The sequence below is a fragment of the Watersipora subatra genome, chromosome 2, assembly GCF_963576615.1.
Source record: "Watersipora subatra chromosome 2, tzWatSuba1.1, whole genome shotgun sequence".
Classification (NCBI taxonomy): Eukaryota; Metazoa; Bryozoa; class Gymnolaemata; order Cheilostomatida; family Watersiporidae; genus Watersipora; species Watersipora subatra.
Window position 1 is genome coordinate 54,964,749 of NC_088709.1, and position 72,089 is coordinate 55,036,837.

The 72,089-nt window shown below is 33.0% G+C and overlaps 2 protein-coding genes and 1 long non-coding RNA gene across 3 annotated transcripts in view; 1 reads left to right on the forward strand and 2 right to left on the reverse strand.

Moving 5' to 3' along the window:
- The first annotated feature begins 12,751 nt into the window (after positions 1–12,751).
- On the forward strand, positions 12,752–58,851 carry LOC137388344 (deleted in malignant brain tumors 1 protein-like). The gene is made up of 6 exons (XM_068074830.1): positions 12,752–13,034; positions 46,616–46,797; positions 49,046–49,181; positions 56,186–56,367; positions 57,112–57,247; positions 58,715–58,851. Exons 1-6 carry the CDS (start codon positions 12,752–12,754, stop codon positions 58,849–58,851), a joined length of 1,056 nt encoding a protein of 351 aa, XP_067930931.1.
- Positions 58,852–61,496: 2,645 nt separating this feature from the next.
- On the reverse strand, positions 61,497–63,710 carry LOC137388345 (craniofacial development protein 2-like). The gene is made up of 2 exons (XM_068074831.1): positions 63,692–63,710; positions 61,497–62,545 (listed from the first exon to the last, which is right to left on the reverse strand). Exons 1-2 carry the CDS (start codon positions 63,708–63,710, stop codon positions 61,497–61,499), a joined length of 1,068 nt encoding a protein of 355 aa, XP_067930932.1.
- Positions 63,711–71,087: 7,377 nt separating this feature from the next.
- The window catches only part of LOC137387237 (uncharacterized), a 3,643-nt gene continuing 2,641 nt past the window's right edge, over positions 71,088–72,089 (reverse strand). The window contains exon 4 of the long non-coding RNA XR_010977887.1: positions 71,088–71,438. This is a non-coding gene — a long non-coding RNA (uncharacterized lncRNA). The remainder of the gene's footprint in view (positions 71,439–72,089) is intronic.

The following is a 72,089-nucleotide window of genomic DNA, read 5'->3' on the forward strand; positions in this document are numbered from 1 at the left end:
AAGCTGTTCATCAACATTCCATCTAAAGTGTATTCCCAGTTCAAAGGTGAACTGCGGAAGCCAATGTCAGATTTTCTCCGATCCAGCACACCAATGTTCTGGAAGGAAGTCTGGGAAAAAGAGAGTACTCAAAACCCCACTGCAAATTGGCTGAAAAGTCTTAAAGAGAGCCACCAACACACTGTGGATCAGCATAGACTTCCCCTCAGCAAAGTGGACATCAAGTGCAAAGTGCAGCGTATGGAGAACTGGACAGCACCTGGCCATGACATGATTCAAGTCCTTTGGTTGAAGAAATTGACATCACTTCATACTAGAATGGCTAAACGGTTGGAATGGCTAATAGAAGATGGTGACCATCCGGAATGGCTGACCAAAGGACGAACTGTACTTCTGATAAAATATCCAAAGCAGGGGTCCATTCCCAAAAACTATCGAGCAATAACATGCTTGCCCACCACCTGAAAACTGCTCTCAGGAATATTTGCAGACAATTTGGAGGAGCACATGAGTCACTATGTGATCAGTGCTCAGAAAGGATTTAGGCACAACAACAGAGGAATCAAACATCAATTACTGGTGGATCGGACGGTCTGTCAAGACAGCAGAAGGCAAACCAATGTTGCCATTGCTTGGAATGACTACAAACAGGCCTATGACCAAATTCCCCTTAGTTGGATACTTGAGTGCCTCAGTACGAACAATGCTCATCCTGCTTTTGTGGCATTCATCAAAATCTCAATGACAAAATGGAAGATGGAGCTGGAGGCTAATGGCAAAAAGCTGGCAAGTGTAAAAATTAGGCGAGCATCTATCAAGGTGACTCCTTATCACCACTGCGTTTTTACATATGCCTAAACCCTCTAAGCAATATGCTGGAAAAGACTCAATATGGGTACCAGTTTAAGAGTGGCACCAAGATAAACCACCTCTTCTACATGGATGACATCAATCTGTACGCTAACAAAGAAAGGAACATGATTTGCTAATACACCTCTCTCAGGTATACAGCAACGAAATCGAAATGACCTTCGGTATTGAGAAATGTGGAAGGCTAATTTTTAAGAAAGGCCATTCTATGCTCACAGATAGTCTAAGAATGCCAAATGGTACCATCAAATATATAGGAAAAGGGTACAAGTACTTTGGGATTATGAAAAGCAACATAAACGAAGCCGAGGTATGTCACAAAGCCATTACCGAATACAAGAAACAACTGCGGCAGGTCCTAGGGAGCCAGCTCAATGTCAGGAATCAAGTCAAGGCAATAAATACCTACGCACTGCTAGTAATAAGATATCTAGCAGGCACAATAAAGTGAACTGAGGAAACCATCAAGGAAACATGCATAGCAATGCGTAAACTGCTGAGCATGCATGGAGCTCTCCACCAAAAATCTGATACTACTAGATTGTATCTCTATAGAAAACATGGCGGTAGGAGACTCAAAAGTGTACAGCAGACAGTGAAAGAGGGAGAACAAAGCATCAAAGCCTATGCAGCATCCATCGCCACTTCAGATAAGTTGCTAGCCGCAGTTCAATCGGCTGCTTTGACATTAGAGCTTTGCCCTGATGATGAAGAAAATGACTGGCACATGAAACCTCTTCATGATGCCTACCACCGACAAATATCGAAGTTTGGCAATATTCACCAGACATATATGTAGCTGAACAAAGGAAACCTAACAACCAATACGGGGATACTACTCATGGCAGACCAAGAGCAAGTGCTCCCAACAGGGCAACTCCAAATAAAAATGTATCACACTGGAGGCGATCATAGATGCAGACTGTGCAAATATGGACATGGAACCATCCAACACATCATTAGTGGATGCAAGCAGCTAAAAGGAAACGCATACACTGAGCAGCATAGTCATGTCGCAGCTTTTGTGTATAGAAGTCTATGTGATGAATATGGCCTCAATAAGTCACAACACTGGTGAGAAGCTCTTTGTAAGGTCAATGAAAATGACCGCGCTAAGATCCTCTGGGACTTCCCTATCCGGACTGACAAGCATGTCCTAGCAAACCAACCAAACATTGTGGTGGTTGACACGGAAAACTAAAGACTACTATAACAGACATAGCAGTACCCAATGACCACAGTATAGCCAGCAAAGAAAAAGAAAAGGTGGAGAAATATCCTCCTCTTGGAGAAGAGATTGAAAAATGCTGGGATGTAAGAACAACTGTAATTCTAGTAGTCATCAGGGCACTGGACGCAATAACATTGGCGCATAAAATGTAGCTTGCCCAGATACCGACAGCAATCAACTCAGGTGAGTTGCAAAAAAGTGTGCTATTGGGTACAGCTAAAATCTTGAGGCGAGTGCAGCTCAAACTCCCAGGTTTAAGGAGACCCGAGTTGGAGCAGAAATTACCACTCGTATGAGTTAATGGGGAGTGGAAACAATTTATATTCATAAAAATATTGTATATCTATATATACATATAAACAAGTACATGTATATATATATATATATATATATATATATATATTTGTACATGTATGTATATGTATATAGAGTTTACTGAGGGTTGTTTCTTTATTATTTTTTACAAAACTAGCATTTCTATCTATAATACCAGCATATATATAAATATATATATATATATATATTTTATATATTTATATATATATATCATTATTTACTTCATGTGTGTGCATTCACTAAATAAAGGTGTCATGTTTTAGTGAACGCACACTCTGTATGATTGTAGTGATAATCTAAATTTTAACCACGCTTTCATTCATACAACAAGAAACAATTTGTAAAAATTGCTTTTAGTTGTCATATTTATCACCTATTATTTACCTATTATTAAACACTACAGCTTTGCTTTTTTATTGGTAACATATATATAATACTATAAAATATATAACAAGATATATATTTTATAATTTCATAAGTTATTTGTCGTATCAAGTATATTATAATTGTAATCAATAAGTTTATGTCATTGCCCTATATAACATACCATGATTTATATAATATATATATATATTATATATATACATGTATATATGTATATATATATATATATATTTATATAATTTATATACATTATCTATGTTGGTACCTATACAATATGTGTAGCTTCATTAAAGTTTATGAAAAAACTTAGCTGGCTAAATGTGTCTTCCAAAATGCTGTTTAACTGTTTGGGCCTATTCCCGTACAGTACACTAAAAACATATAAAACATTTGTCAACCCAGTAACAGTGTTTTTTCAAGTGGCACTGTTTAAAGTCTTATCAAACTAAGCAATTGCATTGAGAAAAAAATACTTCCTTACTGCCAATTCATAAAAAAGGCTTACATTCCCGTAGCTGGCTGTCACTTATTTTGTCTGCTTGATTATGTTTAGCCCTCTGGTAAAACCCTGCTATACACCTCGTGGTTGTGTGACCAGTGCAGACCACTTTGGTTACATTTGTGTTAAAGTTACTATTTGTGCAGAAAATAAACATGGTAGTGTTAGTAAAAAAATATGTAATCTATATTTTGGCTGGAAGATAAGGGAACAAAACAGGAACTAAGCTTTTTACATATTTTGTAGTACATGGGCTGCTAATTGTTGTCAGTGGCGGTGTAGGAAGTTTTCAACAGTGGAACTTCTTTGAGCAAATGAATGAAGTTCTAGCTTTTACTTTATTTCTAACAAGATAGGCCACCTAGTATTTTGCTTTGATATAGATGAATTGAAGGAAACCTATAAACGTTGACAATGCCTATAATTATGAAAGGTGGTGTCTTTCAATTGACTCAAGAAAGCCAAATTTAAAACCAGGTTTTCTCCACATATGCAATATTTTACCTTCTGGTCATTTTAGCCATTTTATATGTCTACCCTGTCTATCTTTGTTTTGTTTTTTTGTGGTTTATTCAATTATACCTTCCTTCTGGGTATCCGAAAAAGTATTTAAAAAATTATCAAGAGCAGTATGAATGAAAATTATATAGACAACTCAAAATTGGTTTTTCATTTTAGTGTACAGCATTACACCTGAAAATCTTTGCGGAATATTTACAATTATTTTGACCAGTTCCAAAGTGGATTATTATATATAATGTAAGTATTTAGCAAAATTATATTATATGATTATATTCTATGATCCCATGACCAAACGAGCGGGAGCGCAGTTTGAGAGTTTTTATGACTAATGCATGTGCACACAACTTACGAAAAACATTCATCAACAACGTCCCAAACCCTCGTCTCAAAATCTCATCAACAAATTTAACCATCGTAGAGTCATGAAAGTATAATAACGATACAAAAATCATTTAAGCTTATTTAAATATGGTACCAAGTCTTTGTAAACCGTCGGCATTATCTTAAAACTTACCCATCTGATCGGATTATACACAATTGGACAGATTTATTTGGACAAAAATCGTTATTAAAACTAGCTATGCTTTACTTTTATTAAGATTAAGATCAGAAATTGAAACGCCGAGCAACAGAGAATAGAACAATTAGGTCATGCGCATTTCACGAAAAACTAATGTTCACATTTCACCAGTCTATAGCATTTTCGAATTGCTGACGGTTTCTGTAATTAACGTAGGAGTACAGAAATCGTTTCATTTTTGCCGATTTCAAAGTCAAAGACATTTTGGAAACTTTTGAGTACTTTGGTATTCTAACTGTGTCCAAAGCAATGATAGTAAAGGAAATGACGATGATTTTTTTTAATGATTCCTATAAGATTATTAAAATAGTGTATTATAAGTTTGGATATTCTTCTTGATACTTCTTGATTTTGTCAGCTATGACTTTTTGAGATGTAAACAAAATTGTGCATTGGTTTTATATTATTACTGTATTACTATATTAATAACATTGGTTATTCTAATAATATTAGGGCAGTTTACTTCTAATATTGCATTTCTCTAATTGCAGGGGGAGAGATTTAAACATATAATCTTGTCCTTTCATTATTGCTGTTTGTCATGACCAAACACTTTTTTAAATATATTTTCTAAAAATCTATATAAATATCACAACTTTGTGATATTGTTAGCTATGACGTTTTGAAATGTAAAAAAAATTGTGCATTGGTTTATATTATTGCAATATTAATAATATTGGTTATTCTAATAATATCAGTGCATTCTACTTCAAAAATTGGCCAATTTTGCATTTCTCCTATTGCAGGGGAAGGATATAAACATATAATATTTTCCTTTCATTGCTGTTTGTTGTATATAATAACACCCACACCCAGTAAGTTACAGCTACCATTGCAGTTATCCTATTGCACTGCAGTGCCATTTGACAGCTAATATTGCATTTCTCAACCATCAGTACCCTTTCTTTTGTCCAATATCACTTTGGTCATGGGCTGCATGACAGTGGAATTTCTAGTTATATTATGTGATAAAATGATATAATTTATATTTTTACAACATGACAATCACTTGAACCAGTTTTATATTAGATTATGATTGTTGGTCAGTTATGGTAATAATACACTGAGTATTATTAAAAGTTGTTTTCATGTTTGCTGCCAATAGTTAAATGTTTGGTTCTAGAAAGTGAAATGGTGTTATAAACAATACACATTCCAATTAATATCAATTAGCTAGAATTGTATATGATAGCATAGGATGCTGATGCACTAGGCAAGATGTTGGTACACAATTTTATAGGATTTGCTAGGTAATATCTACCATTTTCCGACCGCTAATAACACAGATAATGATTGTGAAGCAAATACCTGGTTCGCACCAAATTCTAAATAAATTGCAATGTCACCTTATTGCATCAGAAAGTTATTTTGATTATATACAAAATGCCGATTTGATTTTAGTAGTCTTTGGGTACTAAAGAAAAATATAAAGAAAATTTAATTTTAAAATATTATACATAGCCAGAACAGCTAAATGGCAGTATCAAACATTAACCGAACCTTCAGACTGTCTCCAAATAGGTTATGCTACCGACATTTTCAAGCTGTCTAGTAAGAATTTGCATTACGGTAAAATGGAATTCTGAACATCTTTAGCAAAGAAAATGCTTTCTTTAATGATGATGTCACATATATACATGGCATACATAGTTTTGTTGCATGGCTTTAATGACATACTAAAAAAATTTATAACCTCGTAAAAAGAAAACGACTGCTAAAAACCTATTTATCATAAAACATGTATTAAAAAACAGACTAGGTTTGATATCGCCTAAACAATACACTACTCTAAGGCTGTAAAGAGGTGTAGGTCATTTATTTATACAAAAACTTGCAGCTTTGATTTGCCACTCTTGGTAATGATGAAGTATAACAGATTACTCAGGAACAAGGATTCATTACTAGTGAAGCTGGAGTTTCTACTAGAGCTACAATTGAAGATTGGAGTTATAAGTTATCCTATACAAAATAGATAGTTTGATTATAAACTGACACTGAGCTGCGGTTACTTTTACTTGCTGATTTTTATTGCAATAAAAATAAAGAAAAATGGCCAGATGACAGTGCGCTGTTTACCAAAATGTTTTAGTGAACTTTGGTTATATTGGTGAGGCAATAATTTAATCATTAACAATCAAATTTTGTAAGAATTACAATGCTGATACTAATTGAAGCAATAAAAACCCCTAAAATAATTTTAACTGCAACGGTTTTTGCATAGGTTTCCTTATCTGTTGTCATTAAGACTCTTTGTTTCTTTCGGTACAATACATAGCTGATTTTCACTCAGCTCTTCCGCAAGCGCTCGTCTGCTACAAGTTTGGATTGAGCTGACTCCATTGTAACTTCCTCTCATGTACATTTTTACAGTGTAGTATGGGTTTTCGTGATTTTTTGTGTCTTTGAATAGTTGCGAGTATTTGTAAGCTAAAGAAAGCTACTTCTTCCTCAACCTTTTCTATTGATTATCGAGAAGTTTTTCTTTTCCTCTTTTAGTCATCATTTCTCATCATTATCTGATATCTAGCCTGTTTTTGTATTGGGTTCTGTCCTCTTTTTTCTCCAAATATTTCTACACCTTGTATATCTAAACACCCAATCCCTCTTTTTTTATCTTTTTTGTTCAACTCTGTCTATATTACTTAACCATTTCAGACTGCTTTTAATGACTGATGACAGCTGCGGATGGTCTTTCTGCCTGTTTAAAGACTTTTACAGTACATTTTTTATCTCGTCCAGTCACTTAATGTTCATTACGTCTCTTAGGTGTCCCATTTTTACAGTATGTAACTTTTTACTTGAGTTTGATATACTGTTGGGGTCTCTACCCTTCATAAGAGTGTTGGCAGAACCACTGCTTGTTTCACTTTACAATGCACTCCAATAGATACAATAATTTTTTACAGTCTCTGTTAAAGCTTGCCAAAGGTAATGCTGAATTTGCCAATCTTAGTCTAACTGTTAGTTACAGCGTTTTTTAGGTAACTAAACTGTATGGCTTTAATCAGTAATTTTGGATTGGTAAAGAAGGATACAAGAAAGCTAGTGTGTGTATATTTGATTGGTGCATTCACTTTAACTTTTTGATATTATTATTTAAGCTAAACATATATTCAGCCATGTCAAAGTGGTACAGTAGTTACTGTATAACAGAATCAGCATGACCAATGCACTGAAATCAGCAAAAATCATCTCTTGAACCAGATATTTGGTGGTATGGGAGCTGGCTCTAAAATGGGACAAGTTGAAGAGATCAGCACTATGTTTTGTCTGTGTGTACACACTCTGAGGTACATCTCTGAAAGTTGCATAAAATATAGCAGCAAGGTAGGCGTAAAACAATGCAGAAGTTAGGACACAACCCGGCTAGACACCAGTCATTACCACAAACTCAGTTAATGCTGTAAAGAATCCGCTGCAACCCATTACTGCTTCACAATAAGCCAGACCCTTAAAGATAAAAAGAAATATAAATATGTTTGTATAGATATAATGAAATACAGTAAGTTTGTGTTCAACAATAACTGCATATAACAAGCCTTTTTTGTGCTCTGTCATCCTCTGCTTGACGAGCTCCAGAAAAAATTTGCATTGAAAGGCTTTGTTTCTTTTTTAGGAAGACTGACTAGGTGGCAGGCCAGTATTTTTTCTGTTGGATCAATAGAAGGTCAATATTTGATCTGCCAGCTTCAGGTTGGTATAGTAACCTCAGCCAGTTGTGAAATGCTTTTATGGCATGTGTCTACGACTTATTAAAGTTTGTTCAATTTTTCTCCCACCATTTAAAGTATATTTTTAGGGGTATGTTGCATGCAATTTTACCTTTTACTAGAAGAGTGTGAAAGTGAATCTTGCATAGTAGTCTACTGGCTTTATTCTTGTATCCTTCGTCAGTGAGGGATTTGTACTAGTGTTATTCTGTGCTATGAACACTATAGACTGAATGTTCATATGTGTGGGCATAGTGGGGGTCTCATAACCTCGAATGCCGGTGTAGAATTGTTTTAATAAAGGGGTCTGCTTGGATATACAAAATGTACATCCACTTAGTCTTTATGGCTGCACAACACTTCTGTCTATCATTACTTATATGTGTCTCGAGTACTGAGAGCTTAGCTCTAAGCTTGTACGATGTACTGAGAATGGTCAGTCCAGCCAATGATCATGGTCAGCCTTGCCATTTTGTCACAGTAAGACCTGTGTGTATGTTTTTGTTTATAAGAATTTTATTACTTAGATATGCAGTTATTAGGTTAAATTAATCTAGCATGCACTGTAATTGATATATTGATAGCACCTAGGTAACAATTCACGTAGTGGTTGAAGTAGGTAGGCAATGTTTTGGTTTGATACAAATTGATGCGTTGCTGATTGTTAACTAGAAAAACAGTTAAACCAATAAATCTAGTAATTAGCAAGTATAAACTTTAATCATTTTGTTGAATAGAAGAAAATGAATACAATCATTATTCATTTATATTAAGCTGTAGACTGTGGAAAGCCAGCAGAAGAAAGAAATGAACAGCCAATTAATCTTCATGGCAACATAACATATCTATCCAATATTACTTATATATGCACCGATCTCGAGTACCGAAAGCTTGGCTCTGAGCTTACACAATGTACTGAGAATAGATCATGGTCAGCTCCGCCAGTTTGTCACAGTAAGACATGCCTCTATGTTTTTGTTTATAATAACTCCATTACTTAGATATGTAGTTCTTAGGTTATATTAATCTATCACACACTGTAATTGATATATTAATAACAACTAAGTAACAATTCATGTAGTAGCTGAAGTGGGCAGGCAAAGTTGTGGTTTGATACAATCTGATGCTTTGCTGATTGTTAACCAAAACAAAATATTAAATCAATAATTCTAGTAATTAACAAGTACAAACTTTAATCATTCGGTTGAATAGAAGAAACTTAATAGGCCCTGCTACCATTACTCATTTCAGTGTGGTACACTTGATTCATCACTTTTAAGTTTTCTAAACTTTTAGCCAAATCTTGTTAAATACAAGATGTGAAAAAAATTTACATTGACAATTGAGTAAAGTCCTTATAAATTTTTGTTCTACAAGCGACATTGAAAGGTCAACATGAATTCAAAATCTAGCTTCTTGTCTGTCCAACAAATTTTTCAAACTGACAATAAAAAATCCTTACATAATAGTGTTAAAAATTAATATAAATGCTACTACGACAATCTTATTCTGGAAGTTAATAAACTACACTCAGGAATATTTTTTACACAATCATCTCTGCGTGGTGATTGTTAAATCTACTTACTGATTGAAATTAAACAGTTTTATTTTACTATAGTGTAATAGCCCAACACTGCTGAAATAGAGCAATGCTTATTTAAATACTGAGTAGGTAATATATACTATAATTAAACTGACTCTTCTGTCTAGCTTTAAATTTTTTAACTCAATTTTCAAAAATAACTTATGCAATATTTTATTATGCTATTTACTCCTCAATATAGTTTTTTATGTACTTTTTATGGAAAGGATAGGCCCTATTCATAATAATATTTACTTGGATCAAAATTAAATTGGAGTTTTTATTGGCAGTGTTTAAATTACGAGCTTTTGTTCGGTATTTGAGAATTTTGAATTCAAGGTTTTTAGCAGTTCACTTACAAGCTTGATTCAAATTACAAGACAGACTATAGTAGAGCAGGAACATGAACTTATCTTTCAGCCTTTTCCTTTGGAGGGTGGGCTACTCAAACTAAGATGTTTTATAGTCAGAAATTTATGCTGAATTCAATTATAATGTTTCTACACCTATGTGTTTGCACATTTCTGAGCTAGAGAGCATTTTCGAAATGGGAGGGGGCAACTCCAAGTTTGCTTGGAAAACCTTACATATCAGACAAAGAAAACTATTTTATAATCTCAAAAATTAATAAATGCTTTTATTTGAGATTAAGTGAGTCAATTCTCAGCATTCCTTAACCCATGCCAAGGATGCAGCAAGACCGCTTGTTTCACTGTCTTGATTAGTCTGTGAATGAAACCCTAGTCAGAGTGACTAAACTTCAATATGAGACAGCCAAACAGTGTTCAAACAGATGGTTGATATTGGAAGAAGAGAGCATTCAATGTGAAATTACTCAAAAAGTGCTAATCATTGAGAACTTCGATGAGAGTTCAGACTTTTTGTCATTATGCCTGTTATAAAAAGTATTGTAACAAACTCGTTATGGAAAAAGCTGAGAAAAGACATGAGAAGAGACAGAAAGAATGTAATACAACAGAAGAGGTGAGATCAGATATTTATAGCTTTACAAATTCATGATGATTACTCCATGATGATGGTACTTTGGTGGGAGAAAAAGAAAACATTTTCATTTTTGTCTGCACATTTTGTGAGCAGCAAAATTAACTCTTTGCAGTTTACATGACTTGTTATAGCCTACAATTTGGACATAAATTTATAGATAAATTACTTGTATGATCCTTCCTTGGTTTTTTGCATATGACCACACAAACTACACTAAATATGGCATGCTGTACTATGCAGAGATGACTAATCTGAAAGTATGGCGTAGCAAGGTGTATGAGGCTCTTGTGAAGAAGAGGTATTTTACTTATTTACTTACTTATACCATTCAGCTCTATCGCTTGTGATCAATCTATTGAGCAAGCAGTTAAAAGAGACTCAAAGTCTCACCATAGAATCATAGGGTTTAACAGGAATCATCGGCCTCTCAATGCTGGACTCTATCTCACCCAGAACGAACAGCTGTGCATACAGACATGAAGAAGATGCTAGTGCCTGGCGATTCGGATGCAGCAAGTTATGAGATGCGTGAAAAGGCATGGAAGGCTGATGAGGAAATGAGGAAAGTCATGAAAGACTCATAACAGCAAGAATAAATCCGTTTGCGTTTCAAACCACCAAGCTAGTACATATTACCAGTGGTGCAAAAGCCTCCATTGAAGTGAAGCAGGATCTTGAAATGGCAAATGTGATAGGAGAGAAACAGCTTTCAGAATTTGTCCAGAGGAGGTTAAGCACCCAAGAGATTGATTTCAATGCATCCATCAAGTCAAACAAGCTCAAAACCTTCCCCACATTACCATCAGCTAAAAAAAATCAAAATAAAAAGTCCTAGCGTGTTCGCACAGACTGTTTGAGAATTTGTTAGTGATCAGCCAACAGCGTAACTTGGATTTAAGAAAGGTGTTATCATTCTCTCTTGGCAACATCAGCTGGTCCCTGGCTAACTCTGATGGCTCTATATTGAAGACTGCTAAGTTGGCTCTAATGGCTGCTGTTGAGGAAGATGCTGATGATCAACCATCAATCTATGTTAACCAGGATCAGCTACCAGTCGTTGACGCTGTTGTGGTTGATGCCATGGCCGAAATTCAGACCCTGAAAGCTCCTCCAACTTTTGGCATGGTTGCAAGTCAGCTTTTGCAATGGATAGTTAGTATTGCAAATGTATATCACACATGTCGTGTGGATGTTGTTTGTGACACATACCCTGATATCAGCATTAAAGGAGGTGAGAGAAGTCATAGAAGTGTGGAAGGAAGGCAGAAGGTTGCTGTGTTTAGTCTGAACTTCTGAATTTTCAGCAGATGGCTCAAACAAGCCTGCTTTAGTGAAATTTTTAAAGGATACATGGAGGAAGTCAACTGTGAAGCAGAAACTAGATCTTGTAACAGCTTTTTCTCAAGAATGCCACATGATTAGCTATGACCTTGATGGATCAATCGCTGTATACCAAATAGATAGTTTGACACCAGACCACGAGGAAGCAGATACGCACATGTTATCACATATCGCAAAGATATTGGAAGACAAACCCAGCTCAAAAGTTCTAGTCAAGTGCCAGGACACAGGTTTTTTCCTAAGCTGTCTATCTCTAGTAAATGAGCTGCCATCACAAAAACTCATTTACTGCTGTGGTAAGAAGCAGTTGAGATATGTAAACAGGCTGTCTGTCTACTGTCCTCACATCCGAACGATGCAAAGCACTGCTTGGGCTCCATGCTCTAAGTGGATATGACAGTGTAAGCGCATTCTATTCCAACGGGAAGATAACTTTCTTCAAGCTGCTAAAGAACAATCTTGAATTCTGTAACACACTGAAATCATCGGGAACAGATTTTGAAGTTGATGGTGCAATAAGATAATCTATTGAGACATTCATATGCAGGTTATATAGTGAAGAGACAAATTCCATCAATGAAGCAAGGCATAAGATCTTCTGCTCACCGTCTCGCACATCACAACCAAACCTACCACCCACACTAGATGAGTTAAATCTCCATATATCTAAGGCTGCCTATCAGGCCGCGATATGGAGAAGAGCCAAGAAAATCATCATCGATGTCCCATCCCCCAGCAACATGGTTGGTTTATGGAAGATGGAGAGCTTAAAGCTAGATGGATAACACAACAACCAGCACTTCTTGATGTGCTCGTGGACATGTTTTGTCAATGCAAAACTGGGTGCCAGTCTCGTTGCTGTCAGTGCAACAATACAGATCTTAAGTGCACGGACATGTGCAGAAGCAGCTGCTGTAGCAATGAAAATAAAGAGGATGGAGATGAAAGTAGTGATGCAGAAGACTCAAATGACTGTGAATTAGAAGGTTAGTATTTGAGTGGTATTGTAACCAAAGGTGCACTTCATGTTTGATTAGAATACATACATGTATGTGTCACACCGTATAAAAGACTGACTAATTGCGATTTCACTTGCATAATAAAGTAAACGGTTCAACATAATAAGCATTAATGACAAATATATGTACACTAAAATGTTATATATACATGGTCTGAGTCTTTAAAAATACTTTTCATGTTGTTTTGCAGATCTGTAATGATATATGAGTTGCGGAATAACAAGGACAAACTGTAAAGCTGCCACAATATCAACCAAACTGAGAACACATAATATTATATAATACAATTCTAATATTATAATATTTGAAGAATAAATATTTTAATGCTATCAGAATTGATTCTAACTTAGGTTATTGCTAATTATTTAGCATTTACATGCCATTTTCATTATTACAATGTTGGTAGAAGCACATGAAACATTACAGATATTTATTTAATTAAAATAATATATTAATTAAATTGCTCAAAAATGAGCAATCTGAGAGGTGTAGAAACCAGATATTTGAAATCAGCTCAAAATTCTGATCTAGATGCCACTCTTATCACATAGCCCACCTCCAAAAGGAATAAATCACTTTTTTTGATAGCTTTTTGATGCCCTCCTGCTCTACTACTAAATATGTTTTCATGTAAAGGTTTGAGGCATATTTTTCCTTTAGTTTTGTTTCAGTTGTTGTTACCAGAGTAGCAAAAGTGAATTTTATTGCCTATATTTAGTCATATATTTGTATCATTACAAAACAAATTTAAAACTTTAAAAATTTACATCTTTAATAAGTTTTTGAGTAAATTTTAAGATTTTATTGCCGTCCTTAATAACAAAAGTAAATTGTGGATCTCTACCAATGGTGCTAAACTCAGCGAGACATGTATCAAGACACAAAGACAATGATACAGTTGATTATGTTTGCCATGATGGATATAAGGTGGAAGGTAAAAACCTTATAAGATGCCAAAACAATGGTAAAAGTCTAAACAAATAAAATTCATGCCATTATCTTCTTATGGAACTAATTATAAGTTTGCGATTTTACTTGTTATGTAACTTTTACATGGTCTATTTGGTATCATTGTTCATAAACAATTTTTTAAACAATTCTAAAAAACTGTTGAAGATATTTATTTTTAATTTTTTGTGTTTTAGGAAAAGTTAATAATAGCAAATTTGATTATTTTACATCTTTTTAAATTTTCAGCATACAAAGGAGTTTTTATTTTTCCAACATCTACACCAAACAAAAATATATCATCTTATGATATTTTGGGCCAATTGAGAACTCAGTTTTATTTGAAACTTCAGTAAATGCTTGTTTGCTCTGAGAATGAATTTTATTGGTTTGTGTGCATGTTTCAGTGTTTATGGAGATATGATTTGTATATTTTGCTTGTTGTATTATTTCCATGTACAAGTTTCTATTTGCAAGATTTACATTGCCTTGTTTTTAACAGGCTTTTTATCTTACAATTAAAAGTTTCAGTAAATTTGTGAAACCATCTGTAAACCATTGGTCAAAGTAAGAGTGATTTCTCTACTTATGAAGCAACAATCAATAATTTAAAGCTATCTTCTAGGTATTATTATGACAGAGGCACAAATTAAAAAAAAATTGTAGACTTCACTGATGCTGTATGTTTCATTGTTGCAGCAATATCTTGTAATAGACCTAAAATCCCAAAAAAACTGAATTAGATTTCATTGTTGGGACAAAGTTTGCTCAAACAGCTGTTTATGAATGTCTACCTGGTTACACCACTGACAATCCTAAATACATAACATGTCAGTTGAATGGAGAATGGAGTTCTGCTCCCAACTTCACATCAGACCAAATACCGGAAAGTAGGTAATATGTTGAGCTATGTGGCTCACAAGATAACTTGTGGTAGCACAGAATTCTTTCAAATGTAAGGAATTTTTGAGCAGCATTAACAAAATTCTGTTGCCGATGTAGATAATGGTTGTTTAACACCAATCCACTTCGACTTACTGGATAATTAGCAGATGGTAAAGGCTGATGACAGTGGTAACATTTTAGCAGCAACCTTTTGTCAGCCTCTTTCAACAACATTCAATAGTAAACTGATTTCAATCACTGGAACAATACATGTAGTTGGGCAAACAGCTTTTGATAAAGTTCTACCTGATTACACCACAGGCAATCCTATATACATAACACTTCAGCTGAAGGAAGAATTGAGTCCTTCCACCAACTGCATATTATATCTAATAGTAGAAAGTAGGTGATGCGGCAGCTGCTCCAATAAGTTATACCACTTGCAACATATAATCCAAGAACCTACAAAATGTTTTGTAAAATTGTTGATTTGTACTACTTAACAAAAAACAAGTAAAGTAAAATGTCAATTCAGAGCAGATTCTCAAATTTAATTTGAATAACAATACTTTCATAGTTAGCCTTAAAAAATTTCTTTATTTTTCTTGCAACACTCGTGAGATAAAATAATTTCATATAGTGTAATTTCTATTATGTATACACTTGTATACATGTTCCATGGCACTTTATCTTGCTGTGATAGATTGTCAAATGTGTCAAAAAACAGAGAAATAGGTAGCTGCACAGTTGCTCAGAAATACTTAGAAGTGATCAATATGTACTGCACAGGCGTTATAGCATCGGTCTACTAATTGGAATGTAATAATTCGGAGTTTCGATGCATGATATGTTTTATCCTAACCTGGAAACTTTTGAGACAAACCGATGTCGGACAGGTACACATAATTCTTATTGTTGTGAAAGCAAATTTTAGCTTTACTTCATTGTAAACACAGAAAATATTAGATAATAGTTTTTATGCAGATTAGATTTTGCTATCAAAAAAATAAACAAACCACAGTGGATGACCAATGAAGATGTTCTTAAATTATTGTAAAGCCGGTGCAACCGTGAACCATATAGGGAATAAAAACAATAAAAAAGAGCAAGCATGTCAATACACAGTGATAACACTGCAGATGCAGTACGGACAACCAATTAAAAAGCTAAGTATAGTTTGTCTTTCATGTATGGCCAAAGGGTGGAGTTTAGAAAGAGCTTGAAACAAATTACGCATTTTAAAGGTTTTTTAATGTTCATGTAACATTAAATCCATATAAAGTAAAACTTCCTGGAATAAGTTATTTGCGGTGTACATGTAGTAGCGTCTACTGTATTCTGGTAAAAGTGACTAACATAATTAAATATATAAAATGATTACATGTTCCGAGGCACCTGCACAATCTTGCAGCAAATCGCAAAATATCATGGCCAAAGTTAAAATGGAGGGTCAAATTTAATTCACTCTAACAGACATGATAAATAGTAGATACTGAAAAGAATTATAGTATTTCCACAGTTGCGGCAATTTTACTTAAAGATCCATAAATACTAAAATACTACATTGTGATCAATCAATGGTTCCATTTTCAGTCAAAGAATCTTTTTAAATGCCTAGTTGGTTCTACTACCAGTGTTCCTAAATACTTAACATGCCTGCTAAATAGAGAGTAAAATTATGTTCTTAACTGTACGTTAAATCCACTAGTTGAGAATAAGTACTATGCTGATATCTTCACCTAGCATGATAAATTGTGTTAAAGAAACCTTCGTTCAAGTTTATTTAATTACAGTGATAAAAATGGGGCCGTGGTTCACATTGAACTCTTTTTAACAAATTTGTTAGATAACAGACATCAAAAAGTAATATTAATTAATGCTACAATTTTAGCAGCAACTTCTTGTCAGCCTCTTTCAACACCAGAACATGCTACACTGCTTTTAATCACTGAAACCAAAGTTGTTCAGACAGTTATTTATGAATGTCTGCCAAGTCACACGACTGATGGTCCTATATACATAACATGTCAACTAAATGGGGAATGGAGTTCTGCCCCCAACTCTACTCTGGATAAAGAAGTCAACGGTACTGAAACTTTTTAGTGCATTGATTTTCTTAGTCTACATTGAAAGAGAGCCAAGCATCTTATACATGTGTTCTATTGTAAACTGTTTGGGACTTTCTCATGTTGTAGGTCAGATTTCTTTGGAAGCTAAACATCGCCTAATATTTTTTGTGTAGTGGGCTAAATTTTTAAAAGAATTGTTAACCAATAAACTTGATTCTATTAATACATGCCATTCAACTCGATTGAGTTTTAAAAGATTAAACATGAAATTTTAAGCTGTGTTATTTATCTGCACAACTTAGTTTTTGTTTTTAATATACTTTATCTCTCAAATAACAATTGTCATCTCGTCCTCTTCTTATAGTCTATATTGTTTGGATATCCATTGTTGCTCACATTTATGGCTCTTACTCAGCTGTGACATAGAGCTATAAACTAATTTTTAGTACTCCGACTCATAAGTGTTCATTGATTTATTTGACCAAGAAACTGTTGAGTGAATGTAGTTACGACCTCTTGTTTGCTCCTATTTAGTTTTTAATTTTTACTTGTGCTTGCATTTAAAGTGCTATATTTAGATAATGCCACCTTTTGCTGAACTTTTTTTTATTTTTTTAAGTAGCTGTATTTACTATGTTCGTAACAAACTTTAATCACTTTATGATTTTTTGTAATTTAACCAAAGTGTATTCTACGCCAGAAGTTTGCGAGCCAACATATAAACATATTTACGTAGGGTAGTAAATTGGACTGATGAATTTTCATAAAAGCATTTAAATCTTTTGTCAGAGATGATAAGATCTAGTAGTGCTCAAGCTGCATTCCTAACACACAAGGGTTGTTTTATCTAGTTTTATCTACAGTCATACTTCAACTTACGGGTGCCCCAACATACGAGAAACTGGACATCTGAGCTAGATTTAAGCAAGTTTTAGGACTAACATACAAGCCGAGTTTGAGATACGAACACTCAGGTCAATGGAAAAGTATATCTAGAGTGTTTTATGAGAACAGAACCACTCTGTATTTTTCATCTGCTCAGGTTGTACTTTGGCATCATGTTTTTGTGTGCGTTTTGCAGTGTAGAATTAGCTGAATTAAAAGTACTGTTCATAGATCGAAAGTTAACCGGCACAGCAATAGACAATGCAAAAAAGAAGCAAATAAGAAGAATTGATATCAAACATAAAATTATTTAAAAATGTGAGAAAAGTGTAGGAGTGATTGAGCCCACTTGCTAATATGATGAAAATACATCCGCAATATGTACAATTATCAAAGATAAGGATAATATTAATGTGCATTAAGCTTTCAAAAGGCCTAGCTATAGTTTCCAAATTTTTCCAACAGCATAGCAATCTTTATAATGAGATGGAGAAACTGCTCATGCTTTGAATGAACAACAAACAATTAGCCGGCGACAACGCTACTGAAGAAATAGTGAAATTTAAAACTATGAACGCCAATTTTTTAAAAATTATATCAAGTTTAAATTAAAAGTTTGCTTTCAAGTCTGTGCATCAGAGTCTAAACTTATCAAAGTCAAATGTTGTAATAAGGATAAATTTTCTGTCCATCTTTGGCAAATGCTACAGTTACCTGCTATTGTATGTATTTAATTTTAAATTTTAATTAATCACATTTTCTTGCTATATCTTTATTTATTGCTTTTTGAAAGCATTTAGAAAGTTAAAACAATCACCAAAATGATTTTTTTTGTTAGAATATCTTGCTTTGAGTGTTTTGTGTGTGTTTTGCAGATTTTGGAAACCAATCAATATGTATTTATTTGTCCTATGTATAACTAAATAGCACCAAAATACAAGTAAATTAACATACGAGCTCAGCCCCAGAAGCTCGTAAGTTGGAGTATAACTGCATATGGAATAGACAGCTTTCAGGAATTTTGCTAATACCTTTGAAACCTCATTAAATGACAGCTGTTTGTTCTGCTTGTTTTAATGTGCTACAGTTTACAGAATGTCACAATTGGTGAATTTTTTTGAGTTTTTTTACCTAAATGCACTTACTATATCTATATCGAACATCATCCAATTGCAGTTTTTTAAATGTAATCAACATTTATTACATCCTATACAGCTAGCGACCAAACTTATCTATTGTAGTAAGTCTGTAATCCAGATTTATATTTTATTACTCAGTTATCAACACTTAGCCTAATCGTTTCAAGCAAAATGTGTGTCTGCAGCCATTTATAGAAAAACAATTTCAAACATTTGTTATCAGAAATTATAGGCACTAATGATTGCTCAGTATTTGTTGTTGTATGCCGAACTGCATTAATCCTAGCAAAAACAACTACATGTAAATCAATAAGTTAAAGTTACTCAGTTTGCTCGTAGTTATGCACCACCTGAGCGTGCCAACATCAGCAACCTATGTTTTAAAGAAGTTAATGAAAAGGTCAATCAAATCAGGTCAAAAACTTTGCTGTTCTAATCTTTTGCATATCTGCAGCCCTGTTGGCTTGCATCATCATCATTCTGATCTTACAGTACTCAATGTTTAAAAATATGAAAATGCTTTCTATAGTAGATAAAGTTTCATTGGAAAAGCAGTATATTTTTAAGAAACTATAGATCTTTGTTACTGCAAATTATGCCAGCCCCAATTTAAAAATACAAACACAAGTTGGATGTAATCTAATACAAGTAGGCAACAGAGTAGTTGTTGCTTATATTTACTCACTTTATTTTAACTATAAAATCTCTAATTTACTTTTTGTTTAATCTGTTTAGAATTATAAATAATTATTCTTTAACATTACCATTTAGTATAATGGTTTCTAAAAAAGAAATGCTTTATTAATGTTATAGGAAGAGAATGGATCACAACATAACTACAATACACAATGCCCTCTATGATCCGGTTGTACATAAAGATTCTACACCTTTTCTCCAAAACACATTTAAATAGTTCATGTTGTTTAAACAAGTAGCATAGAGAAAACATAGAAAGACAATATGAACAGTTTATATAATCTTATTTTTATCAGAAATTACTTCAAGTTATTCTCCTCTTCTAAGTGTTGCACAAATAAACAAAAATAACTAAATAGACAAAATATCAATGCAAATTTTAAAAGTTTATAACAATTTTAAGGGAAATGAAGAAATTATTTCAAGGCAGTGAGTAATAAATCACACTTTTATTTCAGCAGGAAGGCCTTGTATATACATCATAATAAGATTGTTCTTCATTTTTTATCTTCTTACTCTGACAATGACCACATACTGTTGGTTCTTAGCTATGGTTACCTAACAGAGCAGAGGTAATTGTGTGTAGTATTATACAATGACAAAATATTCCAACTTTGTATTAGTGGGCAGATCTGGGCAAACTTGTCTTTATTGGTAAGTGCATTTCGATGATTCAATGGCATCTTTCTTAGTCTTGGTAAAATATATAGAACTCTAAACCAACAAATTTTCAAATATTGAAATTCTGTTTGTTCAAAGATAATTGATGAGTACAGCTCAACAACTATTATTGTGTTTATGCAGCTGTTACAGGAATAATATTGCTGCCAGACAATCATTTGTTGGTTTAGATTGCAGAAAAGAGTTTTTGCGTTAATTATATTAGTTCATTCTCAACATGTAATTTTTGTAATTAGTTTTCTCCAAAACTTCTTTTAGTTTTTGAGTAAGAGAGAATTTGGTATGACTCACTACAAAATAGGAAATATCAGTTTTGTTTTTAGTTCTGCCTTTAAATCTCTGAACTCACACACCAGATAAATTATTCATTTCATAGATGCGTGCTTTTAATTGCTGCACTCAGACAACAGATAAATTGTTCATTTCATAGATGCATGCTTTTAATCTTTGCACTCACACAACAGGTAATTTATTCATTTAATAGGTGCATTCTTTGAATCTCTGCACTCACACAACAGATAAATTATTCATTTCATGGATGCATGCTTTCAATCTCTGCGCTCACACAACCGATAAATTATTCATTTCATAGATGTGTGCTTTAAAGGTCTGCTTACGCGTAGTTCTGTTTTGATTGACTAATTATTTGTAATGGTCATTTTCGTGTAAATCATACTTAATTCTTTTTAGCATTTCACAAACCTTCTGCATATCAATAGTTGAGGTAACATCTAATAACAAAATATTTCAATTTTGTTCAGTTTGTCAACCAAATCAATTTTCCTTAAGCTTTTCTTACTTTCTATACTCAATTTCAATAAACTCTAAAATAATTTTATTTAAATTAAAACAAGGCTTACTTTTACCCCACTTACAAGAATGCATTTTATCTAGTAATTTTCATATTTAGAATTTATTTCGGTTAATGAAAAAGTTTATGTTATTTAAAACCATCTAGAATGTGTTTAATTATTAGAAACCAAGGGTCTAGACACATTTCCACTACTAAAAATACAGTACTAACTTTTTTTCACCCACCTCTTTGTTCAAAAGTCAGAGTTGTTTTCTATTGTCACACAAGAAATAATTATAAGAGATCTGTCCATTTCAACTATTTTATAAACAAAAAATTGAGTTTGTAATCTATAAATCCAAAATGTTACTTGTGTTGTAGACTTGTAAGGATTTTCATTTAAATCTATATTAAAGACTATCACATTACAAACTTAATGTGATGATACTATTTCTAAAACAAACAAATAAATTTATCATATGACTGTCATAAAGTTTGTGAAGTCAAACTCTAGTCTAGACTTTTGCTTAACAAACTGTCGATGAGTGCTTCCAAGTTGCATATTATGAGCTTTAGACATTAAATTAAAACTTCAACCACATTAGTACTATTGAATAAACTTTTATATATATCTAGATATATTATTTTATAGACAATAATTTCACATCAAATAGAAATTTTTTGGTTAATTATGCCATACAACAGAAATAAAACATTGAAGCAAAAAATAAATTCATTAATTTTTTATAACATATTAGTAATATAATATTAATACCAGTAATTTATTACTTCATAACTAAACAAATGATCTGCTAAATTTGGGTGAGCGCTACTGCAGGTCTAACGCCGGATTACATTAAAATTTCTTAGAAAAGCTCAAAAAATTGATTGCTGACTTTTGAATTTAGAATAATTAAAAAGCCAGCCACCTTACTACTAATAAAAATTTATGACAATACTAGTGAACTATAACAAAATATTTGTATTTGTTTCTATTGTGGCAATTTTTACCACCAGAAGGCTAACGTGTTATAAAATGATCAACAATATATATGTTTTAAGTTTTTTAGCATCCCATCAAAAGCCAATGATATAAAAATATGTCAAGAATCACCACCTCAAACCCATCATCATTCATTCTGTTAGACTATTTTAGAATCATCTGATTGTTTCACCACTATATCTAAATGTTCAACGGAAAAAAACATGCGGAGCATCGTTCTAGATTCACAGACCCACAACATATAACTATCTACTAATACTAGATGAAGTTGAACAATCTGGAAAAAGCAAGAACTGTTTTATCCTAATGCTTTGATAGAAATATCTGAAGTTCTACAAAAAAGACAAGGATAGTATTAGAAAAAGTTGATAGAAAAAATAAAAGTGAAATAGTGGCTGTTAGCTTGACTATTATTGCAAATAAAAATTACAAGCATAGAAAGTGCGATATTATTACAATTTCTAGGCTAGGCATGTAGTACAGTGATCAGCTGTGTGATAAGTGCATTCTAACATATCAGTCTAATATTTATTGGAAAATTCATAACCAGACTTAATTCACTCATCTACATATCAATATGCTACCAGTTTACCTCATAGGTTGTTTCTGGAAGCTCATCAACGTCTTAGATGAACAGTGTTGAACCATCATTAACTGTAAATGTAGCATTGATGATTTATTTCTACACTTTTTTTACAGTTTCTTATCAATTTCATTTGGTTTGTGGTTTAAGCAAAACCTTTCACAAATTATTCACACTTTAAAGAATTTACAGTATGGGAGATATAATAGAGTATATAATAGGTATAATAGATATAATAGTATAATAGAGTACTGCCGTACCACTTTACTGTACAGTGAGGCGTGTTATGGCATACTACAACAGGTCTTTCGGTTGTTTACCAAATACGCCCCAAGGAACAAGCAATCGGATGTAGTCGATCAAAAAATAATGTTTATTTCAGTCTGCCTAGACAACTATTATAACTTGCCAAACACCAATATCTTAGGTTAAAAATTGTGATCCATAGAAAGAGTCAAATCATTGCAAAACGTTTGAAATCCAATGCTCCCAAAACTATAAAATATAATTCAAGCAGTAAAGAAATAAGACCAGCTCACTTTCCAGTTTGCAGAGGTTGCCATTGACTTAACTAATAGATCAACCATAAGGTCCAAAAAATTGGTTATTTTAATGTAACTGGAACCAATATGTTTCAGCAACAATGATATCAAATCCAGGCTTTTTTTTTTCTATTTATGGAGAATTCTTTGGTGCTGTAAGAGAATCCGAGCTCTAACTAGCCAAGTTTTTAACGTTAGCATATATATTCAAAGACTGACCTCTTAAATCATTTATTTAAAAAAAGAGTATGTCAAAAGGCTGGAAACCAAACAATGTAGAAACTAAAGCGACAAACTCTCTAATTAAAATAATGATGAAGAGATTGAAGTGCTCCATCAAAAGTTTCACCACTGTTCTACTGGAAACACTTTGAAGAATAAACTTCAAATTAGTTTAATTTCATTGAGGGTCTTCAAGAAAAAAAGGCCGGCCTGCAACGGTTCACTATGTTTGCGCGCAGCGTTTTATTGTGCATATTTTATAGGTGGAGCGTAGAAAATAAAAAATACATACACGAAACAAAAGTGGTTGTCCACTAGTATATAAACTTTATTATATTTATCAGTGAAAAGTTGTTGTTGAGTCATGAATGTTAAAGAAAACCTGCACCCAAAAAAACCAAAAAGGGTAGACAACAGTTTGTACTGATAGTGTGGCTCAGAATTGAACAAATGTCTTTTTTGGCAAAAGTAGTGAAATAGGTGATAAGATATAGTTCTTGTGAAGGTATTACTAAACCTTCATAATTTAAGCGTAAAAACAAACAGAGAACACTAATAGAATGACAGAATCTAATACGTAGCACTTCCTGAGGGGGTAACAATCATCAAACAGAAAGTAGTAGATAAAATACGTGTAGTTATAAATCTGTACTTTGTATCTGAAGTAAATTGAAACAAGGAAACAAGGCAACAATAAATTTACAGCATAATTACAACAATTCCATAAAAGTAACATGAATAAGAAAACTAGTACATTAACCAGCTGATATTCAAGACTAGTGTTGAGAGTTTGACGTAATAACTTAAAGCTGAACACAATCTGTTCAACTGCTTGAAATTCATGGACTACATTCTTTTCCTTGGTGGGATTAAAGTTATCCTCTTTGTTCTTTGGTTGTTGACATTCTGAGCATCTGATTTGGTGAAAGTAAAAACAGCTAGAATGATGATGCATGTCTCCATCATTGCAGAATAAAAATATATAAAGAAAGGATAATCAAAATGAAAATTGGTATGAGAATTTCATAAAGCATTCTTGTAATTCCAGATGATTATTTCTTGTACTCTAACTTTTGCTTACTTTATCAGTTGCTTTTACTGATTTCTGTCTTATTTGGTTTAGCGGAAACATGTTAGGACTTAATCACAGCAAAGGCAAAACTAAAAATTTGCTTCTCTTGATTAGCATGCAATTTCTCGATGCATTAATCAATAAAGGAAACAAAAGGTGACCTGCCTTTACAGACCACACCAGCATGCATAATAAGAGTCTACCTTCAGGTGATTAACTGTCATATTACATCTATTCCTATCATTCCTTTTAAGCAGACCACTGAGCAACAAAACCTTTATGATATTCTTTAGTTTTACAAAAACCAAGTTACATTTGTGCAAGTAGTATCCCATTCCCAAATGGGAGTTGTCATTCTTCTTACTAAAACAAAAGTAACACAATGCTTAAAAAACATTTGCTATGAATTTTCCCATTTGGTTAGACACCTACAGGCCTTAGGAGCACACAGCCAAAACTTTAGGTATTTGATCTTAGTGCAAAACTGCTGGTGTAGCATAGGTTGTTATAAAATGGAAAAAGTGTATTTGGTTCCTTTTGAGGCTGAATGCCTGTGAGGAAGTCATGTCGCATGACTAATGCAAATTGTTAGTACTTGATTGGCCATGCATACAGTTGTCAAAAACTTGATTTGCGTTTGAAGTAGGAAGTATTTTACTAAACAGCTATAGTTGTCATCACAATTAGTTCTGCCTTTATTAACTACTGTCACGTATCAACTGTTTCATCTTAGAAGAGGGAGCTCTCAGAAAGGTAAGCATTGTAATTTCATCAGCATTATAACACCAATTTGGGTTTTTTACCATAGCTCATAGTTTACATAAACTATCAGTGTATCTATTACTTAATTTGTTCAAACATTCATTTATCAGATTTTTATTCACTACGAGTTCACCTATCCTTGACACTCTGCTTAGAAACTGCAACATATTAAAGACTATTCTGTATTCTAACTTCATATCATTAGCTCTATGATTCAGTTCACCCATTTGCAATGCGCAAGTTAATTAGGTAAACTCATATGCAAAGATAAAAAGCAAATTGTTTGCTTCAATAAAAATATAATGTTCTTAACACAGATTACATAGGAACTCAGTAGTTCTTTTATTGTACATGTACTATTATAATTAGGAACAATGACGTACAGTAAAAGAGACGATAACTCTTCATTTTTGAGGTTGTGGTAAAATCTCAAGCACAAACTTTGGACGTTTTAGCTTGTAGAATAAAATTAAACATTTGTCCTATATGCATTGCTAGAACTCTATCCTAATACTTACAGCATATATTTAATTTAGGTGATTGGTGTAGTGATACAGACACCAGCTTTGAGATATTATTAAAAGGGTGTAAACCTTTGTATGAAAAAAAAATATAAACCAAAAAATATAAAATATACATCTTTTATATATTTTATAACCATAAAATATATAAATGATATAAACCTTAGGATAATCATGATAATTAATGTTTTTTTCTGCTACTTCACTGTATTCCATCACATAATGAACAAATGATATTGATATCACTTTGGTCTATATATGTGTATTCATTTTGTGTTTCTCAGTGAATGTTTGACTGCTGCATGTCTGTCATTCGTCTGTCTAATTATAACGCTAAAATTGTGGCAATTAACAATAACAATTAATGTCATGCTGAATTTTAACTTGTAATTTTCAAACCGCAAGTCTACTAATTAGCTAGCATAACAACTAGGCTGAGCCATTTTTAATATTTCAAATTCTTTATCTGTCCTTAACGCAATTGCACACACTAAACATGCACGTTTTATTATTAAACTATAACATTTCTGTTAGTTTTTTATAAGCTTGTTTTAGAGCTTTTTTTCATTACTTATTACCTATTTTAAATTTGTAATTTAATTTTCAAATGTTCTGCTACACTCTTACTTCTGGTTTTTCTTGAGTTTTGATTGCTAAATCTGTTGAAGCTAAACACTTTTCACATAGATAATTGTGTTATCTCAAGTAAAAATTGCCTCTAAATTCTCCCTCCTTTCATCAGACACAGTATCAGACAACGACGGTCCGACATCTCATTATTAAGTTTGTACCATTATCGAAAGGGATGAGCATCAACATATTCAAAGTTTTATGGGTAGCTTTTGCCATAACAGGAACCTTTTTACACACGCTTTTCTATGCACTCATGGGTGTTAGCAATTCAATATATTCAATGTTTTTGTTTTCTCAGTTTGATCTAATTTTATCATTACCATATCATTTGTCAATGTATTCGTAGCAAAACAGACTTTATGTAGCCATTACTAAATAATTATCCACATTAAATGTTAACTAACATCACACTGAAGGTGTTTAAATCTTAAACACTTTCAGAATTGTTTTATTTTCTCTCTGAACTTGTTTGACTGGCACAAAGCACATTTTTCTTCACATGAACATTGAATGCCAGAATAGTAGCTTTTGTTACATGTATATGTTAAATAAAAATAAACTTCTGCACCCAATTGTTTTATTACCCAATCAGTTCTGGACATTTGGTAGTGTTCAATTTTTTTAATAACTTGCTAGCAAGGCTGGTCTAGTATGTTAAGAATCATTTCTACATATGACTGTTTGCAATAAGAAACTCAACGGTATCGTTGGGAAGACATTGTTTAAACTCCAAAACTGCTAATTTTTTTTTTTATAAATTTTTTTGCTCAAAAATAAACTTCCGCATACAATTGTTTTATTATCCAATCAGCTCTGGGAATTTGGTAGTGTTCAATGTTTTTAATAAATTACTAACAACGCCGATCTAGTATGTTAAGAATCACTCCTATATCTGACTGTTCGTAATAAGAAACTCAACGGTATCGTTGTACAGACATTGTTTAAACTCAAACTGCAAATTTTTGTTTTATATATCAGCTGCAAAACCTCTCACTCTCGAAAAAGTTATATTATATTAGAATTTAAACTAAGAGTAACACAAACCAGTGAATAAGATGTGCATTAAAAACTTGTTTGATCCGACATTTCTTTTGAGAAAAATGCTCGAGGATATTATATTATTTTTCCAAAAGGTTCCTGTAGTTGTAATCAGTTGAATCATTAGGAGTGAGAGACTTACTCTGAATAAAACAAATTTGTTTGCCAAAGAAAGTGTACATTACGTAATAAGTTTTATATTGAAAAGGTATTTCAAGTGAATTTTATTGTTTTAATTTTATCTACACATATCGCTTGAATATTTCCAGCAGTTACATACATTGTAAAATAAAATTTATAATTAGTAAAGGTTTGATAAATTTTTGAACCATAACTATTTTGAAAAGATCTGAGCAACATCATGTTGAGTGCCTATTTTAGCAGAGCTAATTCTGATGCAGTCTGACCATGATGGGTTCATATAGGCCTATTTATTTTTTTAATTTGCTATACTTTAAAATTCTGGTATTGAATACTTGGAACTTTTGCAGAGTAAAACAATGATGTTGGATATTAGATAAGTATTTTAATCATTAGCTTGCGTGGCATAAAGATGTTCTATTTTTAGTTCATATGTTGTTATATACTCTTTAACATTTGATCGATAATTATGAATTATCTTATAAACAAGCCGTTATGTAGCGTACTCTTCGCTAACATCAAAGCGGTTAAATAACTTTTACTGACAATAAATAGAGGCTCATAAGTAAGATTTCATTGCACATGTGAATTTAATTTTAACTGCACACTGTAAACAATTAAATAAAGCATTAGTTTGAGTTTCATAAAATAAAGTATTAAATGTATTGATAAATTCAAAACCTTCTGAAAAGAGATTTATAACAACAACCAAATTTAACAGAATTTAAGATCTTTTTTATGATAACAGCAAGCTAAAATAGCAGACTAAAGAAATTTCACAACTTCTCAATGCTTATCCGTATAGAGCTCTACAAAATTTTGAAGCGAGCTATAGTAGTTTTACAACAGCTAGATCTTAAATATCGATTTTGCTATAAGGTAGCTCAATTTTTCTGACAGTTCGAAATTTTGTGCACTCAGTTGTAAAAGGGTCAGCTGATATCCAGAGATAAGCAAGTTAAAGTTAGTTGAAAAAGAAGTCTTTCATGCAAAACTCATTTGACTGACATTTTTTAATTTACAAATAAACATGTACTGGTTTTAGGAATCTAGATAGGCCGATGATTTAGTATTTTTAGCATTGACAAACTGCGTAGTCATTGTCAGGTTTGACTAGACTTTTAACTAGCTCTATTGCATATTGAATAGACATCTGAATATTGAATAAACTTCTATTGAATTTTACTGACCCACTTTCCTATACTTGCTAAAATCATTGACTTTTTTACACTTAAAATTCATGCCAAACTATTATTATGACCTGATTCGGACAAACTTGGCAACCCAAATTTATAAAATTTAAAATACATTATTTTGGGTAGGAGCTAAATTAAACAGCCAAAGTTGTAATCACAACTAGTTCCTCTTTGACTTTTTGAAGTTCTGCCTACATGTTAGCAGTTTCATCATCAAACAGCATGCGATGGCAATGGGTCTAAAGGCAAATCTGGCTTTTTATCCAGTTTACTTACATACATTGTCCTTGCTATTATGAGCACATAACTTGATTATATTCATAAACGGTCATCATTGCTTTGTGTATTGGCAATATGATAGGGCCAGCAAAATAAGAGTTACTTTGCTCAAACAACAGCTCAGTAATATTTAGTGTAAGGAGCGAGCAGCCTGTTCTGGGAGAGCAAACTAGGATTCGCCAAAAAACTCCATTAAAGTAATTAGTGGTTCTGACTACGTGCTAAGCTCTCCAAAATGATGAGACCCAATCACATGTAAAAAGCCTCCCATAAATGTATGGTTTTTTAAGTGCATTTGAGCAGTTTAACCTATTCCTTAGAAATTGGCCATATTATCATACAGTATATTTATTTTGTCTGCACAACCTGGTTTGCTTTGATAAGCAGATGATGAAAAGTTAAGATAAGGTCAGTATCGGCTGCCTAATAAAACTTAAAGTAGAAGTCAGTGCTGGTTAATCAACGCTCTCTGAGGGAAAGCTGGGTCAGCGTACTATTATAGCATTTAGTGCCACACAATTTTTTTCTTTCAAATGTTTTATCTACTCCTATGGTTTCTAAAATGCGTATAATGGTAATATTTACACTTGTTTTCAAGAATGCATCACACATTTTTTCATGGAAAATGACAAGTCATGAGAAAGCAAATATCTAAATATATTTGCTCTGGTGTAAGGTGTAGCAATTTGGTAATATATTAGATGTTGCAAAAAGATTTTCTGTGTTTACATACAAGTTCACCTAGCCAAACAGATAAATAAGCAGATTTGGCACTAGTACCACAGTGTGATTACCGAACGTTCAACACAGAATTATGCCAATGTATTTCATTACCAACAAGTTTAGTCATTAAGCTCTGAAAAGAGCTTAAGTACATTGATTCTATCATCTCTATTGTTGAACGCTACCATAATTTTTGCTTCATTTTGAGGAAAGAAAGTTTAGTTTGATTTGCTGGAATTCGGAGGTCAGTGCTGGTTGATTAACCATGTTTGATAAAGTAATATTGATTTAATCGATAGTGAGAAGAGCGTGTGACCTGCTCTGGCAGTGCAATTTAAGATATACAAAAAGAATTGCAATCGGTACTGGTATTTTTCACAACATACAAAGCTCCCTGAAATGAGAAGACCAGCTTGCATGTAGTAAGCCTTTCGTAACCTTCTGGTTTGTTTAGTGGGTCTAATGTATTTCAGTCTGTTTGCGAATAAACTCTTCAAACTGTTGAAGGAACCACATTATCATTTATGTATTGTATTAGCATAGCCTGATTTGATTTTGTCAGCAGGCAAAAGAAAGTTGAGATAATTTAATCGCGCTAGTAAATCAACATTTTATGAGAGAAAATTAGATCAAAATGCTTTTATAGCATGCAGTACAGCATCATTCTTTTCTTTCAGATGTTTTATCCAGTCCAATAGTTTCTAAACTTTGTTTAACAGTAAATGCAAGTTTCTAACCATTCATTTAATCACTGAGCTACACATTCCTTGCAATTCTATCCCACTTATTATATAGTGAATATTCTTTTCTTCGTTGCACACATTGAATGTCAAATATTAATTGATACATCGCGCCTACAGGTTATGATGCCCTTGTTGCAAATTATTTTTTGCCTGACTTTATGAAACACGAGGCTTTTTTGCTTTTGCCATACCAGGGCAAAATTGTTTTCTACCCAATGATATTAACAATAATTTCCCACGAAATCAAAATTTGGCATGTGTTGTACTGATTACGATGAAACAGCAAAAGTGCTGATAGGCTATTTTGCCGTTATCTCAGCTTAGCGTTTTCAGTTATGATAATAACCGATTCCTAGCAGGTAAGTGATAAAATTTTAGCTGAAAGTTTGAAGTTTACTAAAACACATACTAAAATTTCCTTCAAGTATATTATTAGTAAGCTTAAATCATTTAAGTTAAATTCAGGGTTTATGTTACATGTCTGTCTCGAAGGTAAGAACTCTGCTTATAATACATTGTAATGCTGCAATGCACTTCGTGCAAAGTAGTATTTTCTTGCAGATCATAACCACAAAATGCACTAAAGTTTTTTTAGGCTGCTATAGCTACCAAAGTTAATATATTGATTTATTACTATTTTAATGATTATGATTTTACCACGATTTGATTGCATTAGATAAGTACTCTGGGTTTTCATTCCACTTTATACGTCTTTACGATATTTTCGCTTTATGATCCCAACACTGAAATGAAGTAAAATCATATACATGTACTTGTACACCAAAAGGTTTTTTATTGTAATCATAGCAAAACAGACTATAGTTAGCCATTATTTGCTAATGATTTCACATTTGCATTTAAAAACCGTTACAGGTTTATTTCAACAAAACACTTTTTCGTGGTATGAAATGTAAAAGTTACAAATTAAAAGAAAATTTGACTTTTCACAGTTATTTTATTTGTTTTTCCTCATTTATTTGAACGAAAAAAAAACTTCTCTCACTACATGGAAGTTTAAAAGTTATAGTAGTAACTGTTGTAAATTTTAAGTGAAAAATATTTCTGTCCAAAGACTATTTTATTGCTTGGGCAACACCGAACATTCATCTAGTCTATGCATAAAATTTTAAAAACTTTTAAATTTGGCATAATGACAGAAAGATTCCTACATCAAAATTCCCAATAGAGATTTAAAATCTTCATAAGCTAACTGCAAACAACAGCATTATACTGTATACAAATTTCTTAACTATCCAATGATATTCATTTAGAGCTAGTAACAAAGTAAGCTAAGAGTAGTTTCCATACAGTTGCATCTGATCTTTAACATATGCTACAAGATAGCTTAGTCTTTAGGACACTTTAGAGTTGTGTGCACTCTGTAACAAAATGGTCTCAAGTGATGCCAATACATCGACAAGTTGGGTTGAGAAAAGAAGCCATTCATGCTAATCGTGTTTGTCTGAATCAACAAATTCACTGAAAGTTATTTACACAAAACAAAGACTGGTATTTTAAAACTGAATTTTTGACATAAATGAATAAGAGTCGCATGATATGCAACCAGAAATTAAATTCTAAAAACAGCTTACGATCTTGGCTTCCCATGGCATACCTCACAGCTATACATCTGATACATCTACTACTTATACTAATATTTGACTATATGAATAGTAAACCATGGGTTGGTTTCTGCGAAGAATATTTGTAACAATTTAAAATAGATAGACCATTAATAGCAGTTAATTTTAAGTAACTATTACATTACCTACAGTCTTGTCTCTGAGTAGGCTAGCTGCCTTAAGATAACTTTGGCTACCCCGATTAGGGTTGCCAACTGACAACATCGGTGATAATACAGTGACTTCTTATGCTAAATGTCTACGGCTGGCAAGTATTTCTTAACCAGTTTCTTGACATATTGAATAGACCTCTGTGAGTTTTACTGACCCACCTCCATATACTTGCTAAAATAATTGACCTTTTCACATTTGAAATTTTGCCAAGCTACTATGGCTTAATGCTGACAAACTTGGCAACGCAGCTACATACAATCTAAAATACATTCCTATGTGTATGATCAAATTAAACAGCCAAAGTTGTAATTGCAGCTAGTTTCTTATTGGCTTTGTAAAGTTCTGCCTACATGTTAGCAGTTTCATCAGAAAACAGCAATGCAACAGCTATGCTTCAAAAACCAAAGCCGGCTTGTAATCCAATTTAGTTACATAGCACTTGCTATTATGAGCGCACAATTTGATTAATTCAAAAACTGCCCTCATTGTTTTGTTTATTGACAATATTATAGGGCCCAGTGGCAATTCCAGCAAAAAACAAAATTTACTTCGATCAAGTAATATTGATTTAATCAATAGTTTGAAGAGCGTGTGACCTGCACTGGCAGAGAAAGTTAAGATCCACAAAAAGAACTGCAATCAGAATTAGTAGTACTCACTACAAACAAAGCTCTCTAAGATTGTGAGACCAGCTTGCATGTGATAGGCCTTTTATAACATTCTGGTTTGTTTAGTGTATTTGGTGCTTTCCAGTCTGTTTGCGAGCCAACTGATGAAGGAGCCACATTATTATTTATGTATTGCGTCTACATAGCCTGATTTTATTTCGTCAGCAAGTGAAATAAAGTTGAGATAAATTCAGCATCATCAGACTCATAAAACTTGGAATAAAGGTCGGTGCTGCTTAATCAACATTTCATGAAGAAAAATCTGATCAAAATGCTATTATAGAATGCAGTACAGAATCGCTTTTTTTCCGATGTCTTACCAAGTCAGATGGTCTTTAAATTTTGTTTAATACTAATCTTGACACTTGTTTTCACATATAAAACCGGTCACCTAGTATTGCATCTCATAAGCCTATGGGTTGCAATACTTGTAACATATCCTTGGTGATCTGATTTGATTTTAAGATTGTTTCACTGGCCAAGGCTGACAAAAACAGTTCAGGCATGTTGACTAAAAATAAAGAATAATATTACTCATAAGATTCAAAAGGATTTAAAAATAGAAATTATTTTGATTTAGATATGCTTTAAATAGAGAAGATGCAAAATGTTCATATCTGTTATGATCAAGGGTATTCTGTAGGTAGGATTATGGCTTGCGGGGTTTGGTGTATAGAATTATAGTTGGTTAGATTAGATTGCAGCGATTCAGACCCCCCAAAATTTATTGCTCTAATTGCCCTACAATTACTCGTCATAATTCTCTAAATTTATAGTTTGACTGAATAGTTTATTTGCATTAAAACCTATCTTCGACATGTAAGCCATAACCTGGGTTCAGCTGCATCACCGTATGTTGACTAGTTAAACCAGGACTGATAGCGGTAACGGATCAATACTATAGTGATAATCTTTACTAGTTGTTTCTGGCTGATAAAGCTGTTTTTAAACTGTTCTATGACATATTGAATAGACATCAGCTGTGTTTCACTGACCACCTTCCCATACTTGCTAAAATCATTGACCTTTTCACAGTAGAACTTTTGCCAAGCCATATTGACATGATGAGGACTAACTTGGCAGCCCAGTTTTTAAAAATTTGAAAGACATTTGGGTAGGAGCTAAATTAAACAACCAAAGTTGTAATCACAACTAGTTCCTCCTTGAATTTGTGAAGTACTGACTACATGTTAGCAGTTCCATCAAACAACAGCATTGTGATGGCAATGCGTCCAAAGGCAAATCGGGCTTCTTGTTCAATTTACTTTTATTGCCATTGGTATTATGAACACTTTGCTTGATTATATCCATAAACTCCCCACCTTGTTTTGTTTATTGACAATATGACAGGGCCGAGTGAAAAATTTAGCAAAAAATATTGACTTTGCTCAAGCAACAGTTCAGTAATACTTAGTTCAACAAGCATGTGACCTGCTCTAACAGAGCAAACTAGGATCTACAAAATACTGCAATCAGAATTAATGATTCTCACTATAATTAGCAAAGCTCTCCAAAATAATCAGACCTAATTGCATGTGGTAGGCCACCCATAGCTTTTTTGTTTGTTTAGTGCATTTAATACATTTTAACTAGTCCCTAGAAATTTGTTTATAATGTTGAAAAAGCCACCTAATAATCTATTTATTACACAACCTGGTTTGCTTTCATCAGCAGGTGAAGTATAGTTAAGATAAGGTCAGCATCAACTGAATCATAAAACTGGTTAATTGACAGTTTCTGAGGGAAATCTTGTTCAATGTACTATTATACTGTAGCATGCAAAATAAACATTGATTTTTTTTCAGATGTCTTATCTACTTCAATGGTTTCTAAATTTTGTTTAATGCTATTCTTGACACTTGTTATCAAGTACTAACACATCACACATTTTCTCATGGTAAATGACAAGATGTGGGAAGGTAAATATATAAATATATATGCTCTGATGTAAGATGTAGCCATTTGTTGATATGTTAGATGTGGCAGGACATTTCCTGTGTTGAAATACACGTATACTTAGCCAAGTAGATGACTAAGCAGTTTTGGCGCTAATAGCGCAGTGCTATTACAGAACAGTCAATGCAGGATCTTGCCTTTTATTGCTAACAGGTTTAGTCATCAAACCCTGAAGAAAGCTTAAGTACGTATACATCGAATCTATCATTTTTATTCTTGTACGTTACCAGAATATTGGCCTTATTTTTTTACAAAAGGGAACGGTTTCTACAGGTGATGAAATTAAACATGTTTCAACAAAGTAAAATAACATGGCACCAGCCGGCAAAGACAATAATACTAAGATGGTCTTTTTATTTCAGACAGCTCTGTAGCCATTTGTTTTGATGTGCAGAATGCCAAGCAAGAATTCTTCATAACACAGTTTATTATTGCCGACTCTGAACTACATACAGTCATTTTCAAAAGTTTAAGACCACTTGCAGTTACACACAGTTTTTTTGGATTGTCGATGATTGCTCTCATACAATGATATAGTTCAGTCTAAATGCTGCTTTCAAACCATCATAGCATATTTGTAGACTCATTAGGGATGACTTTGAGTCATAACATGATGTCTTGCACAACTCACACACTACTTAGTTGCATTACATCACCCAGAGTGATCAAACACTAGGATAATTCTAGCTTGCAATTTCAACACAAAAATGGGCAAAAAAGCATCACTTTCACCAACCAAAAGAGCTCAAATAGTGGCTTTGAAGGGAGAAGGATACTCTGAGCGACAGCTAGCAATAATATTTTACTGCCGCAGAGACTATGCAAGGACTTCCAACTTCCATAAAGGAAACCTGCTGCCAAACCGAAGTTGACACCAGCCATGAAGAAGAAGCGACTGGACCTTGCCAATAAATACAAAAGTTGGACCACAGATGATTGGTCCAAGGTTCTGTTCTCAGATGAATCAACCTTGCTACAGTTCAACTCCCAAAAGCAGCATGTTAGGCGGCCTACAGGCAAGCGCTATGACGATCGGAACACAGTCATGACAATGAAGCACGCCCGGAGTCAGATGGTATGGAGCGAAATGTCTTTGATCGGAACTGCAAGTCTGTACTTCCTAGAAAAAAATATCACCATGAATGGAGAAAAGTACAGAAAACTCCTTGAGGATAAATTGATCTTGCACATGGGTGTTCATAATTGTACAGTCTTCATGCGTGATGGTGCACCATGTCATCGATAAAAGATAGTGACAGAGTTTCTAAAACAAAACGTAGTCATAGTGCTTGACTGGCCAGGAAACAGCCCTGACCTCAACCCATAGAAAACTTGTAGACGGTATCAAAGAACAAATTAGCAGCAAAGCAGCCAGAGAGTCTTGAGGCCATGAAAAAAACCATAAAAGTTACATGGGTGAAGGAAATCAGCTGTCAGTATTGCCGCACCTTAATAGAGAGTATGCCAAGGCGTCTAGAGGCTGTCATCAAAAACCACGGTAGCCACACTAAAAATTGGCTTACAATAGATAAAGCAGACTGATATTCTGTTAGTAACCTGTTTAAAGTGGGAAAAATATTATATTTATTAATCAGTTAGCAAAAAAAGCAATGTAAAAAAGTACCAACAACGTGTGATTTAATGACAATTACAACAGTGATCTTAAACTTTTGCAAATGACTTTATACTTGGGTAGTAAAAAAGAATGAAGTCAGAACTGTCTCTTGTTTTACAAAGAATAATATTGTGTTTAATGGGTTTTGCCATGAATTTGCTCATGGAGGGTTACTTGTCAAAAGGTGTTAAAATCAACATCAAACATGTGTATTTGATACGAATATTAAATTGTTCAAGTGCTATTAGCTTCAATACCAGCAAAATACCCATACTACATGCCAATGCTGATTCTGATGACATCCGACAGCTTCTACTTATTTTTAAAGCATATACAATTTACAACAGGTACACACAAATTGTCTATTCTTATTTTAGGTTTATTGCACCTACCATTTGACCAATATACCTAGCAAACGTCATGTTAAATTTATTAAACTAATTGGGCCTGCTTTGGCCCCCTGGTCTGACCCCCTGCTTACAAACTGCAACCTATTGAAGGATGTTCTCAGTTTTAACTTCATATCATTAGCTCCTTGATTCAGTCTACTCATTTGTGATACAAAAATTAATTGGGCAAACTCCTATGCAGAAATAAAAAGCAAATTGTTTTGTCCCAAAGAAAATTGTGTCCTAATACAGACTATATAGACACTCAGCAGTTACTTTATAATAATAAATAACAACAGTGGTAAACAGAAAAGAGTCAATAACTACTTTCTTACACGTAGTAAAATACAAAGAATACACTTTATACTTTTAGTATGCACAATAAAATATAACATTTTGTTATGTTTTATGCTACAACACTCTTCTAACACCTAAAGCATATGTGTAATCTAAGCAATTGGTATAGTGGTAAAAACATCAGCTTTGTAAAAACACCAAAAAGATGTAAAAGTTTCAGAGAAAAATTATATCAACATCTCATGAACATGATAATTAATTTTTTTAGTTATATTATGTAAGCTGTCAGATAATGATAAACTGCTATTGACACCATTTTATTAGTAGTTTTTTTGAAGCTGAAAGGCAATGCTGGTCAAATTTTTTAAGAATTACTGCTATGTTTGACTGTTTTAAAAAAAAGAAAATTATTGGTATCATTGTACAGATAACAGCTTGAACTTCAAATAAACTTCTAGTTTTTGTGAATAATAAACACTGGAACCCTTCAATTCTAAAGAAAAAATTAACGGTATACTTGAGTTTTAACCAGTGACAGCCTAATGCATAACATTAGATATGATATGCATAAAAAATTTTCGTTGATCCGTCATTTCTGTCGAGAAAAATTTTCAAGGTTTGTTTTACAATATTTTAAAGATTCTTGTCGCTGCGATAAATAGACAAAAAATTTGCAGCAAAAAAGAATACATTTTTACTTAGACAAAAACGTACATGGCATAGTGGAATTTATTTTGAAAGGATCCATCGAGCAAAGTTTCATATTTTGATTTTGCCAACACACATACTGCACAAGTACTTTTAATAGTTGCATACAATGTAAAGGCACATCTGTATGCGATATAGTTATTAAGCAAATTTAGGCGTTGGGTTCAGCTTCTCTGCCCTCGAAACTAACTCCAATGTAGCCTAACTATGATGATGTCACTTTGACTGATATAAATTTCCTTTAATCTACTATATTATAAAACTCTTATCTTTTAATTATGCTGTAAACTGTCACAGTAAAATAAATATTACTAGAAATTTCCCTGTCATACAGCCCACGACCTGATAATGGAATAAGTGATAATGGAAAAAAGAAAGGGTAGTGCTGGTTGTTTAAAAAGTTTTTGTCAGCAGGAATTGACAGAGTATAGTGTAAATGAGAGTTGTTCAAGATGATATAAATTAAATTTCAGGGTGCACAACTTCAAAAAGGAAATTCTAGTATTCTAGGAATCTGACAGGGGAACTTGTTGGCATGTGTGACATAATTGTATTTGAGCATTGTATGTAATGAAATGTTTCTCATTACATCCAGTTCACGTGAGCTGTGATATGTTGTTGTCAAGTCTGCCTAGAAAGTTGTTACGCAGTTCTTGAAAATCAGGACAATCTAAAGATTGAAAATGAGAAATGTGATGAAGGGGGGGGGGGCAGCATTGGGAAGAGCAATATTGTTTTGTGCAATATTTTTATGGTCAATGATTTCGATAAAATCATGATCATCATTTGGAAACAAAGAGGCTGCCAAGGCCATGTCATTTACATCGCCTACAACATCTACTAAAGAATTATCTGAATCAGATGATTTGTTGTTAATAATTTGATTAGCGTGTTGTTGAACATTAGCATTTAATGTTGATGGTTGCTGTGAGGACCTTCTATTTATCCTCCTAGTGAGCTGTTATAATTGAGAGACACGTGGACAGCCACTGCGTCGGGCATGACGTGGTGTTCTGGGAAGTTGTACAATGTATATCCATGGTAGTTGTCAAGTTGTTTTAAAATTAAATTCAAAAATTCAATTATGCAAAACAAAAAGTTGTAAAAAAGTCACACCTAATCTTCTACTATCTCAAACCCATGTTTTACAACAATAAAATGAATATTAATTAAAGCTGTAGGACTACTGCAATGTATGCAATTTAACAACAGCAATAAGGAAATATGTTTATTATATCTCTGAAATGCAATACTAAAAGTAAAATGGCAAGCTGCTGTGTAATATACACAGTTTGAAAGTTAGGTGTGCTGAATGTAGAATGGTTTTGATAGTGATCTAGCAGAAAGCAAGTATGAGCATTCACACGTCTGGAAGTTTTCTGCAAACTAGAGCAAAGTAAAAAAACGGTTCGTCATAAAGGGGTGTTGCTGTTCGGCCCTAGTTTGCACATAAGATGTAAAGAATTTTGGCTAACGTTTTAAATAATTTAATGAAACCTTTGGTAATTAGAAAAAAACATAGGCTGATAGACTGTGTACCACAATTTTGTACCTGTAAATCAGTCTACGCTTCAAACAGTCAAAGATTATTACAGAAACCTTCGGACAAATAAATTCGAGTAATTATTCTTATGATAATTTTATAAAATCAAATAATTACTGTTATAATTAAATGTTTTTGCAAGATATTAAAGACAAAAAAATATTACAAACCTTTGGCAATTAGACAATGCTATAGACTGGTGAAATGAGCACATTTTTCACATAAAATGCGCCCTTCTTAATAGTTCTACTATCTGTCGCACGGCTTTATTGGCGTATTGTCAGCCGGTTTTAATTTTGATTAAAAAAGCTTGTCAAGTTTTTTATTGTGAATTTTGGCCAAATTAATCTGTTTATTTGTGTATAATCTGCTCAGATGGGCAAACTTTAGGATATTGTCGACAATTCTCAAAGACTTGGAAACATATTTAAATAGGTTTATATGTGTTTTGTATTGTTACTATACTTAAACGACTCCATTGAAAAATGGTTAAATTTGTTGATGAGATTTCGGTACAAGGGTTTGCGACGGCGTTGATGAATAATTTCCATGAGTTGTGTGCTCATGCATTTATCATAAATCTCTCAAACAATCGCTCCGCTCATGTTTGGTCGCAGAATAAAATGGAATATATAATGTTTTTGTAATCATTAGTTTCTGCAAGCATTATTAATCTCATTTTTTTATTTCATGTGTTTTTATATCTTCTATAACACTTGATAGATTATTATTATGTTTCTTACAAACATGCAAATATGTAGATTACCATTTGAAAACCTCTAATCTGTCAATTATATAGTACTGACAATAAATAAAAACTAATAACTGAGCTTTTGATGCACATGTAGAATCAATTTTAGCTGTGTACTGTAAACAATCACATAAACCAGAGCAATGCATTTCACGAAACTATACTCAATATTTATTTTATTTATATATTATATATTTAAGTTTTATTTCATTTCCTACGCTCGTATTAATTAAATCATTGCCAAATCATTTTTTATTGTATTCATAGCAAAACAAACTTAATTTAGCTACTACTTACTAATTATTTCACATTTACATTTAAACGCTTTCATAGCTTTTTCATATAGTGTCTCAATTTATTTGACCAGCACAAAACATGTTCTTCGAGATATGAAGTTTGAAAGTGCGTTGTTTGATAAAGTTTAAAGACTTTTACAGTTATTTTATCTCCTAATCTTTTTAAACTGCACAAAACCCTTTTCTTATGATATGATGTTTAAAAGTTATAATGGTAACTTTTGTTACAGCTTAAATAAAAAAATAATGTTGTGCAAAACTTTTATTACCCAGGCAGCATCTGGCATTCAGTTATTCTATATGTATAAATGTCATTTTTTCTCTTTTTTCAGCTATAGCTATTAAAATATTTTAATAAAAAGCTCGTTTCATGCAGGATTTGAACTCAAAGAGATTGCTCAAGCTTCTAACCCGCCTTTAACTACTGAGCTAGACAGTCCATATAATAATATGGCTTTTATCATATATTGTATAGCCTTTTCTCAATTGCACACAATAAATGACCTAATAATTGCTACATTACACCTGCGGCTCACAGTGCCCGTCTTATATATTTTGTTGGCCCAAATCTATGAAACACAATTCTTTCTTGTTCTTGACATACTAGGGTGAGTTTGTTTTCCCTCCTTTAATAACAACAATAATTTCTCTCGTATTTAATAGTTGGTGATTGTTGCACTGCTTACGACAAAATAACAAAAATGTTGATATGCTATTTTGCCGTTATCTCAGCTCGGTGTTTTCATCTATGGGGAAAATAGATTTGCAAACAGGTGAGTAGTAAAACTTTAAATCAAGTCTTTGATGTTTACTAAATTACTAAAACTTCCTTTAAATATATTTTTTAGCAAGTTAAGTTTATTTAACTCTTTCACTACCGCAAGCCGATTTCTCAGCTTTCATGGTAATATAAGTACAGACTGTAAGCCGATGTATTGGCTTATCAACAGGGTTCCACTTTTCTTTTCACTACGAAGCCTGCACATGAGCCGTATAGAAATTTCTAGACTGTCTAATGCATATTCATCTAGAGCTATTGTTTGGCTAAAGTTTTAGATTAATACTTTGTTTTCATCTAGAACTTTGGTCTTGCTAAAAACAAAATATTCATCAAGTGTATAATGTAAGCTATGGTGGTTTTCATACAGCTCTGTCTGAGGTTCAAAATATGGTACAAGATAGCTTAGTCTTTAAGACACGTTAGATTTGTGGGTTTCCTATCAAAAAAAGTTCAAGTGAAATCAAGAATTGGACAAGTTGGGTTGAGAAAGGAATCCTTTTATGCAAAACGTATTTTGGTCACGTTTTTTCAAATTTCGAGAAATAGTAGTTTTAGGAGTTCAAGTAAACTCACCACTCAGTATTTCTAGCATTGAAATACTTTGTAATCTTCATGACCAACGGTTTAACTAAAAGTAAATTACAAAAAACAAAGACTAGTATTCTAAAACTGATTTTTTGACATGAATGAATATGAGTCACATGATGTGCAAACAGAAATTAAAACTTAATAACAGTTTACTGTCTCTGCTTTCTATGACCTACATCACATCTATTCATCTAATATATCTACTACTTCTACTATCATTTGACTATATGACCTACCATCTTATCTCTGGGTAGGCTACCTACCATAAGATATGTCTGGCAACAACTGTTATGGCTCTTTTGCAATACTACAGTGACAATCCCTAATAGTTATTTCCAGTTGAAAAAACTGTTATTAACAAGTTCTCTGACATATTGAATAGACATCTGTTGATTTTACCCACCAACTTGTTATATTTGCTGAAATAATTGACTTTTTCATAGTGGATGTTTTGCCAAGCTACATTGACGTGATGAAGACAAACTTCATTTGTAAAAAATCATTAGTTCACAATACATATAGAGTTGTCTAAAATTATGAGTCTGTTGGGTACGCAGGCGCATGCGCACACCCAGATGCACGCACTCAATTTGGACACACAGGCACAAACACGCTAACAAACATGTGCATGCATGAGAACAAGCACACACACACACACACGCACACACGCCCACATGCACATGCACACAAAGATGCATATTCATACAAAGACACACACTCATACACACATACACAAATACACACAGATGCTTACAGACATATATGCATACACAAACACACCTACATGCGCACCCACATATGCATGAGAACAACCATACATATGCACACACAAATACACACACACATACACGTACACACGCGCACTCACATACACACACACACGCATGCATGCACACACAATTAGACGTACACATATGTACAAGCGAGCACATATATGCACCCTTCTAGGCAGGGTTTGGTGAGCTCGCACACAAAATACAGTAAAAAAAGCAAGATGAATTCCTGTGCAAAGCAATTCTTATGCTTTTACTATGTCTTTGGAAAGATGGAACAACAGTCTTCAATTTTATTGTAGCAAAGATTACAATCAGTTTTTTGTACGGGTGTTTAGGACTTTCACAGTATATAATTTGATTGTTTATATACATTTAATATATCACATATTTCACATCATTGGTTGTTTAATATAGTCGAACTATTGGAGTAATTAATAGTTTAATACAGTCATACCTATTGTGTGCCTAGTGGTTTAATATAATCATACAATATCTTTACTGAGTATATTTATGTCATATGCAATGGTATTATTGCAGCCCCTATTTAAAAAAATTGAAACTGTAACCCTGCCCTTTAATGTCAGTTGCAGTTTGGATTACCATAAGTGTCTTTTTCTTAGAGTTGAAAATAAACCTCTTTTTTTTCAGAAGAGATCATCTAGCTGTGTTTACTTGTTATTAATAATTTGGGATACTCTCTCCCTTTTTTTTGCCCTCTCTCTTTTGCTGTTGATCCCCATTTTGCTCTCAATCAATTATTTGTCATCTGTTTAACGATGTTCCACTGTGCTGTACAGAACTTCTCTTTAGAACGGCTACAATCAATTTAAAAATAGACATTCTAATATATTATTCCCCTGCAACAGCAATTTAACCTGATGCTTAGTACTTCTCCATTAAATATTATCATAGTTCATTTAATTATCATAACTATTACAGGGGAGACAGAAATTGAGTTACCTTAAGATGCCGGGACAACTGCTGCTGATACTTTTCATAACGTTGAGTGAAAGTTGCTTTGGTGAGAATTTTATTACCCAATATTACTGCAAGTATCCTCTCCTATTGACAGAATTTTGAAAGAACTATAAAGTGCTGTTTTTAGAAATACACGAAAATAGCTCTTGAATACCAGTTACTTATTTTTTAGTTTTTTCGTTATTAGTGAAGTTCAAATAAATAGTAATTCGCGGTGATTCCTTTTTAAAACACTTGAACTGTTTTCATGCAAGTTGATATAAAAATGATGTGCTTCTAATTTACATTCAGCTTTTCCCTCAAGTAAACTCTCTTACACAGTTCTGAGGGATTATTCTAATTCTCAAATTACAACTTATGCTGAGCATTAGGTTAAACTTATAACAAAATTAAATGTCATAATATTTAATACTTTGCTGTAAAAAGGAAGGATGTTAAACAAAATCAAGTTTTTTGAAAATACACTGAGCAAATGTTGCTCAACAAAATTGTTCAGAATGTGTTCTAAATTCTGAATTATTCCAGCAGTTACAAAGTTTTAAATTTTGAACAAAAACAATTTTTAGCTTCTACAAGCAAGTATCAATCAAGTCCAATTAATTTGCTAGTGATAAATATAACTTTTTGATGTCTAGCTGTAAAAATGAACAGAATTTGTTGTGTGCAGTTTCAACAATTTTTCTAACCATTCTGAAACTCCATAACCTACATACTAACTAACATTATTTTGTGATAAATTTTTACCTATGTAATCTCAAAATCTGTAAGCAATAGAGCAAAAACATATTCTCACTTAATACTTTTTCATGTTGACTGCTTTTAGTCTCAGACTATAGTGCTAGAGATTCTACTTACTCTTTTTAATAGAATAGAATGAACAAGAATGGTATATTTGTGAAAGAAATCTTATTAGCGTTGTGAAAATTATCTGCCAGCTTCTATTTTAACAATACTCCATGTCTTAGTATAAAAATATGATACCAATTTGGTAAGAAATCTCTAAACTATAAAAGACAGTCTTGCATGTTTTACATTTCAATTTTAATATTGCATTTAGAAACTTGTCAGAAAACATTAAAAAAAACAAAATGAACTTTTTTGATGAAGTTCAATGAGAAAAGTTTCTTTTATTATATGAGAATATGAAAATATGAGAATATTTTTATAATATTCACTAGTTGAATACTATGGGTGTTTCAAACAGCCTATGAACAGTTGCAGGTAATGTAGTTGCCTGCCACTTTCTATTAGCCTGGCACATTGCCAATGGCCAGTTTAATAAGTTAGTATTCCTATTGCTAAACTTACTAATAAGAGCCATGAGAAGAAGCATAGAATGATGTTGCACCATAACGGAAGGCAATATGCACACTTTCATCCAAATAGTGACCAATATTATCCAATGAAATCATCAGTCTTGTGTAGCTTAATGGTTTAGCATATTTTCTGGGTGATTGGAGGTTTTAAATTCTTCTGCAATACAGATTTTCTATTTCGAGATTTTAGTATCTATAGCTGTAAAAACACACAAGCATGTGCATACAACTTACTTACCAACTGTTTCATAACAAAATTTTATTCATATGATAGATGTGAGCTTGCTTTGACATAACTGCAGAAAACTATTGATCTCGAATCTTAGTTATAGCAATGCCTATTATATACTTCAAGCACTTGTACAAGCGTAGCTAATCACAATTTACACGAATGTATTTTCACTACTAGTTTGTACGTAGCTTTGAATAAAAAACAAGACAATAAGTGTGTATAAAAGACAGAACTTCATTGATCTTTGCATGTACTGTTTACAAATACTGTTGGCTGTTGTAAAACTAAAGTTACACAAAAATGATTACTTGAACTTTTACTTTACTGACTCTTGTGAAATGTAACATTAGTTTAGTTTTTGTTGTAAAATCAGATGAATGCAAGCTGATTAACTTGCAAATTCTATTATCCTTCATTTTAGTGAGTTGGCAAACCTAGTCAAAAAATAAGTTAAAGTTTGTTTCTGTATTGAAAACTGAGGTTATTTAGACAAAGCTGTAGAAATAAGAATTACAGCAGCTAAATAACTCATCTTGAGACATCCATGACTAGCTACACTGCTCCTTCTTTTAGTCAGCTATCATGTGGTTTTATTTTATGGTTTATAAAGTGACATTCTAATAATGTTTAACTAACTTTATTGTTAATCTTAGGCACAAATATTTTTTTTTATTACATGCAAAAAAGAGCAAATATGAAAAGACAGAAATCAGAAGTTGTTAGGTGAGTTAATTACGTGTAGCTGTGTTCCAAAAGTTAGCAACTTAATAATATTAATTAAAAGTCAATGTAGTGAATTGAAGGTTATATTAATCGAAAGTTCATAAAAGGAAACATACAACGGTGGAGGTAATATGTTGGTGTCACACTCTGGTGATGTAATATGTTAAATTTGGAAGGATAAATATGAATCTTTCGGCATAACACAAATTCAGAATATAGCAATTTTGTGATAAGGCAATATGTTAAAAGATTTTGCGAAGTGATAGTGCACATACTGCCTATCATTCATGATATCTTTCATAATATTATCACTCATGAGTGCTATCATGTGCTTTCTGAAAACCAAATCAATTTATAAAAATTAACTAAGCAATTCCACGGTCTGGTTGATAACTTTGTAAAAAAGTTTTATGAAAAATTGATGTTATTTAACAACCAAACTCTAATCACAATACTCAGAATGCTTAATAGCGGCTCATCTACTTAGTACTCCGTGTAGTTCAAAAAGCGCAATGTGCTGTTCATGTTTGTGTGATAAATGTTAAAAAATTGATTACCATATGTTTTAGCATCAACCTACACCTGTGGTCAGTCAGTAACGAGCTCATCTGGAGCATTGACATCTCCCAATTATCCTGCTGACTACAGAAACAATGAAAACTGTGAGACAGAGATTGTTTTACCTGGGGCCATCAGTATCACACTTACAGTAGATGATATTTTTTTGGAGCTCTGCTGTGACTATCTACGTGTGAGTCTTGCAATATAATAATGTAATAATGTAATATAATAATTATGTCAAATTAATTCAAAGATGATCTACAGCTTCAATTTTTCTTTTGACTCCAAGTTTATTGCTAATGATTTTTTCTTTGCTAAAATTTATGTTAATCTACTATACTACCTAATTTTCCTGAAATATCAAAGGTTTATGCAAATATGTTTAAATTGTATCAGATAGAATTTAAATCATTTTCAATAAAAATTAGCTGCTGATTCAAAAATGATATGCATGTATTTTAACCATAAAATATACAAATTTGCATTTGGGACAAAGTTTGTAAAATTCCTACATTACATAAATATGAAATAATTTGATGATTAAATAATTAGAAGAATACGATCAGAAACTACCAAACTCTAGCATTTTCTTTTCAACTAAAACATTGAACACACACGGTAGATTATCACAGTAGTTTGTACTATGTAGTTTTTATTAGTCTTCAGGTTCTGCATGCACTCAGGAAAACAATAACGTGATAAAGAAGTTAACACTGCTCAAGTTATAACAAGAACTAAATATTTTTATAGACTTAAAATGATGAATCATTTTAAAAAAATCTCTACTACAAATTTCCTTACCAATACAAAATATGGTTATTTAGAATTGTTTGTTTACCAACGAAAAATAATTGCCCACTTATAATTATCCCACGAGCAAACGAGCGGAGCGAAGTGTGGGAGTTTTTATGATAAATGCATGTGCACACAACTTACGAAAATTATTCATCAACAAAGAGACGAACCCTTGGCTAGAAATTTCATCAACAAATTTAAGCATCGGAATGTAAAGTCGTTAAAGTATAATAACGAGACAAAACACATTTAAACCTATTTGAATATGTTACCAAGTCTTTGTAAACTGTCGGTATTATTTTTAAACTTACCCATCTGATCGGATTATACACAAATAGACAGATTAATTTGAACGAAAATTGCCACAAAAAGCTTGAAAAGCTCGATTTAATAAAAGTTTAGACCGAAAATTGAAACGCTAATAAAGCCGTGTGACAGATAGTAGAACTATTTAGCAGTGCGCATTTCACGAGAAAACTGTGCTCATTTCATCAGTCTATGGCATTTTCCACTTGTAATCGAATTTATTCGAAGGTTTCTGTAATAAACGTAGACCGTTTGAGACGTAGACCGATTTACAGGTACGAAATTGTGGTACACAGTTTATCAGCCTGTGTTTTTTGTCCAATCACCGAAGGTTTCATTATTTGAAACGTTAGCCGAAATTCTTTACAACTTATGTACAAGCTAGGGCCGAACTACAACGCCCCTTCATGACGAAAACATATTTTATTTTGCTACAGTTTTATACGCGTGAATGCTCCTACTGCTTTCTGTTAAAGATCGCTTATCGAAACCATTCTACATTCAACGCAACAAACTTTCAAACTGTGTATAGCTTGCCATTTTACTTCTAATTTTGCATTTCAGAGTTATAATAAACATATTTCTTTATTGTTGTTGAATTACATACATTACAGTAAATTAGGCCTACAGCTTTATAACACTTTTGTAACAGCTTTTATTTTGCTGCAGTTTGCAGAAATCTTCGAGACGCGTGAACGCTCATAGGTTTTCTATTATTGCTGTATTACTATATTAACAATATTGGTTATTTTAATAATATCAGTGCATTCTACTTATAATATTGGCCAACATTGCATTTCTCCTATTGCAAGGGAGAGACATAAACGTGTAACATTTTCCTTTCATTGTTGTTGTTTGTCATGACCAAACACTTTTTAAATAAATTTTCTAAAAACCTATATAAATACCACAACTTCTCAATATTGCTACCTATGACGTTTTGAAATGTAAGCAAAATTGTGTATTGGTTTTCTATTATTACTATATTAATAAAATTGATTATTCTAAGAATATCAGTGCATTTTACTTTTAATATTGGCCAATATTGCATTTCTCCTATTGCAGGGGGAAAATATAAACATCTTTTCCATTCATTATTGCTTATTGTTGTATATAATAACACCCACACCCAGTACATTACAGCTACCATTGCAGTTATCCTATTGCACTGCAGAGCCATTTGATTGCTAATATTGCATTTCTCAACCATCAGTACCCTTTATTTTTTTGCCAATATCTCTGGCCATCTTTTTGGTCGTGGGCTGTATGACAGTGGAATTTCTAGTTTTATATAATTGAAAGAGCCAGTTGAGAGTAAAGATAAGTACTTCCTTTAGGTATATGCACAGAATGGCAATCTGTTGCGACAGTTTACAACACGACAAACTCTAGTGATAAATGGAGATTTTGTAAAGGTTACCTTTGCTACGGATGGTTCAAACGTATTGAGAGGTTTCAGCATGCGCTGGCAAGGTGAGTCATTAAGCTTCAGGATGAGTTTTCTATTGTAACATTCTTGTTAAGTATATAATGCATTGTATTTGTAGCTTTAAGCTTTAATCTAGCTAGAAACAGACTTGTTTAAATTGTTATGCATAAGGACTTTTTCGACATGCCATTTTAAGTCAGGTTTTGCTTTTAGAAATATTCAAATTCTTCTATCCCGTTACTTGATTGTAGAAAGTTAATTTTTTTACCAAATATTAACACATTGCATTCATAATATTATAAGTCAATGTACTTCAAGAGCCTTGATTGGTATTTCAAAAGTTCTGCATAATAAATAGACAGTTTATAATTTATTTTTCTAGTACGCTAAAAATAAACCCAAATATTTGTCAACAAGTGTAGCTTGTAACAGCCAAATATCGGTAACAAGGCAATTATATCATTTGAGGTCTTAATAATATAAAATGTAAAATATTCTTTTGACTAAATACTTTTTGGCACATGAAGTTACTTCTGATTCAACAGTTACAACTTTTTAGAGGCATACAAATACTAAAAATATATTCCGCCTAAAATTTGACAATGCTCAAAAACAACTAGTACATTTAGTACAGGCTCTTTTAGAGTTTTGTTTTTTGGTGAGTTCTAGATGTTTTTGATCAATTCCTGTTTTCCAATCTACATATATATAAATCACGGGGTTTGGTGTTATTCTGTCTGTTGTGTGTTCAGTTATAACCACAAAATATTATCAATGAAAAATGTGTCTAGTGCTGGACTTGAGCCTGGCACTTCCAGTTTCTGGTCCATGCAAGCTAACCCATTAAGCCACACTGACTGGATACCTGCCATATGTTGAATTAATTGTGGTCATACTCATTATATCTGTAAAACATGTGTACAGGAGCTGTGTAAAATCACTACAGCTAGTTTCACGGCTTAACAGCCTTCATGACTCACGACTTATTTAAGTAAGTTTAGCAATATACTAGCTTAATTCACTCATATTAGCCAATTTATTACTACTAATGTTTTACTTGAAAAGAATTTAACTTAATCACATAAGGAAATAGTTTCATTTATTTTTATTAGCTGTTCAATATACATATACATGTATTTTCAAAGTTTAGTACCCGTGAGCAACAAACCTCCCAGCAGTGTACCATCTATCTATATACTAGTACTAGTTGTACTACCCAGCATTGCCCGGGTAGTAAAAAGTCTTCGGACAAAAAATGGTTTTGTATTTAACATACCAAATTTGCCGTTCTACTTTTCAAACTACAAATCACAAGAAAAGTGTGTTGTGTAGTTGAAATTAATTAGAAGAGAAAATAAAACAACTGTAAAGGTTTTTAAACTTTATCAAACAGCTGTAACCTTCAAACTTTATATCACGAGGAAAATGTTTTGTGCAGGTAAAGTGAACTGAGAAAAAAATAAAAGAACTATGCAAGGGTTTTAATGTAAATGTGAAAAAATTAACAAGTAATAGCTAAATAAAGTCTGTGTTACTCTAATTGCAACAAAAGATGATTTGGTAACAATACAATTAACACCTGTGACAAAACAAAATATAAATCATGCAAATGTTGAATTAATAATAGCAATTCTTGCATAAAGGCGTATGTGTGTGCGTGTGTGTGTGTGCGGGTGCATGTGTATGTGTATAAAATTTTCACTGTTCCAGCAGAAGCTATCTATCAAAGCTTTGAATACAATGATACTGGCACCTTTCGATACTGGTACAAATGTAAAAATGAGATATTGCACTGTCTTTGTCTGACCGAACGGAAAGAGAATGCCACGATGAGAAGTTTTTTTATTTCTTTTCTGTTAGGTTCTTATACCTCCTGCGGACATACAGCATATGACTGTGATGAAAATACAATTTGCACTGACTCGTATGACTCTCACAAATGTATATGCAACAGCATCGGTTATGAAATGGATGGGAGAAACTGCACACGTACATGTATGTAATATCTTTCACTTGTACTTAGCATATTGGCTTTATCTTATTCTGGTTTGGGATTTTGATTTGTGCTTTATATTTATATCTACCAGAAATATGCCAAGAAAGTGATTTTATTATTATTTTTGTTAAGATTGTGTTAGCTATGGTAATGGTAAACTATACCAGAGAGATTTAATTTGGCATGTACCAAAATGATGCAAAACAAGTGATTTCATAATTATATTAGTTATTGTGGTGTTAGCTAAGTTAATAGTAGACTATATTAGAAAAAATTAGATGAGACCATCAAAGTAAAAATCGATATTTGTCCATCAAATTCAAAGTTGACGTGAACATAGCATACTAGAAGAATTTCAACACAGAAAAATTGTCAAGGAGATTAACTAATTGTATTCTCTAGTAATTTTCTGATGAAATGTTCATGGTCATTTTGCAGCATTTGCATTAATTATTCTATTAAGTTATGTATTTCTAAATTTCTTTGACAATGAGCTATGAGACAAAATATAAAAAATGTATTATTTCTAGGTTGAACACCTAGTTGACATTTTTGTTTCAAAGGGCACTTAACTATGCATACTGCCATTATAAAATCTGTTAGGTTAAAGCCTGCAGACAGTTTAGGCATTTCAGTAGGCTTTTCTTTACATTATTGTAATGACTGAAGCAATTCAAAGAATAATTTAGAGAAATATTTTGAAGAAGTTGGTAAACAACAAAAGTAACTTAAAAAATTGTATTATTTGTTGCAAAAGAAATATTCACCAGCCTGATCTCCAAATGTTTTTAAAATTATAATAGACTAAATTTTGTGTTCTGAAATAGTGAGGTGACCTTGAAAGCTAAAAAGGTATCCAAATATGCTTTGAGCAGGTTTTTACTTCTTACAGTTACTGAAAAAATTTGGTTTTCGAAGTAAATCTTTATGAGAGAAGTAAGTATATTTTTGTGAAAGACTTTTTTATCAGTGTGGTCAAAATTATTTTCAAGCTTCTACATGTATTTTAACAATACTTCGTATGTTAGTAGAAAACTCGGGTGCCATTTTGGCAAAATGTTTGTAAGTTATAAAGACAATCTTGCATGTTTTACAATTCAATTTTAATGTTGCATTTAAAACTTTGGCAAAAGGCATAAACAAAACATAAATAAGTTTTTTTTGATAAATTTCAATAAATAAAACCTAATGTTTTTTTATAATATTTGCTAGCCAAATGCTCGGCTTTGTGTGAGTATTAAAAACAGCTTATAAACATTTGCAGGTAATGTAGTTGCCCACTACTTGCCATGAGCCTGGCATATTGCCAATGGCTAGTTTGAGTAACATAGTATCCCTTTTGCCAACCTTACTGAAAAGAGCCGTGCAAGCTAGCAAAAAATAATGTTGTGCCATAAAGTCTGATTCCAAATTCGATTGCGATACTCTGGCGGTAACTTGTGCAGCAAAATGCTTGCGACGCTAGGTTCGGCAGCATCTGTTCACATAAAAGCCACACTGTTAATAATATCGTAAACATAATTGCGTAATCAAATAAAATGTTCGCACGCCATGCCGTTCCTATAATGTTGACCTTTACCTGTACAGTGCAGTTCGGGAAAATTTTACCTGCGGTCTTTTGCAAAATTTGAGCAGCGCTAAACAGTTGCGTTGCCGCCGGCAACTACCGGCAGTCCTCGGCATTACCCGGTGCGGACGTTCCCATTTTACCGCTAATAGCCTGCGGTGCTGTCGCCGGTGCTTTGCAATGTATACGGGAACCAGGCTTAACACAAGGTGGTGTGTATATTTTTATCAACAGTGACATATATCACCCAATGAATCCATAAATATTGCGCAGCTCAATTGTCCCACGACCAAGCACGAGTGAAGCGTGTGTTTGGGAGCTTGATGATAAATGCATATGCGCACACAACTTCTGAAAAGTATTCATCAGTGCCGTACCAAAACCCTTGTACCAAATCTCATCAACAAATTTAACCCATTCTGTATGGAGTCGTTCAAGTATAATAACAATACAAAACACATATAAACCTATTTAAATATGTTACCAAGTCTTTGAAAACTCTCGAAAATATCTTAAAACTTACTCATCTGATCGGATAATCCATAACTAGACAGACTAATTTGGCGTAAAATTGCCATTAAAATCTGACAAGCCTTTTTTAATCTAAATTAAGACCGGCCATCGAGACGCCAATATGGTCATGTGACAGAGAGTAGAACCATTAGGTTGATTGTATTTCACGAGAAAAATACATTCACTAGTCTATGGCATTGTCCAATTGCCGAAGGTTTCTGTAATTAACGCAGGAGTACTAAAAATTCATTGTTTCTTTTTTGCCGATTTCAAAGATGACTGACATTTTGGACACTTATAATGAGTATACTACTTTGCTATTCCAACTGATGTCCAAAGCAGTGAAAGTAAAGGAAATGGCGATGATCTTTTTCTAACAATTCTTATAAGATTATTATAATATTTAATTATATGAATAATCATTCGAATTTACAAGATTGAAGTATATAGTGACTGATGGTGGGCAATTATGTTACTGTTATTATATTTCTAAAGATTTTGCTGATGACACTATGGCTGTGCCCAATATCGCGGTACTGCCAAGCCATATTTAATATCTGGCAAAAATATTAAATTATAAGTATTATTGTTCGATTTTCTAAGATCGGAGTATATAATGACCGATGGTTTGCAATATGTTACTGTTATTATCTTTTTGAAAATTTTGTCGATGATACTACGGCTGTGCCCAATATAGCCTTACTGCCAAGCCATTTTTAATATCTGCAAAGTTAAGTTGTAGGCTTACACTTTCTTATAGATATACAACTATTTCTATGACAACCAACTAAAATATGTTTAGATTTTAAAATTCAGCATATTTATTTGCAGATAAATACAAAAATTTAGATAAATATAACAAATTCTTGATATTGGTTGCTATGACGTTTTGAAATGTAAATAAAATGGAGCATTAGTTTTTGTTTCTCGAACTTTAAAACCATTTTTCTCAGAACTATTTTTTGCACTAATAGTAAACATGCATTTAGTTTATTGATTATGAAAACTGCTGTAATGAAACTGGAATCAAATTTTTTTTGCAAAATAGCTGGTATTTTTCTCCTTCTGCTAGTGTAGATAACTCTAAATCTAAAACACCTGACTTAACCATGGTTTCTGTTATCATGACCAATTTTTTCACTCTGGCTACAGATTGCTGTCAAAACCTTTGTACATTCAACAGAACCAGCTTTCAAACTGTGTATATTGCACAGCAGCTTGCCATCATACTTCTATTATTGCATTTCTCTTTTTGCAGGGGGAGATATAATTATATAATCTTTTTCTTTCATTATTGCTGTTTGTTGTACATAATAACACCTAGTACATTACCGCTATAATTGCAGTTACCATTGCAGTTCTCCTGTTGCACTGCAATGTCATTTGACTGCTGATATTGTATTTCTCAACCATCAGTACCCTTTCTCTTTTCCATTATCACATTGGTCGTGGGCTGTATGACAGGGGAATTTCTAGTGTAGCATATCATGTGGAGAATGGGAGGTCCTGAAATATTCTGGAATACAGATTTTTCATTCCATGATTTTATTAGCTATAGCTGGACAAATACACACGCACACGCGTACACGCATGTACACACACATTTTCGCACATGTACGCACATGTATGCATATGTATGCACATGTACGCGCATGTACGCACACACAGTTCTTACTTACCATCTGTTTCATTACGAATTTGATTCATATGTTGGGTGAGCTTGCTTTGACATAACTGCATAAAACTATCGATTTAGAATCTCAGTTACATCAATGCCTCTTATTTATGTCAAGTGTACATGTACAAGCACAGCAAATCACAATATACACAAGTGTATTTTCACTACGAAGTTGTATTTACACATGTGTAGATATGATTAAACGCAAGACTACAAGTGTGTAGAAGAGACGAAATTTTAGTGATCTTTGCAAATACTGTTTGCTGATGAAAAACTAAAGTTACACAAAACTGATTACTTCAACTCCTACTTTGCTAAACCTTGTGAAACCTAGCATTAATTCCATTTTTTTGGTAAGAGTAGACGATTGAGAGGCAATTAATCTAAAAATTCCATTTTCATCAAACTCAATGAGTCTGTAAACCTAATCACAAAATAAGTTAAAGTTGGCACTGTTTTAAAAATTTAAGTTATTCAGACAACTTTAGAAATAAGAGTTACAGCAGCTATATAACTCATGTTGAGTAAACTACCAGCTGCAACACTGCTCTTTCTCTTACTCAGCTATCATACGGTTCAAATTTATTGTAATGAAATTTACTGATGTTTGTGTAACTTTATTGTTATTAGTAGTCACAAAAATTATGTTTTTCATTGCAAGCCAAAAAAGAGAAACAATGTACCAAAGAAAATAGATATTATTGAGTGAGGTGAACAGATGTGTTCTAGAAGTTAGAAATTTAATAATACTGATGATTAGTCAATATAGCGAATTGAAGGTTGTACTAATCTAAGTTCTTAAACAGAAATATACCTTGGTGGATATAATATGTTGGTGTCATACATCGGTGATGTAATATGTTAAATTTGGAAAGATAAATATAAATATTATGAGCATATTTCATGTATAACTTTAAAACCTGTAACACAGGTCCGGAAATTAGCAAAGTTGGGATAAGGCAATATGTTCAAAAATTTTGTAATATGATAGTTCACTTAATGCCTGTCATTCATGATATTTTTCATAGTATTATCACTAATGAGCGCTAAAATTTGCTTCCCTATAGCCAAATCAATCAATAAAAATGGACTAAACAAATTAACTGGTCTAGTTTTTTACTTCATCAAAGAATTTCATAGAAAAATGCTACTCTTTTAAAACAGTACTTTAATTACAATAATCTGAATGTTTGACAGCAGCCTACCTGCTTAGTACTATGTATAGTTCGAAATTTGCAATGAGCTTTTCATGTTTGTGTTATAAACATTTAAACAATTTTACCATCAATTTTAGCATCAACCTACACCTGTGGTGAGTCAGTAATGGGTTTATCTGGAAATTTAACATCCCCCAATTATCCTGCCTACTACAGAAACAATGAAAACTGTGAGACAGAGATTGTTATATCTGGAGTCGTCAGTATCACACTTACCGTAGATGATATTTCTCTGGAGTCTTGCTGTGATTTCCTACGTGTGAGTCCTCCACTATTGTACATAAAACACTAGTTTTTGGTTTTTTTATAAGTTACATGTACATCTGTGTGAAATGTTTCTTATGTTTAACTTTTTGGTAGAAGTATATTTATGTCATAAATTATCTACAGCTTTAAAATCCCCTTTACCCATAGGTATATTGCTTGAACTCTTTTCTCTTTTGTTTTTTAATGTTAGACTACTACAATACTGAATCGTCATGAAACGTCAAAAGTTTAAGCGAGTATGTTTAAGTTAAATGAGATGATTTAGGTCACTTTTTTAATAAATTCATTATCAAAATGTTATACACGTATCTTCAGCATTAAAATATGTGAATATGCAGTTTTTAAAAAACATTTGCAAATAATTAGCAAAATTTGAGCAGAAACTACCAAACTCTAACATTTTCTATTCAAATAAAACATGGAACACATACAGTAAATTATCACAGTATTTTGTACTTTGTAGCTGTTATTATTCTTCAGGTTTTTATTTTATTTAGGAAAACAATTGACTGATCATAAGGAAGCTAACACCGCTTTACTTTTAACAGGAACTAAATATTTTACTGAGTTAAAAAGGATTAATCATTTGAAAAAAAAATTTCTACACTGAGTTCCTTAACAATACAAATATGGTTCTTTAGAATTGTTTGTTTACCAACGGAGAATATTTGCCAACTTATGATGACTATATATAATTGAAAAACCAGTTGAGAGTAAAGAATAGTATTTTCTTTAGGTATATGCACAGAATGGCACTCTGTTACGACAGTTTACAACAGAAGAAACTCTAGTGATAAAAAGAGATTTTGTAAAGATTACCTTCAGTACTGATGGTTCAAGTGTGAGGAGAGGTTTCAGCATGCACTGGCAAGGTAAATGATTGGGCTTCAGGATGACCTTTTCTATTGTAGAATTCTTGTTCATCATATAATGTAATTATATAATGCATGGTATTTGTAACTTTAAGATTTAATCTAGCTAGCAAACAGACTTGCTTGAGTTGTTGTGTATACGGACTTCTTTGTCATGCCATTTTAAGTCAGGTTCTGATCTTTAAAATATTTACATTTTATATACATGTAAATATCACTTGCATGTAGAAAGTGAATTGTTATTACAGTATATTAAAAACATTGCATTTGTAATATTATAAGTCAAAATTCTTTCAGTGCTTTCAGTTGGTATTTCAAAAGCTCTGTATATTTAGCAAACTAAACTTTACAAATACATATATATATATATATTTATATATATATATATATATATGTTACACAGTCATTACAAGAAAATCTATGTAAAATTTCAACTAGTGCTGCTCGTTTTATTGCAACTTACAACTAGTTTGTGCTGAACAAAGTATGCACGCTTGTTTCAAGCAATAAACCTAAAAACCACCATTTGAACATTTCTTGGTTTGCTTTGCAGGTAATTTTAACAATATGTTTAGCTATTTTTTAACTGTCCAAAATTATTGGAGTTATTTCGGTAAAAATCCATTGGTGAACGTTTTCAAAAGTTTTAAAAACTTCAACACAAAAATATCAAAAGTGTTACAAAGTACTTTTCTATGCCTCAGTAAAATTCTATTTTATTTGCCAAAATATTTTTAATTCTGTTTCAGAAAGAACTTTTTTTAAAGAGAATATCAATAAATTTTGCTTGAGGATCAAAAATTAAATATCATTTGCATAAACACGGATCACTACAGGAACTGATACTTTAAACAGGTTAAAGTGATCTGAATATGTTGAGGATCCTAAATACAAGAGCTGGTTGCATTGTAAAAATATTTCATTATAAATAATATCTTAAATTTTAGCAAATTATAAAAACTGTTCCACCTAAGGTAGATAAATAAGCTATTCCAAACTTAAGTACGGACAGTATAAAACATTCAACATCCTAACTAGGAGCTACCAAAAATGGAGCTTATAGCAATGTAGCAAAGACAAACTTTTGTTTGACTTTATATCTTGTGTATATATACCAAATAATGGATTCATTTTTAACAATATCGTCAAAAACAATGATAAACTATTAAAAAATATCTAAGATCTAACAAAGTTTTGATTAACAGCATTAAAAACGAAAATATGCAAAATGATTATAAAGTTGAGGTTATTAAGTTGTCACATAAATATCGCAATTCTTGATATATGAACACACTTTATGCTAATGTTTGACAGAACTTTATCAGCAAGAATATGTGAACTCATGTTAATTTGGTAGTTATAAAGGTGTGGGAATAGAATCCTCATTGTTAACTGAATCTGTTGTGAATTTGCTCCACTCGTTAAGCTCAGACTATGATTATTCATTGTTTTCTTTCTTTTCTGTAGGTAATTATAAGCCCTGCATACATACAGCATATGACTGTGATGAAAATACAATTTGCACTGACCCATATGACTCCAGCAAATGTATATGCAACAACCATGGTTATGAAATGGATGGGAGGAGCTGTACATGTATGTAATATCTTTCACTTTTATTCAGTAAGTTGGTGTTATCTCATTCTGACTTTTGGTTGTTGATTTGCGCTTCAGATTTGCATGCACCAAAGCAATGCAAAGAAAGTGATTTTGTTATTATTAAGGTTATGACTGCGTTAGCTAAGTTAAAAGTAAACCATACCAGATAGAATTTGTTGAAAACATATAAGGACAAATTCATATTTGTCTATAAAAACCAAAGTTAATGTGACAATAAAAAACTACATAGATTTCTTGATAAAAAAATTGTTGAGGAGACTAACTTATTTTATTCTCTGGCATTTTTTTATGAAGAGGCTCATAGTCATTCTGCAGCATTTGCAGGATTTTTTCTGTTATTTTACTTATCTCTAGAATTCTCTGGCAACGAGCTTTGAGACAAATAAAAGTAAACTGTAAATATTTGTAGGTTGTATACATGACTGAATTTTTTGTTTGAAAATGCTTTCCACTATTCATACTGCTACAATAAAACCTGTTAGATTAAAACCTGCAGACAATTTAGGCATTGTAGTGGGCTTCATTTCGCATCACCGTAATAACTAAAGCAATGCAGATAAATGATTTAAAGAAATATTTAAAAAAACTTGGTAGACAACAAAAGAAACTTGAACAATTTTACTATTCTGTGCAAAAAAATTCAACAGCTTTGTCTTCGAATTTTTTAAGCATTGAATGGCATGCTTCTGTCAAGGATGACAATGCTTGGATTGTGTTTCATCTTCATCTCTGAGACTTGCTCAGTCGTTGCAGCCGAAGCTTTTCTAATGTTTTTTGTGAATCAGCTATGCAGCCAGCATGCAGCAAGCTCCGCCAGTTAGGTCTGACCCTGGAGGCAGAGGTCCATGTCTCAGGCTCCATGGAGAAATTTTTCAGGTCTCGTTTCAAGACATCTTTGAACTGAAGACGAGGTCTGCCTGTTTGGTGGGTTCCATTTTTCAACAGACCATGAAGAATCATGTGTGGGATTCTCATGCTCGGCATACGGTTGACATGCCCTGCCCGTCGAAATCGGATGAACTTCAGTCTAGATGAGAGGGAGCCTGAGCCAGTTTGCACGAACAGTTCTTCATTTGTCATCTTGTCCTTCCACGTTTTACCGAGAATAAATCTTAGGTTCCGAGTGTGGAAGGCACTGATCTTCGATTCCTGTGGTCGGTAGGTGGCTCATGTTTTAGCACCATATAAAATGATACTGAGAACACATGCCTCATACACACGAACTTTGGTTTTGATACCTATGTGTCGGTTATTCCATACACGCTTGGTTAGTCTGCCAAAGCCGGTGGAGGCAATTCCTAGTCTTGTGGAGATTTCATTGTCTACAGCTGTATTCTTTGAGAGACATGACCCAAGATAAGTGAATTTCTCAACATCCTGCAGGTTAGTGTCATCTATTGAGAATACATGGGGGTCAGAAGCTTGTGACATAGTCACAGTCTTTTCCAAACTAATCTGCAGTCCAAAGCGCTGGCAGGATACAGCGAAGTGGTTGAGCATAAACTGTAGGTCTTCTGGAGACGAGGCACATATTGCTGCATCATCAGCATATAGCGGTTCTTTGATGACAAACTTCTCAGTAAGAGAGCGCACTTTATAGCGGGCAAGATTGAAGAAGTTTCCATCGTCACGTGTAAGGAGTGATACACCACTGTATTGGTGAAGTTGTCTGTCTGTCACTTTGAACACATACGAGAAGTATATGCCAAAGAGGGTTGGGGCAAGGACGCAACTTTGCTTGACACCTCGTATTATGGGAAATTCATTGAAGAGCTTACCATCGAACTGTACTCGAGCTTGCATTCCATTGTGGAATGACTCAATTAGGGCGAGGACAGTGGGAGGACAGCCAGTCTTTCTGAGAACTGTGAACAGGGAACCTCGGTTGACAAGGTCAAACAATTTAGTTAGATCAACAAAAGCCATATATGCACTCTATGTTCTCGAGATTTTTCTTGGAGTTGACGGACAGCGAATATCATATCAGTGGTTGAGCGTCCTGATTTAAAACCGCACAGTGATTCAGGGTATACATCTTCAGCTATTCTGAGCAGTCTTGATAGAAGTATTCTTGCCAGTAATTTTCCTGTCACACTGAGAAGGGAGATACCGCGGTAGTTGTTGCAGTCACCTCTCTCTTCCTTGTTCTTGTAGAGTGTAGAGATCTTAGCCTCCTTGAAAGCTTGGATGACTGACTTCGTAGCCCAGCTGTTAAATATGAGTATACGTGTTTGCTTGAATAACAAGTCTGGTCCCACTTTGAGAAGTTTGGGGTGTTTGCATCCATGCCGGCAGCTTTACCCAAGTGCAGGTCTTTGATGAATATAACAACTTTGTCAAGGTCAGGCGGCTCGTCTAGGTCTAATCTGACTCGTAAACCAGGCATTCTGTCTATAAACTCTCTGTCAGCATTTCCTTCGGAACCATAAAGTTCACTGTAGTGTTCAATCCATTTGTCTAGCTTTGCATCTCTATCCTCAATAACTGCCCCATCTTTCTTTTTCAAAACTCTTCCATTTTGTTTTGTTGGCCCCGTAGCCACTTTAATAGCCCTGAACATCTCCTTTATGTTACCAGAGTCTTTGGCTACTTTGATGCTGGTGCAGAAAGAGTCCCAGTAAGTCTGCACTCACAGTCTCACGGTCCTCTGAGCTTCACTTTTTGCTGAGTGGTAGTCAGCGAAGGTTTGTCTTGTAGCCCGGGATTGGTACTTCAACATGGCAGCTCGTTTCCTGTCAAGAGCAGGTTCTAGGAGTTCACGAGATTGGCTATACCAGTCAGGATCTTGCCTTTTTTTCAGACCAAAGGCCTCTGAACCCGCATTGTGGATCGAAGAGCTTAGTTGCTCCCAGTGTTCTTCAGGGGATGTGTGAGTATTGATAGCAGCTATCTTCTTATCAAGTGATTGATGATAACACTTCTGAAGCTTTTGGTTCCGCAAGTTTGACACATCTATCTTCTTTGATGCCTTGATTTGATTATGGTATGTTCTTGGCTCAAGACGCAGCTTTGACACCACAAGGTTGTGGTCAGAGTCGCAGTCAGCGCTGTGGTACAATCGTGTGTTGAGAAATTCTTCTTTATGCTTAGATCTGGTGATCACGAAGTCAAGTTGATGCCATGTCTTTGAACGAGGATGACACCATGACACTTTTCTGTGCGGCTTCCCCGGAAATAGGGTGCTGGTGACAACCAGGTTGTTTTTGCAGCATAGTTGTATTAGACGCTGTCCATTCTCAACACCAAAGTGTCCAATGCATTTGGGCCAGCTAAAATCATCCTCAACAATCCTTGCGTTGAAATCACCTAGAAGAATTACTCTTTCCCAGATGAAGGCTTTGCGGATGGTGTCTTCCAGGGTGTGGTAAAAGCAGTCTTTATCATCAGAGCTTGCAGCTAAAGTTGGGGCATAAGCATTGACAGTGAAGATTGTACCTTGCTTGGTGTTGACTTTGAGCACTGATATGCGATCATTGACACCAGAGGGTGTTTGTGAGCTACAGAGCGGTCGGTTGGATATCGCAAAGCCAGTACCATAGATTCTTGATTCCTCAGGTGGTCTGCCAATCCAGAAGAAGGTATAGTTTGCCTCTTTGATTGTACAAGTGCCGGCTAGGCGTGTTTCCTGCAATTCAACAATGTCCACACCACGGCGAGAGAGCTCCAAATCTATGGTAGCTGTATTTTTAGGTGTTAGAATAGAATAAATTTTGTGTATTGAAATAACAAGGTAAACTTAAAAACTAAAAAGGTAGTCAAATTTTCTTTGACCCAGTTATTACTTCTCACACTTACTGAAATGATTTTGTTTTCAAAGTACATAGATCTTTATGAGAAAAAAAGCAAGGTAGTTAAGATTAATGATATATTTTGTGAAAAATAGTTTATTGGTGGGGTGAAATTTATTTTCAAGATTTTATTTTAACAATACTCTGTATGTTTATATAAAAGTCTGATACCATTTGGTAAGAATTCTTTAAGTTAGAAAAACAGTTGCTTGTTTTACAATTCAGTTTTAAAGATGCATTTGGGAACTTGCCAAAAAGCATAAACCAAACATAAATATACTTTATTAGACAAATTTCAATGAAAAGAATTTTTGAGTTTTTATAAATAAGAATATGAAGCTTTACTTATAATATTTACTAGCTGAATGCCTGACGTCGTACAGGTCTTAAAACAGCTTATAAGCAGTTGTAGGTAGCATAGTTACCTGCCAACTGCGTTAGTTTGAGTAAGATTTGGCGTAAGTGGTAGGTAAGTTTGGCCAACGTAGTAAGTAGTTTGGCCAACCTACGCCAATGGTTAGTTTGAGTAAGCTAGTATCCCTATTACTAAACTTACTAAAACTAGCCATGAGAGCCATAAGAATATGTTTTGCGGTAATTCGGGGCGGTATGCATATTTTCACACACATAGTGACATAAATCGCCTAAAAATCTGTCAATATCAAGTAACCCAATGGTTTAGCATATTGTCTGGGAAATGGGAAGTTCCAAAATCTTCAACGGTACAAATTTTCTATTCCAAGAATTTAATAGCTATAACTGTACAAACATACACATAAACACGCACACATAGCTTACTTACCAACCTTTTCATAATGAATTTGATTCCTATGATGGACGAGTTTGCTTTGACCCATCTGCAGAAAACCATTGATCGCAAATCTCAGTTACAGCAATGCCTATTACTGTTTGCTGATGATAAACTAAAGTTAAACAAAACTGATTACTTTAACTCCTACTTAACCAATGCTTGTAAAACCTAGCATTAGTTCTGTTTTTGCTGTAAGAGGAGATGATTGCAAGACAATTAACCTACCAATTCCATTTTCATCCATTTCATTGAGTTTGAAACCTAATCACAAAATAGGTTAAAGTTGGCACTGTTTTAAAAAACCTAAGTTATTTAAACAAAACAGTAGAAGTAGCCCATACTACTCCCATTGTACTCCCATATTGAGAAATCCATGAGTTACAACACTGTTCTTTCTCTTAGTCAGCTATCATACGGTTCAAATTTATTGGAATGAAACTTACTAATGTCTGTATAACTTTATTGTTAGTGGTAGTCATTAACAAGTGATGTTTGCTATTACATGCCAAAAAAGAAAAAATGAAAAGACATACAATGTAAATCAAGAATTACTGTGAGTTGAATATGTGTTCTAAAAGTTAGCAATTTAATAATATTGATGAGGAGTCAATATAGTGAATTGAATGTTGTACTAACTAAAAGTTCATAAAAGCAAATATACAATGGTGGGTGAAATATGTTGGTGTCACACTTTGGTGATGCAATTTATTAAATGTGGAAGGATAAATATAAATATTATGGGCATGTTTCATGCATGATTTTGAAACCTGTAAAACAATTCCGAAAATTAGCAATGTTGGGATAAGGCAATATGTTGAAAAAATTTTGTGATGTGATAGCGCGCATACTGCTTATATCCCTCATGATACCTTTTATAACATCATCACTCATGAGTGCCAAAATGCGCTTTCCCTGAATCAAATTACTTAATAAAATTGACAAAAGAAATTAAATGGTCTAGTTTTTCACTTCATGAAAAAGTTTTGTGATAAATTGTTGTTTTTTAAAAACAGCACTTTAATTACAATAATCCACATGTTTGAGAGCAGCCTATTTGCTTTGTACTCCGTATAGTTCTAAAATAGCAATGAGCTCTTCATGCTTGTGTTATAAATGTTAAAAAATGTTACTATCTATTTTAGCATTAGCCTACACCTGTGGTGAGTCAGTAATGGGCTTATCTGGAACTTTGACATCTCCAAACTATCCTGCTGACTACAGAAACAATGAAAACTGTGAGACAGAGATTGCTATACCTGAGGCAATCAGTATCACACTTACAGTAGATGATTTTTCTTTAGTGTCCGGCTCTGATTTTCTACGTGTGAGTCCTTTACTATTGTTCATAAAACACTACTTTTGGTTTTTTTATAATGTTACATTTATGTAAGATATTTATTAAGTTTAGCTTCTTGATTGAATTATATTTTTGTCATTAATTATCTACAGCTATAAAATCCTTTTGTCCAGATGTTTATTGTTGGAAATGCTTTTTTGGCTGTTTTTGATGTTAATATACTATAATAATAATAATAATAATAATAATAATGAAAATTCATAAAATGTCAAAAGTTTAAGTAATTATGTTTAAATTACATGAGATGAATTTTAAATCAATTTCACTTGCATTTCACCGATACTAAATATGTAATTCATGTATTTTTAGCATTAAAATATGCAAATATGCACCATATAAAAGCAATTACTATATTACATAAATATGAAACATTTTGATGTCTAAACAATACAAAAATTTTAACAGAAATTCAAAAAACTCTAACAGTTTTTTCAATTAAAACATTGAACATGCACAGTAAATTATTACATGAATATGTACTACATAGATGTTACTAGTATTCAGGTTTTGCATTCATTCAAGAAAACTAAAAATTGATTATTAGGAAGTGAACACTGCGTCAGTTATAACAGAAAGTAAGATATTTTTACTGACTTGAAAATCATTTGCGAAGTACATGTACCTACTAAAAATTCATTAACAATACAAAATATGGTTCTTTAGATTTCTTGGTTCACCAACAGAGAATATTTGCCAACTTATAATAACTATATATAATTGAAAAGCCAGTTGAAAGTGAAAAATTGCATTTCCTTTAGGTATATGCACAGAATGGCACTCTGTTACAACGGTTCACAACAAGAGAAACTCTAGTCATAAAAGGAGAATTTGTAAAGGTTACCTTTACTACAGCTACTGTAGGAGTAAGAACAGGTTTCCGCATGCGCTGGCAAGGTGAGTCATTAAGATTTGGAGTGACTTTTCTGTTGTCATATTTTCTTGTTATGATGTTATTACAACGTAATTTTTAGTAGCTTTAAACTTTAATCTAGCTAAAAACAGACTTTCTTGAGTTTTTATGCATATGGATGTCGTTGAAATGCCATTTTAATTCAGGTTTTGCTTTTAAGAAAGTTCAAATTATTTTATACCATTATTTGATTGTAGAAAGTTAATTTTTGTTACAGAATATAAAAAACATTACATTTGTAAAATAAAAATAAACCAGCTAAAAATAAATCAGAGATTTATTAGCGAGTGTAGCTGGTAACAGCCAAATGTTTGTAACAAGGCAATTATGTCTTTAGAGGTATTACTAATATAATGTGAAAAATATTTTTGGGTAAGTATTTGTGGGCATATTAAGTTACTTCTGGTTCAACAGTTACAACCTTTTAGAGGCATACAAATTATAAAAGGATATTCTGTTTAAAATTTTCTGCTACAAAAAATCGACTAAAGCAAATAGTACAGCACTTAACAGTACTAAAGTACCGTACTTAGTACAGGAACTTTTGAAGCTTTGAGCATGGCACTTCCAGTTCTGCATCATGCAAGCTAACCCATTAAACCACACAGGATACTTGCCATATGTTGAACTTATTGTTGCTACACTCATTATATCTATTAAAACATGCATACAGGCATTGTGTGTTCATGTAATGTCATTAGTGCTGGCTTCATGGCTTAACAACCTTAATGACTTCCAGTTCTTATTATAGTAACTTAAGCAACATAGTAGCTTAATTTACTCAATTTAACCAAATCGATATCACTGCTTTTCACTAGAAAAAATGTTTTAAGTTAATCGCAGTAGATAATTGTTTCAATAATTTTAATTAGCTCTTTAGTGTACATATACATTTAAACATTAGTAACAATATGTAACAAACCTTACAACAGTGTACTGTGTATCTATACACTAGCATTATACTATTTACTGTTCGGTTTACAATCATTGTGACTCTAACAATATTCATAGTTGACTGAATTAACTTTAGATCAACAGCTTTAGTGTAGGTTAATTGCAAGCCAATTTAGAAACATTTTCTACACAAAGACACCACACAGCCATTACGAGAAAATCTAGTTAAGATTTAAATTATTGCTGTCCGTTTTTTCAACTTACATATTGTTTGTGCTAGAAAAAATACTCACTTGTTTCAAATAAAAAACAAAAAACCACTATTGAATTTTTCCTGGTTTTCTTTGCAACTAATTTCAACAACAAGTTTATGTTTTTTCTTCAACACCAACCATTATTTGTGTTATTTCTGTAAATTTCCGATTTCAAACTTTTTTATGAGTTTAAAAAGTTTCAACACAAAAGTACCAAACGTGTTAAAAAGTACCATTTTATGTCTCATTAAAATTTTATTGGAATTGCTAAAATATTTTAAACTCAGCTTTCTCAGAAAGAAGTTTCTTCAGAAAGAAGGTCAATAAATTTTGCAAGAGGTTCAATGAATAAATATTATTTGCATAAACACAGATCACTACAGAAATTAAAACTGTAAACATATTAAATAGTTCTAAAATTTTGAGAATGCTACATACAAGAGATTGTTGCATTGTAAAAATATTTTATTATAAATCATATTTTACATTTTAATAGATTAAAAACGGTTCCACCTCAGGTAGATAATGAGCTATTACAAACGCAAGTACAGGCAGTATAAAACATTCAGCATCAAAGCTAGGAACTAACAAAAATATAGCCTATAGCAATGTAGCAAAAACAAACTTATTTTTGACTTTACATTCTGTGTTTGCATACCAAATAATATACGACATTCATTTTTGAAAAATACGGCAAAAAAAATAATAGAGGTGTTCAAGATGCAACAGAATTTTGATTATTAACATTAAAAACAAAAATTCGAAAAATGATTATAAATTAATTTTATCAAGTTGTCACGTAAATGTCAGAACTATTACTAGATAAACACACTTTATGACCATGTTTAATTAAACTTTTTTAACAAGAATATGTGAGCTCCCGTTATTTTGGTTGTTGTAGAAGTGTGAGAACAGAATCATGAGTATTAATACTACAATGCGCTTCACTCCTTACACTCAGACTGCATTTATGAATGATGACTGGTTGTTTTATTTCTTTGCTGATAGGTAACTACAACTCCTGCGTACATGCAGCATATGAGTGTGGTGAACACGCAATTTGCACTGACCCATATGACTCTAGCAAATGTATGTGCAACAGCATTGGTTATGAAATGGATGGGAGAAACTGCACTCGTATGTAATATCTCTCACCTCTGCTTAGTATGCTAGCGCTATCTTATTCTGACTTTGAGGTTTCGATTGGTGCTTTGGTTTAGCATGTAACAAAAAAATGCAAAGAAAATGGTTTTATTATTATTTTTGTTACAATGGTGCTAACTAAGTTAATAGAAAACTATAACAGAAAGAGTTTGTTGAGAACATGGAAATAAAAATCTATATTTGTTCATCAAAAACAAAGTTGATGCGACAACAGCTTACTACAAGGATTTCACAATAGAAAAATTGTTGAAGAGACTGACTGACTTTATTCTTTGGTGATTTTTTATGAAGAGGTTCATAGTCATTCTGCACATTTGCTTGCAAGCAGTACCAAAGGTGACTGGTAGTCACCACTAATTGTATGTAGTTTATTCCAAAATCTAAAAAACCTAATCAAAAGACATTTGAGAGGCCGAGATCTCAGTGGGAAAAAGTATTTCATTGTTGTTGATGATTTTACATCGTACATCACTCAGCAAGATTGCATTTGCAGTTTAGAGATTACTATAATAGTACTGTATTGATTCAACTAAAAATATTATTCAGTGTAAACTATTAGTACCTGCATCTTTGCAAAATATTTTTTAATCTCACATGGAGGTATGCATTTGAGATGAGTAAAATGGCAAAAAATTCATCTATAATGTTCTTAGTGAGATATGTACTATCTGCTAACATATTGATACTAAAAGTCTTTTCTATTAAATAACTAAAATGGTAAAAAACCTGGTTTAGGGGTGTCCTGTGGTCCTCCACCGCTTATTGAGAAATCAGATGCTCAGGCAACAGTTATAACAGGGACTAAGTATATGGACACAGCAAACTATACTTGTCTTCCTGGATATGAGATTGGAGCTGGAAGGAACACTATCACCTGTCAAAGCAATACTTCATGGACAATTCCACCAACATGTGATGGTAAGACAATTTCATTTCTTCAATGAAATAAGTAATAATTTTTTTTTATCGTTGTGGTAGAACAAGAGGTTCTATGTAGTTGGCAGTACCTATGATTTTAGTTGATTTGGTAATCTACTAACTAGAACAGCAGTTAGCCATCATAGAATACGATACTCAATCTCTGCAACTCAATACAAAAATTATTATTATGTAAAAGACTAAGACAAAATTGCATATTAAAAACCTGGGCATATAGCCTCATACTTCATTGATGAGTATAAACATTCGGAGTATCTACTTAAAAATACATGTGTGTTATGTGATGCAGTACTCTTAGTTGCAGTTTATTACACAAATAGTTTATTCACCAATGGTCAGAAATTTCAAGCTGGTCTGTAGTTAGCAATGAATTATTACCGTATCATGGGTTTTTAAAGTTTTACAGTGTAATTGTTAATTTAGTTCATAGGTTGTCTCTTATTTACATTTGATCAACATGTACTTATGACCTCCCAACTAACAATTTTACGTTCCCAGAACGTTCCAGGGAGGTTCCGAAAAGTCCCAGAAACGTTACATCGTAACGTTGTCACAAGATTATTTGTAGACACATTTTCAACGTTCCAGCAACGTTGTGGGAAAAATATTGCTGGAACGTAACTCTCAAAACGTTCCATCAATGTTGTGGGAATTACTTTGCTGGAACATATTTCCCATAATGTCCCTACAACGTTGTGGGAAATACGTTGCTGGGACGTATTTCCCACAACGTCCCAGCAACGATGTGGGAATTACGTTGCTGGAATGTTAGCAAATGATCCTGCATAACATTCCCACAATATTGGGAGAACATTGCGTAATATTCCACGAACATTTCTTACATAATATTGTCTCAAGGCTATTAGCTAACATCCCAGGAAGGTTACGCATAGAACATTGGTGGGACATTGACGCGTAGGGATTTCCACCTTTATTGTACAATATTCCAAGCTACTGAGAATCGCTTTCCATGCCGCGGAAATCGCGTTGAGCTAAAACGAAATATAATTATAAGGGCAAACAAGTTAATGGGCATTGGCTTCGCTCTACTAACGAAATGATTTACATACGCGTCGGCTTGTCAGACGACACGGAAGGTTAGTCAATCGGTAGATAGACTACCACCAACCATCTGACACAACATGTATATGTAGCGACTTGGTCAGTTGCGATGAGTTCACACTGTCGCGTCTTACATTGACCCGTTTAACGGATAGACAGAGCTAATGGACCCTAGTCATTTTTGCGATATGTCTAATGAAGTGCGAAAATTGAAATTTGTAGTGAATTTTTATTTCATTTACATAAATCATTCAAATTTATCATTATTTTTTTTCATTATTTTGTTTGTTTTTATATCTGTAATGAAAAATCTATAACATTTTTAATTTGTTACATTTTAAATAATTTTTTGTTATGAAAAGGGGACAACTTCCAAAAAATGAATCATGCGTTTTTGTACCATTCTAGCTAGAACGTTAGAACGAGGAAAAGGTTTGCTAACGTTATTATAACGTTGTTACAAAACATTGTTATCGAATGTTCCAGCAATGTTACAGGATTGCTACTTTGAAATGTCTGGGTATAAGCATTCACATAATATTGTCTTCTAATATGTTCGGAACAGTATGGCATTACACCATTATGGAACATTCAGCAGATGATCTGGTGCAAAATTCCTGCGACATGGGGAGAATGTTACAGAACATTCCACAAGCATGCCTTTCATGATGTTGCCTCAAAGATATTAGCCAACATCCCAGGAACGTTTTCGTGCAGAACATTAGTGGGATGTAACTGTGTAGACAATTTCTAACATTTTGATGTTTCACAGAATGTTCCTCTAATGAATTGCGTACAATGTTACTATAATGTACCGAGCATAACCGTCGACAATATTCTTTCCTTAAGCTATACAACATTCCGCCAACATTACGTCTCGGAAGCAACCTAATTTTTCTATAATGTGCCATGCTTGACCTTCACACAACATCTCTTCTCAAGGCTGACGGACATTCAACAAATATTGCACCTTAGATATATACGAAGACTTTTACTAGATTATTCTTAAAATAATCTTTGTGAGCATCTCAATAGTTAGGGCATGGTTCCGAAGCTGTATATTTTGGTACAAACAGTTGCATGATATAATAACAAAAAATAATATGAAACACAATAAAAATATAGCTATAAAATGACTAAACTCTATATATATTGTCATCATCAAAACATGGCAGAAAAATACCACAACCTTTACACCAGAATAAATTATATATCAATGATACACAGAGACAAACAAGCAAAGCTATGATCATATTTGTGAATAATGCTACAGTCCACCAAATGCTTTACCACATTAGACTAAAGTTTTTCCAGCTCGTCCGTCCTTGGATTGTGGTGGCGAAGGCTGTTCTTTCATCCAACAATTCAGATTACAGTACAATCCTTTAAGCCCTGAAATGTGAAGAAGCATTTATATTAGCAGATGAGAACTGCTAAAAAGTACAGAATACAAACAAAGCAAATATGAGTATAAACTAAATATGGCAACAACCTGTTAACAAAGTAATTATGAACATCGAGGTTGATCTGCCACATCACAGTGTCACTTGCTAGATACATGAAATAGTACCAGCAATACTTTTCTTTTCACTATTTGTGGGCACTCTATAATAAGGTAATATTGTCCACTCATTCAAGTTTTTGGAATCGCGATTCCTCATAATAGGCACAGGTGGATACAAGAGTGCACAACCACCATATTTTCAAAATCATCCTAATCAGCTTTTTATTTAATGGCTTCATAACTGAGCTTCCTATAAGGCTGCAACTTCATATTGGCATATTATGAAAAATGCACAAGCATATCATATTTAGGGTTGCGCTAATAGTAAGTTTCTTCAGAAGCAACTAATGTCCTAGTCGCATTGTTCTTATGCTGAATTATCATTTTAATAATTTGAAATTTAAAAAGAGTTGTTGTAGAATAGCAATGCGGTAAATTAATTAGTAAATCTCATGTAGCAAAAAACACAAACTTGGACATATCCATTAAAAAATAATAACAAACTGTAAGCTAACAACTCCGCATTAGTCGAGTTATTT

Excerpts from the sequence above, each read along its gene's own strand:
- LOC137388344 (XM_068074830.1), top strand. The coding sequence starts at position 12,752 with ATGGAGAAGAGCCAAGAAAATCATCATCGATGTCCCATCCCCCAGCAA. Across the intron at positions 46,798-49,045 it reads TCTGCTGTGACTATCTACGT|GTATATGCACAGAATGGCAA; the intron begins GTGAGTCTTGCA and ends TACTTCCTTTAG. Across the intron at positions 56,368-57,111 it reads CTTGCTGTGATTTCCTACGT|GTATATGCACAGAATGGCAC; the intron begins GTGAGTCCTCCA and ends TATTTTCTTTAG.